Source organism: Eschrichtius robustus, chromosome X (genome assembly GCF_028021215.1).
Source record: "Eschrichtius robustus isolate mEscRob2 chromosome X, mEscRob2.pri, whole genome shotgun sequence".
Lineage (NCBI taxonomy): Eukaryota > Metazoa > Chordata > Mammalia > Artiodactyla > Eschrichtiidae > Eschrichtius > Eschrichtius robustus.
This window is the reverse complement of record NC_090845.1, coordinates 113583492-113655580: the sequence shown is the minus strand read 5'-3', so window position 1 is coordinate 113655580 and position 72089 is coordinate 113583492. Positions and strand designations below refer to the sequence as shown.

The window sequence follows — 72089 nt, the reverse complement described above, 5'->3', positions numbered from 1 at the left end:
TCCAACAGCACATTAAAAGGATCATACACCATGATCAAGTGGGATTTGTCCCAGGGATGCAAGAATTCTTCAGCATATGCAAATCAATCAATGTGATACACCATATTAACAAACTGAAGAATAAAAACCATATGATCATCTCAATAGATGCAGAGAAAGCTTTTAACAAAATTCAACACCCATTTATGGTAAAAACTCTCCAGAAAATGGGCATAGAGGGAGCCTACCTCAACATAATAAAGGCCATATATGACAAACCCACAGCAAACATCATTCTCAATGGTGAAAAACTGAAAGCATTTCCTCTAAGATCAGGAACAAGACAAGGATGTCCACTCTTGGCACTATTATTCAACATAGTTTTGGAAGTCCTAGCCACGGCAATCAGAGAAGAAAAAGAAATAAAAGGAATACAAATTGGAAAAGAAGAAGTAAAACTGTCACTCTTTGCTGATGACATGATACTATACATAGAGAGTCCTAAAGATGCCACCAGAAAACTACTAGAGCTAATCAATGAATTTGGTAAAGTTGCAGGATACAAACTTAATGCACAGAAATCTCTTGCATTCCTATACACTAATGATGAAAAATCTGAAAGAGAAATTAAGGAAACACTCCCATTTACCATTGCAACAAAAAGAATAAAACACCTAGAAGTAAACCTACCTAGGGAGACAAAAGACCTGTATGCAGAAAACTATAAGACACTGTTGAAAGAAATTAAAGATGACACCAACAGATGGAGAGATATACCATGTTCTTGGATTGGAAGAATCAACATTGTGAAAATGACTATACTACCCAAAGCAATCTACAAATCCAATGTAATCCCTATCAAATTACCAATGGCATTTTTTACAGAACTGGAACAAAAAATCTTAAAATTTGTGTGGAGACACAGAAGACCCCGAATAGCCAAAGCAGTCTTGAGGGGAAAAAACGGAGCTGGAGGAATCAGACTCCCTGACTTCAGACTATACTACAAAGCTACAGTCATCAAGACAATATGGTACTGGCACAAAAACAGAAATATAGATCAATGGAACAGGATAGAAAGCCCAGAGATAAACCCACGCACCTGTGGTCAACTAATCTATGACAAAGGAGGCAAGGATATACAATGGAGAAAAGACAGTCTCTTCAGTAAGGGGTGCTGGGAAAACTGGACAGCTATATGTAAAAGAATGAAATTAGAACACTCCCTAACACCATATACAAAAATAAACTCAAAATGGATTAGAGACCTAAATGTAAGACCGGACACTATAAAACTCTTAGAGGAAAACATAGGAAGAACATTCTTTGACATAAATCACAGCAAGATCGTTTTTGATCCACCTCCTAGAGTAATGGAAGTAAAAACAAAAATAAACAAATGGGACCTAATGAAACTTAAAAGCTTTTGCACAGCAAAGGAAACTGCAAACAAGACGAAAAGACAACCCTCAGAATGGGAAAAAATATTTGCAAACGAATCAATGGACAAAGAATTAATCTCTAAAATATATAAACAGCTCATGCAGCTCAATAACAGAAAAAGAAACAACCCAATCCAAAAATGGGCAGAAGACCTAAATAGACATTTTTCCAAAAAGGACATACAGATGGCCAAGAAGCACATGAAAAGCTGTTCAACATCACTAATTATTAGAGAAATGCAAATCAAAACTACAATGAGGTATCACCTCACACCGGTTAGAATGGGCATCATCAGAAAGTCTACAAACAACAAATGCTGGAAAGAGTGTGGAGAAAAGGGAACCCTCTTGCACTGTTGGTGGGAATGTAAATTGATACAGCCACTATGGAGAACAGTATGGAGGTTCCTTAAAAAACTAAAAATAGAATTACCATATGACCCAGCAATCCCACTACTGGGTATATACCCAGAGAAAACCATAATTCAAAAAGACACATGCACCCCAATGTTCATTGCTGCGCTATTTACAATAGCCAGGTTATGGAAGCAACCTAAATACCCATCGACAGACGAATGGATAAAGAAGTTGTGGTACATATATACAATGGAATATTACTCAGCCATAAAAAGGAACGAAATTGGGTCATTTGTAGAGACGTGGATGGATCTAGAGACTGTCATACGGAGTGAAGTAAGTCAGAAAGAGCAAAACAAATATCATATATTAACGCATATATGTGGAACCTAGAAAAATGGTACAGATGAACTGCTTTGCAGGGCAGAAAGAGAGACACAGATGTAGAGAACAAATGTATGGACACCAAGGGGGGAAAGCAGCGGGGGGTGGTGGTGGTGGTGGGATGAATTGGGAGATTGGGATTGACATGTATACACTGATGTGTATAAAATGGATGACTATTAAGAACCTGCTGTATTAAAAAAAATTTATCTCCCCCTCTCAATTACAATTTCTAAGTAACTGGGAAGAAGGACGGGGAAGGAGGCAAGAGAGGAAAAATGCTATTTAATTCCACCTGATTTTCAGCCAAAGGAAGTGCTTACACCTTCATGGACTTTAGATGATTACAATCCAGTCTTGAAAAGATGTTTTGGACTTCCCTGGTGGTGCAGTGGTTAAGAATCCACCTGCCAATATAGGGGACATGGGTTCGAGCCCTGGTCTGGTAAGATCCCACATGCCGCAGAGCAACTAAGCCTGTGAGCCACAACTACTGAGCCCATGTGCCACAACAACTGAAGCCCGCGTGCTCTAGAGCCCGTGCTCTCCAATAAGAGAGGCCACCGCAATGAAATCTTGCATGCAGCAATGAAGACCCAATGCAGCCAAAAAAGAGAAAAAAGAAAAAAGATGTTTTTGTTGATTTTTCATGCCATAAGTAAGAGATTATAAGAATAGTCAATCAAACTCCTCAAAATAGAAAGAAATGATCAGGAAATGAGAAAAGTCACTGTAGCTTTAAATACCTGTTTTACAACTGTGAACAATCATTCTCTGCCATCTACTGGCCACAGCTACAATCGGTAAATGATCCTTGCTCTTTGGAGCCAGGGCCACCGTTAGAGGTAGAGGAGTGGCCCTGGATCGCTGAATGGTCCTTTCAAGTGTCTTTGTGCGTGGACATGGCTTACAGCGACATGTCTTGTAGAGCCCCGAGGCCCACAGTCAAGATGGGACCCTGGCCGGCCAGGGAGCCCCACGGCTGCCTGGTGGTGCTCTGGTCTGAAGTGCCAGAAGCCAGAGGAGAGAAGGCTGCAGATTCGAAGGACAGAGCAGACCTGGGACGCAAGGGAGCAGTGGGCACTGGGCCCGGCTCCGTGCCAGAGAGGCCCTCTCCAGCCGCCTACAGTGTGCCTGAGCAGGACACTGTGTCCGTTCAGCCGACGTACAGACGTGTCTTTCTTTTATGAAATAATGTTTTCTTTAATCTTTCTCTGATATAAAAAGTAATGCATGCTCATTATAAAACATTTAGAAAACCAAACAAGTACAAAAGTAAAAAAAAAAAAAAAAAAAAAAGCATTTAGGTTGGCACCAGAGGGTGGCTTGGGGGGGCTTTACCGTAATCTCCATCAGCACTCCAAAACTCACTGCAAATACATATGCAATTTAAGGAAAAACTCTGCTTGCTGGGCAGAGCAGCTTGCAGTTCAAGAGAAAGTCCCTGGCCTCTCTTTGAATGGCTTCTAAAGCTTCCTTTATAGACTTCCTGGAGGGTCTGCTGCCTGCAGTGCTACCACCTAGGGGTGACTGCTGTCTACCATTTTTGTGCCTGTGTGTTACCTTTTTAAAATTTATTTTTCATTGAGATACAATTAACATATAACAATATTAGTTTCAGGTGTACAACATAATGATTCGAGGTTTGTATATACTGTGAAATGATCACCACAATAAATCAAGTTAACATCCATTGCTGCACACTAGACTTCCCTGGTGGTCCAGTGGTTAAGATTCTGCACTTCCACTGCAGGAGGCCCGGGTTTGACCCCTGGTTGGGGAACTAAGATCCCACAAGCCACGGCCTAAAAAAAAAAAGTCCATCGCCATACAGAGTTCCATTTTTTTTCTTGTGATAAGAACTTTTAAGACCTAGTCTCTTAACAACTTTCAAATATACAATACAGTATTGTTAGCTATAGTCATCATGCTGTACATTACATGTCTTATCTTTATGTATTATCTTTAAATCTGATTTTTTTAAATTTAGGACATTCGGTACATACCTACTTATATCTCGTTTTCCACTCAATGTTACATCTTTGCATTTTTCCATGTCACCATTCCTCTGCAACATTATTTGTAAAGGCTGCATAGTATTTTATCCATAAAAATCTGCAATGTGTTGACCTACCTTCCGGTTTGGAAGGCTATGTAGCTTGTTTCCAGTTTTTTGCCCTAATGGATGACGCTGGGATGAACCTCTGTGGACTTCCACCTCTGTGCTCCTCTAGGATCATTTCCAAAAATCGGAATTACTACTGCGAATGCTTCCAGGCTCTTGATACACGTTGCCGTATTGCCTCTAGCAAGGTGATGCTCATTTACCCTTTGACAAGCAGCAGACATGCTTGTTTTCCCTCGTCTTTGCCAACACTGGAGTTATAAATGACATACGCTACTGGGTGCCAGGCAGTAGGCTACGTGCTAGAGACACCATAGCAAGGAAAGTTAAAAAAAAGAACGTGGTCTCTGCCTCCACAGAGTTCCTGAATTGGTGGGAGAGAGTGACCTTGATCAAATAATGAATGTATAATTACAAACTGGGATGAGTGCTCTGGGGGAGAGGAAAGGGTGTGTGGAGAGCTTAGCACAGGAGGAGTTGGCTCTGGCGTGAGAGCGGGCAGAGAGCAGTCAAGGACAGAAGTCCCATGTGGCTGAAGCCAAGAGAATGGGGGCGGCAGGACATGGGAGGAGGCTAGAGTCAGTGACACTCAGACCCACTGGGCCTTGTAGGTCCCAGGAAGAATTCCGGAGAGCCACTAAAAGTTTTAAACAGAAGGGTGGTGTTGTGGTCAAATTTGCCGTTTGAGAATCACTTTTTCATCTGTTTTTGGCTGTGCCGCGTGGCATGTGGGGTCTTAGTTCCCCGACCAGGGATGGAACCCACGCCCCCTGCAGTGGAAGTATGGAGTCTTAACCACTGGACCAACAGGGAAGTCCTAAGAATCACTTTTTTTTAATTAAAAAATGTTTAAATTGTGGTAAAAAGAAAACCTAACAGAAAATTTATCACTTGGTTAATTTTTTTTCTGCCCTTTTGAATGGTTAATTTTTAAGTGTACGGTCCAGTAGTGTGTAACAGATCCCCAAAATGTATTCAGCCTGCAAAACTGAAACTGTGTCCCCATTAAACAACTTCCCATTTCTCCCTCCCCTCAGCCCCTGGCCGCTACCATTGTACTTTCCGTGTCTATAAATCTGACTACTCTAGGTGCCTCATGTAAGTGTAATTATGCAGGTTTGTCTTTTTGAGACTGGCTTACTTCCTCAAGCTTAATTCATATTGTACCATGTGTCAGAATTTCCTTCCTTTTAAAGGCTGAATAATATTCCACTGCATGTATATACCACGTCCTTTTTCTTCATTCATTTGTCAGTGCATCCTTGGGTTGCTTCTGTGTTTTGGCTCTTGTGAATAATGGGGGTGTAAATATCCCTTTAAGTCCTCGTTTTCAATTCTTTTGGGTCTATTCCCAGAAATGGGATTGCTGGATCATATGGTAGCTCTATTTTTAAATTTTTGAGGAACTTTCAGATTCGCTTTTAGGAAGCAAATTCAGCAAGGCTGATTCTGTTGCCTACAAAGAAATAGAAAATAGTACTGGAGAGCTGCTGAAAGCTATTATCTTCTTGGACTAAATTAATATAATTTACTAGGTACATACACACATGTGAACTCCTCCAAAGGTAATAGAACTCAGTACGAATAATTAAATGTATACACATTTCGGGAACACCCACTGTATACGGACTTGTGTCTTTAAGTGCTTTGAGGGACAATATTTGTTAACCAAATATCGTTGAGCACTTGGTGTCTGTGAGGCATTGTGGGGAAACCCAAAAGCTTCTAGTGGCAACAACACCCTTTGTTGTGTGGCGTTTTAAAAATAGTGGTACCAAGGGAAGGTTCTAAGTGTTCAGGGAAGGCATGAGTCATGGGGAAAGGCTTCCAGGAGGAGGTGACATTTGGGTGTGATAGGGTTTGGGCAGGTGGAGTGGTAGGGGCTGGCACAGGCACGAGAAGGTCAAGAGAGGGATATTCTGGGGGAGAGGTGAGCGGAAGAGAACGAGAGCTTTAATGCCAGGTTGAAGAATTGGTACTTCTGTGGTAAGCGGGGGTGAGGGGCCTGGAGTGGTTTTGATTAGGGGAATGACACCAAAGCAGTGCATTGGGAAGGTAAGTCTGGCAGTGATGTGTGTAGGATAGACTGAAAGGGAGAGGTACTGGCAGCTGAGAAATTAGTTAGAAAGGGATTAGGAGGGCTACCCCAGGCCTGAGGTAATGAGGGTTTGAATTCAGTGGCAAGGAGGGGCCGGATGGAGGAGACTGTGAACGACTTGATCTTGGCCTCTCTTCTGTGCATGTCCCATCACACCTTTTCTCCCTTCCCCTCCCCTCTCCTCCTTCCCTCTTTTCTTTCTCCCTCTCTCCTTCTTTTCAAAAAAATATTACATATATCTTATCTTATGAAGACCAGTCTTACTCATTTTGGTTTCCTTCCGAACCTTGCAGAGTGGTGTACACTTAGCAGGTGGTTGATTAATATTTGTTTTTTGCCATTGGTGACTGATTAGAAGTGGGGCAGGTGCCAAAAATAACCAAGGATTCAAGCCTGGGTGATGGGAGATGGCAGGATGCCAGGGGAAGTTGGTCAGGGTCAATGTCAGGTTGAATCTGAGCTACTGGCAGGTTATGCAGCTGACTTGAAATCTTGGGATGTAGCTAGAAGAGAGAGAAATTTTAAGGTGCATCCCCACCTTCACCCCCACTCCAGCTGGGGCATGCTATGCGGCTGCTTCCCACTAGCTATCTATTTTGCACCCTAATTCTTTCCTAATTTTCTCCTTTCCATTTTGTTTTCGCTTTCTGGACTTCCTTTAGTTAGATGTAGTACGTTCTGGAACGAACCCCTAACTTTTCTCTTTTCGCTCCCATTTTTCTACCTCCTGTTTGGCTCTGTTTTCTAGAAGATGGTCTCGACTGTATCTTCCAATACTTCTAAGGAAGGTTTGACCTATGACCTCACGTTGCTGCCCCTTATAATGCAGACACTCAGTAGGGAGGAAGGAGAGAAATGATACTGGATATGGAGGCTGCCTGGCGGGCCGCACTTTTGTATCTTTGTTTAGATCCCATATCTCATTCCTAGTGTTATTCGCGCCTTCCTCTTTTCCTTGATGAAATCTTTAAAAAAAAAAAAAAATCATTTGCGGGGGATGTATTGGCAGATTGCGGTGGACATATACACACTACTATATATAAAACAGATAACTAACGAAGACCTACTGTATCGCACAGGGCACTCTCCTCCATACTCTGTCATGGCCTGTATGGGAAAAGAATCTAAAAAAGAGTGGATACGTGTATACGTATAACTGACTCACTTTGCTGTACCCCGGAAACTAACGCAACATTGGACATCAACTATAGTCCCATAAAAATGGTCTAAAACTCATTTTGGCTTCCTTGATTCTTTGTCTTGTATTTCTGCTATGCTTATTATTCTTTCCTTCTAATTCCTTTATCTTTGCTTACTATGAAATCTTTTTTATTGATTTTCCTTATTTTTTCTCCCTACGTCAAGCACAGAAATTTCTGAAAACACAGACAAAAATAGAGAGTTAACAAAAGGCATAACGGCCAGTAATATTTTAGTGTAAGCATAATTTTGGTGTAAGCACTCTTCTGTGCATACACATGCCCAACGCACACACAGACATCTCTTTTTGGAAGAAAAAGTGTAATATTAAATATAGTTTTGTAGTTGTCTTTTACCTTTCATTTGCTACTATGTTGTGAACCGTGTCTCGTGTCAAATGCAGAGCCCCGACGTTTTCTTAAGCAGTCAGCAAAATCCTTTACCCCAAAGAAATCACACTCAGAGAGAGCCTCGAGCAGCAGAAGACATGTAGTCAGGGTCCCGGGTAGACGCCACTGCAAGCGGCTTCGGCCGACGCTGGGCGTGAATCTCGGGGGCGGGGACTCAGCGTTCATTTGCATAAGCAGAATGAAATGCAAACAATATATGTTCAAGTAAAGGCAGAGTTTTCCTTTAAGCCTATTATTTCAAAGAATGAGACTTCAGTCACTTAACTGGAAAGAACTGTTGCAAGCTCTTGACCCGAGTTTACGTTCACCCTCACTGTACAAGGTGTCCCAATCTCCTTGGCATTGTCTCCCAAGACCCCTTGCATTAGATACCTCCATCTGCTCCTGAGCATGGGTGAATCTTTTGAGTTTTTCAGAAGATTTACCCGCTGAGGAGCAGACCAGGTGCGAGTTGCCTAATTTTTGGAAGCCTTGCGTTAGAAAGCGAGGCTGATCTGTGTGTGAAAAAGAATAGGTTTAAAGAGAAAGCTTGTTGTTTGCTGAGCGCGTCAGCCATGACATTCTGGGTGCAGAAGTTCACGGTTGTTTTGGATTGCGTTGGGCTTTCATTAAAAAAGGTTTTCTGCGCGGGTCTGATGCGTGGGAAGCAAGGGGCTCGTTGGCGGCCTGGGAAGCACTTTGCGTGCCCGGTGTGAGTGGAATTGAAAAGAAACCTGGCAAGAAGTTAACAGGGACTTACAAGTTAGAGCGACACGTTTCTGCTGGAAGCGCCGCGGGTTTCACCTAGGGTTCGCGAGGTGCACTTCTTTTTCTGCTTATGGGGTGTTTTATGTGGTGTTTGGAAAAGTGTTTTTTTTTTTTTTTTTTTTTTTAACTCTGCAGCCCTAGTACTGGTTTTCGTGGTTCTTAACGTCCGGGGTTTGATTTTTCGTATGAGGTCGTTTGCTTGGCGTGTAAGGCTATGTAGATAGGTGTACTGGTTTTTTTGTTATTTTCCGCAAGATGTAATGATCGCGAGACCCACAGATGTTCTCGCGTCACTGTGGGTGCTGTTGTTCGGTGTGCTCCTCGGCTCATCACGGACTGTTGTATTTCCGTTTTCCGTTAAGAAACGTTCGGCTTCAGTGCAGCCTGAGGCCCGCTGAACGCTATTGTTCTTGCACGTCCCACCTCGCTGGATGTGGGACATGACCTTCGATTCACCTCTCATTTTACTACGTAATGGTGATTTTCTTCCTAAGTAGTCATATCATTTTAGACTCCCTATGAGAAAAACTGATCAAAGTGTATAGTTCACGTTTCATTTCCGTAATGCCAATTTTTGCGTTTTTGTCCAAAGAGATTGTAGCAGCGTGCACTCGCCAGCACTATCACATGCTGAGCAGCTCCTGTTTTCAGGCTTTTACAGTTTTAAAAAAAAAATAAATTTATATATTTGCTTATTTGTGGCTGCGTTGGGTCTTCGTTGCGGTACGCGATATTCTCATTCCGGTGGCTTCTCTTGTTGCGGAGCTGGGGCTCTCAGCGCGGGGGCTTCAGTAGTTGTGGCTCACGGGCTCTAGAGCGTGGGCTCCAGTAGTTGTGGCGCACAGGCTTAGTTGCTCCAGGGCATGAGGGCTCTTCCCTGACCAGGGCACGAACCTGTGTCCCTTGCATTGCCAGGGGGCTTTCTAAGCACTGCGCGACCGGGGAAGTCCCTCAGGCTTTTTACAAGTTTCGACCATCTGGTAGGTATGAAATCCGTCGTTTAAAGCACCGGCATAGAATTGCACTGTGTGGATTGAGCCATCGCTTGTTCAAATCAAGGTTCCGGTCCAGGGCATGTAGATAGTTTTCCAGTTTTTACATTTCATAACCAAAGCAGTGGTTGTCCAATTACTTCCTTAGAATAAGTTCCAGGAGTGGAACTACTGGACTGAATGTTCCCACACATTAAAATGTTTGATCCGTATTACCCAGCTGCCATTCGGCAAGCTTTTACAAGTTTATATTCCCACCTACAGTATTTGCATGCCTTTCCCCCCATACCCGTTTCAAAAGCAGCTCTAAAAAAAAAATCTAAGTGATGTATGTACCTAATTTTAAAGGTCAAATGACACAAGGCTTTCAGAGGAGCAAAACTCCGAACTGCTTTTCCCCATCCCAATGCCCACTTCCCAGAAACCACCGTTTTACAGCCTTAGCAGTTTCATCTGTTTGCTTCTCTATCTCATAATACGCTTATACTGCTCTTTCTTCATGTTGTTATAAACTGTGGCAGACTCAGCTGGTTGCCCACCCTGATACCAATTTCTTCCTCAGCCTTCAGAGGTAGCTCAGAATTCCTGAGCCTTCCCAGGGTTCTGAAGCATTAAGATGTCCCGGTAATCACCTGGCCGCTGTTAGCTGCTCTCCTGTTTTTGGGGGGGGTTTTTTGTTTTTTAATAAATTTTATTTATTTATTTATCTATCTATCTGTCTATTCATTTTTGGCTGCATTGGGTCTTCGTTGCTGTGCGCGCGGACTGTCTCTAGTTGCGGCGAGCGGGGGCTACTCTTCGTTGCGGCGCGCGGGCTTCTCACTGCGGTGGCTTCTCTTGTTGCGTGCAGAGCAGAGACCGTAGGCGCGCGGGCTTCAGTAGTTGTGGCACGCGGGCTCAGTAGTTGTGGCTCGCGGGCTCTAGAGCACAGGCTCAGTAGTTGTGGCGCACGGGCTTACTTGCTCCAGGGCCTGTGGGATCTTCCCGGACCTAGGGCTGGAACCTGTGTTCCCTGCGTTGGCAGGCGGATCCTTAACCACTGCGCCACCAGGGAAGCCCTGCTCTCCCCCTTTTGTCAATATGAATTTATCATTTTTCTTTTTATTCCTTTACTGTCACTTAGTGGGGTTTTGTGGATGCCGTGGAGATAAATGGATGTATTTAATCTACCATTTTCAACCTGAAATCCCAGGATCCTGTAGATTTCATTTCTTATTTTATTATTATGATTTTTTTTTTTTGGCCGCGCCGCACAGCTTGCGGGCTCTCAGTTCCCCGAGGACGGATGGGACCCGTGCCCCCTGAAGTGGAAGCTCAGAGTCCCAACCACCGGATGGCCGGGGAATCCCCGATACTGTAGATTTTAGCAAATTGAAAGGGAACCCTCTGAAAACGATTAGAATAGTATGCATTTTACAAAGGCCCCTCTGAAAATAGGATAACATTTGGGACACGGCATGGACCTTAAACAACATGCAATCCCACCCTTTTATTTTTCTAAGGACGCAGCCGAGAGCCCCCTCGTGGAGTATGTTGCCCAAGCCAGTCTGACTTGTCCCTCGGGCCTCTTTGCCCTGGGCCCCGGAGCTTCACAATCCTGGCGGTCCACCAAGGGACTCGGGGAGTTTCTAAAAATCCCATGCCCAGGACTCCACCCTGGGCCAATTAAGTTATTCTCTCACGGTGTGGGGATTGGGCATCAGCGTTTCTTAAGCTCTCAAGTGGTTCTCAAGTGCAGGATCACTGCCCTAGGCCAAGCAACTCACTGATTTAGCCCATTTGTAACAGCACGGTAATAATTGGACAGTAAGACGTCCAGCCCGTGCTCTTGTTATGCAGTTACTTTTGTGTGTTGTCCAGATTCTGAATGGTGTCTATTTTCATGCCTTAACTTCACAAGCCTGTATTCTGTTAATTTGATTAACACAGAACACTTTACGCTAACTTTGCTGGCGGCATTAATATCGCATTCTCGTGTGCCACACTCCTTTAGTAGAGGCATACGATTTAGCTTAGTCCTCACATCACATTTGTACCCTGCGGTAAGACTTCATGAGAGAGTGAAAATTGTCGAGTGATGCGGCCACTTTTCTGTATCTGGAGTTTTGCATTGTCGGAGTGCAGCGATGGCAGAGAATATTATGCACTTAATGGCTATTATTGTGATTATAATGTGGATACTGCAGTCGTAGTCACCAAAATCTGCCATTATGATGAACTGATCTAATATCTCTATTTAAAGTCACAGGCTGGGCTCCATCCCCCCCGCCCCACCTCCAGCGTGATTGAGAACAGGCTTAATTCCTAGAGGGGCTCGTCAGCCTTGCTGAGGTTTAGCTCTAGCCTGCAGATAGCATAGTCATCACTCATCATGGTTATCAGAGGAAAACAAGATGGATCAATATATATCATCACTACTGGAGGAGGGGAAAATCCAACAGGTTTAGAGTAAACGATGTGCTGAGGGGATTCCCTGATGGTCACGCCCCGGTGGCTGTGTTTCAGAACACAAATTTTGGTCTCGGGTCATATTCTGGTCTGCCACTAGCCAAGTACCAAGTTAGGTAGGCTCTCTGAGCCTCAGTTTTTTTCACCTGTGAAAGTGGGATAACGTGGTACCCTATAAGGTGGTTGTCAAGGCTAAAGGTGAGGTTAAGTGTTTTCGTACAGCATCTGGGATGAATGATAGCTATAGTTATTAGTTATTATTACTATTATTAAGATTTGGAGAGGGAGCATAAATCATATGACTCCCGAATAAAGCCATCATGCCTTCCTGCTGCACGGCGAATAAAAGGCAGCCTCCTTCCCCGGGCTCTGTACGTGATCAGCTCCCTGCCTGCCTCTCGCCCAGCACGCCTCGTACCCCAAACTGTGTTTTGCCTGGCTGTTCCCTGAACTCGGCAAGCTCCTTTGCTGCCTTAGGACCTTTGCATTTGCTCTTTCCTTTGTTTGGAAGGTTTTTTGCCAGATCTTGTGCAGCTAGCTTTTTTGTGGGACAGGTGGGTGTACATACTGTGTAATCTTCATTCAAATCAATATATGGGATCTTTTGGCTTCCTGAGATTTAGGTCTCAGCTCAAACATCACCACCTCAAAGCAACCATCCCTGACCAAGTCACCTTGCCGTGCCCTCTGGCACATCACCCTGCTTTATTCTCTCCAGAGCTCTCATCATGATCTCCAGTTACCTTGTGCACGGTTTATTTTTATGTCTGTCTACCCCATCCCGCCCCACCCTCCTAGAGAAAGCACCGAGAGAGCAGCCACTTTACTGTGTTTACTTCTATATCCTCAGCACCTTGAACAGCATCTGGCGCACAGGAGACATTCAACAAATACTTGAATGAATAGTTGATGTAGAAGATGCAAAAGGAGGGGTGATGGTGACAGGAGCATGGCCAGTAAGGGTGGGAGGAGGTGGGGTGGAGGAGCTGGCCTTGGCAGGGAGGACCACTTACTTCCAAGACAGGCGGGAAGGGGGAGGGATGAGGGGAAGCTGGAGACATTTTGATATGCAGCGCAGGGCTTCGAGAGGGCTGCTTCGGCTGACCGCTTTGACATTTTCACAAACGAAAGGGTGCAGTCACCTGCTGGGAGCTGAAGGGCAGCGGAAGAGGGGTCTGGCCTTTGAGGCTAGTAGAGGGTTTTGGAATAATTATACTAGCTGCCATTTATTTAGCACTTATGCACCAGGCACTGTTCCAAGCCGTTTAAACATATTAGCTGATTTCATCTCTTGACAATTCTATGAGGAGAGGCACTATCATTACTTCCATTTTAAGATGTGGAAATTGAGGTCCAGGGAAGTCAATTAACTTTTTCCCAAGGTCAGACATCTAAGATGTAGCAGAGCTGGGATTTGAACCCAGGCTGTCTGGCTGTTGGAGCCTGTGTGAAAAACCACTACAATTCCCTGCCTCCCTGGTCCCTGAGGTGCGGGTCTATGAAGGGTCAGCTAGAGATGAAGAGGAGGACTGTGGAATGAATGGTACATGGCAGGCCCAGGGGCAGCCAGCCAGCCAGCCAGCCAGCATGCTGTGCCAGGAACCCAGGAATGGGAGCAAAGAGAGTGAATGGGTCGGGAGAGGGGGGTGGTGGTGACTCAGGGTTAAGCATGGCAAAGACGGAGGCTGAGGCATTCTGAAGTGCGCGAGGGAAGGGGTTTCTGGGGAGAGAAAACAGTATGTGCAAAGGCCCTGAGGTGGGAAAGAGCTTAGCCCATTGGGAGGAGTGAAAGGACAGCGTCAGAGTACAGTGGCAGGGGGCAGGGGAGGGTGGCTGGGAGGCATTCCAACAGTCCACGGTGGAGCCGAGGCATTGGTACTTTGTAAAGTACCCCAGGTTATGCAGCCAGAGTTGAGAACCACTGATTTAGACCTATTTCCAGGTGATGCTGGTTTGGGGCGCACATTTTGAGAAACATGCTCTAGATGATTCTAATGAGTAGCCAAGGTTGAGAACCATTCACTGAACAGCACAGAGCCATGGCTTCAAAGTGTGACTGAGGAACAGGCAAGGCCCTGGTCTCCTCTCAGGGAACCGGGGCATGGGAGTAGCTTCCACAGGACCGAGGTGAGGGAGAACGGAGCATTGGTTGGGAAAGAATGAACTTGGGTGAGGAGCAGCAAAGGTGGAAACTAAAGGGGGGCTGTATCCAAGGGGCAGGCGAAGGAAGAAGGGCTAGAAACCAGGCACTGAGGCCAGGGCACAGTGGCGCAGGAAGGAGCAAAAGGAGGCTGATGGGGAGAGGGGGGAGACGGGCAGAACTGCAGGTGGGGTTCCCGAGGTTCAAGGCTCACAGCAGCCAGCTGTCCCATGCTGGTGATGGCAGCTCATTATTCATCGTTTAGTTTACACTTCACCCCCACTCTCCAAAAGATGGGTGGCCAAACTCTGAAATACGGAAGTATGGAAGGTGACGCGATGGCGTGTGGTGGGGGAAGGGGGACAGGCTGAGCACGGGGTCAGAATTTACTGAGCTGACAAGGTTGTCAACATCAAGTGAGATCCCGAAAGCCTAGGGCAGTGCGGCAGAGCCAGGGTCATACGGTATGGTGCGGAGCTAGGGGCAGCGGGGACTGGTTAACGTCTCCCCAGCACCCACTACGTGCCGGGTAGCATGCTTGCCACTTCCTTTCTTTCTCATTTAATAATGCAAGGCCTGGTGGGCCATGGGAAAGTTTGGATTTTCTTCTTAAATGCACTGGGAAGTCACTGGAGGGTTTTTAAGAGGGAAGTGGTGAGACTGACGTAGCTAAGTCATATAAGATCAGTACTATGCCCACTCCATCTGACAGGCCAGGAAACTAGAAGTTAGCTAGTCCAGGATCATGCGTAAGGAGGCGGCGGCAGAACCCAGATTGAAACCAGGCCCCTCTGAGATAAAGCAATTCGGGTAAAGCGTTAACAGTTGGTGAGCACAGGTTAGAGGTCTAGGGTGTTCACTGTTGCCTTCTTTCAATTTTTCTCTATGTTTGAAAAATTTTGTAAAAAAATTAGAAAAAAGAACCAGGTCTAACTCCAAAGCTGAAGCTCTTTTTTCCCACTATGCCATGCCATGTCACTAACCTAAGTGACATTAAGTCACTCATTGTCCCCTCTGAGCCTGACTTTGCCCATCAGAACAACGAGATTGGATCAGATCACCACCAAGGTTCTCTCCCTAACATTTCATGGTGATCTCTCCATGGCAGCATGTGGCTTTAGATCATTAGGCTACACTAAGAGCCAGGTCTTCAACCTGCCCTGCGGTCAGGAAGGCCCTCCCGGGTCTCCTGTAACAGCAGCCAGGGACGCGGTTTCTAACCTCTGGGAAGGCAGTCACTGAGGCTGCTCTGCCACACCGCCCGCTGCTGTGTACAAACTGCTGGCCGTCAGTCTCCGTCCACTGGGGGGGAATCACTCGCAAAAGGAAACACCTTCTTCTGCCAAGGCTTCGGGTGGGGCTAGAAAAACCGTTCATGACAACACTGAATCAGCACATGCATCAGGGTCAAGTTCACAGTCAGAGGGGACTGGAAAAGGGCCCTGGTTGACAAGCAGCCTCCAGCTGAGGCCTCTTCAGTCTCGAAGGGAAAGGAATCGGAACGCCCAAATCCATACTAGAGATCGGCGGCGGCAGGGGAATAAGCACCCTGCTCCAATGAGGGATCTCCTCTTAAAGTCTCAGAGTTCAGATTAGAGCCATAAAAGAAAAAGCACAATTAAATTTGTGGACTTTGTCACCCCAAGAGGTAATATAAGTTCAAAACTGATTTTTCAAAAGTTGCAAAATGAATTACGTGAAAACAGGCTCTTCGGGAGGCATGTCTACACTACGGAGGCTATGTTGCCAAGGCCAACTGGGTTCTCCCAAAATGTGGACAGCGAAGTTCGTCAGATTCCTGGGGCTGGCGCGATCATGGATCTGACCCAGTGTGACATTTATGGGCATTAAGAATCAACATCTTTTCTCCTAACAGTGTTATTTTGTTGCCTGAATCCCCAGGGTCAAAACAAGAATCCTTGGCTGGCCTCTGAAAACACTGTGACTGCTTTATTAATCTCTGAAAATATGTGGCTTCTTCTCCTCTCCAAGGGCAAATATACTGAGAATTCTTACGGTATTTCCCTGTAAGACAGGAAATGACAGTCCAGGCGTAGCGGTGGGGACTGCAGCAGTCGAGTGGGACCCAGTGACATAAGCCTCCCTCCTCAGTTCTTCCTAAGATCACATTTAGGTTTTTCACACAACATATATTTATTCAGAAAAAAAAAATTGCAATAAATTATAATAAAAAAGATGACATGAAATACAGAATCCCACTAGCAGCTTTGCCTAGTGACCAAGACATTTGGGGGAAATACAACAAACAATTACAGAGTAAGAATCAGGAAACAGTGAAAGGGAGACTAATAGCAACATCACCACGTGGGGTTGAACTGCTTCTTCCCTAAAACGATAGATGCAGAGTCCTCCCCTACCAGCTGGCTCTAAACTCCTTACTTCAGAGGCGCTAGGAAATAGTACATGAGAGGTACTTAGGAATTAGAGGGTGGGGCTGGAGTAGGCACAGCAGGGAAGCAGATTTCTTATGTCTGCTCTATTTCTTGTCCCCCCTCCCTAGAGATTGTCTAAAACCCTCAACCCTGTGTACGTCCCAGGACCAGAGCTGGAAAGAAGGTTGAGGCAGGAAAGCAACTGAGTGCATCTGCCTTCTGGAGAGTGAGCCGGATGCCGCACACAGCCCCACTAACCACATCCCTGACCACCTGAAGGCCCCAGGTGGCAGCAGACTGGAAATGTGTCTAGGACAGGCGTTTCCCTGTCTGTGTGCTACGACCTTGCCCCAGCTTCTACCATCTGCCTCTCCAGCGACCCCTTTCTGGACTAATGGAGATGACAACGCTGTTCTGCTCAGTCTGCCATTAACTAAGCTCAACACCCAGCCCCTGGCCTAACAGATCTGCAGCTATTTGGCAACCAGTAACTTGACTCCTACTTCTGTAATTCCCACTCAGGAGAGGCTTTAGCCGGAATATCACAGGATACATACCTTTTCTTCCCCCAAAGGACTCAACGCATAAGAGATGGGGGAATTGGAGAACCACTCATGGCAGGTGCTCCCGCGGCTCTCTCCTTTGATGCTCTAGAAGAGTCAATGCCCAAGACCACACACAGAGCCTATACATGAGGCTCCTGGGATTTCATGTGAACATGTGACAGTGAGTCAACTCAGGGTGGTTTTAATGAAAGAAAACCAGGAGGAAGCTAACTGCATCAGGCAGTTTTGCAGTCAGTGGCTGGTGGCTGGTTTGCCAACCAACATAGATTAATTTTTTTTAAAAAGGGCTGCCCCGCAGGAGCTTGAGTAAATGACAAGCTCAGAGGGTTGTCTTGGGCGGGAGAGAAGGTGCTTGGTTCATCCTACTGCACAGTCTCTTTTACACAGCACTGGAGAAGGTGACTGGGAGCTAAGGGCAGCTGGTTGTAGAGCCCAGGGTCAGTCCTGATGAGGGAGCGGGTGACATCTGCCCCTGGTACTTCAGAAGACCGGAGAGGGGGGTTCTAAGGGTTATCCTCAATGCCCCTGCTGGGGGAAGGAGCAGTTACCACAGAGAGGCCCACTTGAGGTGCAGCCTCCCTTTTTGACTGTGGTACAAGTGTTGCTCTGGAGGTGGATTTCTAAGTGGGGGATGGGCCCCACAGACACCCAGGATTGGTTCTCGTGTAAAATTTGAATAAGAACCAAAATGGATGGTAGGAAGCAGGACCTGTTGAGCATGAATATTCTCACTCTTGAAACACTCAAAGTGCTTCCACTCTGACTGTGATTCTCTCACATCAATGAGATGTCATCTCTAACAGTCCCTAACATTCTGCTACTAAGTGTGGTCTGAGACAAGAGAATATGGTTCCACCCATTGCAGATCCACAATAGGCCAATGTTAGAGAAATGTACAGATGCCATTGTAGTAGAGATGCACAAATGCATGTAACAACTACATGGAGATGGTTATCTCACTTTTGGAGACACCCAAGGAGTCACTAGCCTCACCCAGACTTCTTTTGACATGATAGTATTAGCAGAGTAGAGGGCAAAGGGGTGATAAGGGGAGGGGGTGGGGCCAAAGTGCTTTAGACGAAGGACTACAGACAAGTCTGAGCTACAGCAAGTAGTGCTTGTAGGCCTAGAACGGGAACATCTCAGAGTTTAGGCCTCGGGTGCTAAGGACAATCATGACAGCTGGGCAGGAGGGCAACAAACACATCCCCAGGTAAAGGAGTGTAAATACAGATTTCTTTGCCTTACAAAGAGAGAACACAAAAACACCAAAATATGGTAACTTTGGCTTGGCAATATAAGTCTAAAAGTATCTTGCTGCGTAGGATATGGTAAGGGAGGGATTAGGAAACTCGCTTCCTTTCGCACTAGAAACAGAACTTTTTCATGCCAACAGCCTCAAAATTCTGCAACAGACCCTTCCTGTGGCGTATCTTTTCAAAACATTCTGAAATACTTGGTGCCCAAGATCTTCCGCCTCTAGAATCTTGGAGAGTAGTAAGAGGAAAAGGCTTATTATTAGTCTTCATCACTCCCAAGCAGAAAACTCAGAAGGAACTGGGTAGCACGCTGGCGGTCACTTGGAGTCTGTCTTGCCATAAGGTTGGGTGGAGGCCTTAGGAGGAGACTAGTGAAGAGAGTAGCTAGAGGGCGAGAGAAAGAAAAGGGGAAAACCCTCGGTCAGACACAACCTAAGCGAAGCCTCAGGGATGGGGGCTGGGGGGCCAGGGAATGAGGGCAGTGGGAGGAAGTGACTGGCGCGGGCCTGGACACTAGGGAGGGAATACACGTGTGCACCGTACACGGACCGTCCCGACCAACGCCCCCGTGTGGCTGTTCTTGGGAAGTGCTCTTACCGATCATGTTGGCGCTGACGTTGTTGTACTCAGAGAATTTTAACAGTTCTCGAAGGAATGCCATCAAGTAACGAAAAACATTTCTGTGGCATCCTGGAAGCTGGGAAATCACCTGTTTTTTAAAAAAGGGGGTGGGCAGTGAGGATAACAGGTGGAGGAAGGGAGTAAGAAGAGCTCACAGCTGCCATAAAAGTAGTTTATAATCCAACCCTTACAGGACTCCTCCTTTATTTACTCATGACCAATATAGTACCTGTCAAATGATAACTCCTGAGGCAGAATGCTCATACTGTTTGGCCCCTGTCCACTCAATGAGCAGGTCACGCAGTTATCACACATTCGCATGCATGCCCCACCTCAGGAGCAGATGGGTGTTAGCCTAGTCTTTTCCCATCTCCCTAGGCAGGTGGCTGTGGTTTTCTCTGCAATGCCATTTAGCATGGGTGGCAGCACCTCCCAATACTCACTAGTCTGATTCAGAGGTATTCTCAGCTATTGTGCATCAATATCATTTCAAGATTAAAAACAAACACCAAGAAGACAAAAAGAAAGGCTCACAAGTGTCACCCACCCTTCCTGGTCATGTCATCCAGAATCCCATGTACGATCTGTTTCACTAATCTTACCCCAGAGTAGAGGTATCCACCCTACTCAATAGGTCAACAGGAAAAGGGTGGCAAATATAATAGGAAATAACACAACCTAAAATTTAAGGGTCCCAACTCTCAGTGCTGGTGCCCTGCCATGAACAACAGATCCAGACCCATCCTATCACATAGCTGGCTGCCCAGCTGGTTTGGTAAAACTCAATGATTTCTCTGTGGGGGAACATGCCTCAAACACATTCTCGGAGCGATAAAACTCACCTGTCGGCAGATCCGGGGATCCTGAGCAGAGTCGAGGCATCGCTGATAGAGCTCATAACAGATGACAGGCTCTGGCAGGGCTTCCAGGAAAATGAGCAGCGCCTCAGCCACTGAGTGATTACTGCCAGCTGGATTGACTCCCGTCAAGGGAAAGAGGCTCCAAGGAAAAGGCCACACTTAGACCCGATTTGCTCCCTTCCTCAAGCTCCCTCAGGGATGGTTTCCTTCCTCGTATTCAGAGCGCCCTGATCCTAATTGGGGTTTGATATTTTATTGGTCCAGGTATGCTGCAGCTGAGTTGTTACAGAATTGATCAAAGACTCTTGGGAGGTTTGGCCCAACTTGAAGGTCAAGGGAATGTGGCCTGCAGAATGACAGTTCACACTAGAAACTAGTCACCAACGTTTCCCATCCTCCTCCCTGTCCTGGTGACAGGAGTGATCATTGGCTTAAAGCAGAACAGCACCATGGCTGTGGGCCCTATGTCCCATGCCAATTAAAAGTCGTCATTATCTAACCCTTGATTCCTTTTAGTAAGAGTCTGATAAGGAGAGAGGTCGAAAGTTTCTGAGAGGAATTAACTGTATAGTCAATGATTACCTTATAATAAAAGAGAGCTACAAAGAAAATAAAGATGGAAAAAAAAAATCAAATGTAGGTGGGAAGAAGAGTTTGGGCAAGTACACATCCAGCTTCCTAAGCCTTTGTCGAAAAGGATACGGATTGTCTTGGGAATGCTGGTATCCAGACAATCAATGATCTGCTGTAACTCCTCCTGCATTCCAGGGGTTTGGAACAGGTCCTCCTACCAAAGAGGTCACAATGAATGGAACATGGCAAAATGATCAGCACTAAGGTTCTGACGATCACCCAGGGCTCAGGAGAGCAGCAGGAAGCAAAGGGCAGGGTGAGGTGCATATTCGTGATTAGGAACACGAATATGTTCCTAATACATAAAAGGTGTGACAATGGCCCCTTTTCCCTTTATCATCTCTATAATCTGTCTGAAATTTTATTTCAAACTAGAAAATTATCTTCAAAGGTTTCAGCCTGTACCTGATATGGCAGGGGACTAGAGGACTCCATGGGGAGACCAGGTGCTCCCACTTCTAGCCTCCTGACAAGTAGAAGGCAGAGTCCAAACATGGAACCACATTCGAATACCGATACACAGAATGCTAGGGCAGGAGTAAAAGGGCATGTCCATACCAAACCTTGCCTTCAAGTTCTTCACTTTTCCATAGGTAAGACAACATTATCTTTCAATTTAGTCCCAAGAAAGTTTTCTTTTTTGGAAGAATGGGTTAGGGGTGGCAGGTATTTTAGATAGGATTGAAAAGTGAGGACCAAATTAAAGAAATGGGCTTGAAGTTTGCTTTGGACTTTGAAATCTGCAATGCCTCCATGACAGCTAAAGCAGGCGTTACAGATTCAGGTGCTCAGCAGTCCAGGGGAAAGCATGTGTAGCCAGGAGACAGGGGAGGAGTTCGGCCCTGCTCCGCCATTACTCTTATGCCGTGGTCTTAGGTAAATCACCTAGCTTGCATGCTTCAGCTCTCACATCTGTAAACGGGGATACTTCCATCTGCCCAGGCAATCTGATATGACAGTGCTGCTCTGCGGAGGTGGCTTGGGAAAGTTAAAAGCACTGCATATACTGACGTGAGGTATTATCATTTCCCACTGGACTCACACACCTTCCAAAGTTGCAGGGCAGGCCCACTCTCACTCACCTGGTGACAGGCGTGTCTGAATAAGTGATCTACCAGGAGCCAGATCTCCTTGGGGACCTTAAGAGGTTTCTCACTGGCACCTTCATCCAAGGGAACCATCTGCAGCAGGGATTTCTCCTAATAGATAAAAAGGGGTGAGAATCCAAAGGGTCTCAATGAAAACTTCTGTGTGTAACAATCTCCCTCAAATTCTGCTTATGTGGGTATAATCTCATCTTCACCTCTTAAGACTTTTCATATTTTCTCACTGGGACACTCCTGGTCAGAAGGCATTCGATACGGATTCCCACAGTTAAATGATCTCCTTTTCTAGATGTTTCACTTAACCGTTAAGCATTCCACTTGGGTTTATTATGTTTATCACGTGGATGCATTGTGTGCTGTAAATCCTTTCAAGGGTGACACTGAGAACCAGCAATACAGTCACGGTAGAGCCCACACACCACCGGAGACTCATGGACCACTGAATTACAATTGTCAACAGAGCACTTTGAGAGAGAGCAGCATCTACTTAGGTTTTTGTTGACTTTTTGTTGTTGTTGACTTTTAACTTATTCTTCTTTCAGGTCTTACCACAAATATCAGAGCTTGCATTGTTGATTTAAATGAGGTTCTCTGGTCCTCAGGAATGAAAGACAATTCACATTAGACCTACATACATGAATATTTCAGGCTTGATAGAAGGTCTAATCTTAAGGCACTAAAACTCAAAGTCTTAAGATCCAAAAATAGTAAACGGAATACAGCATACCAAGAGCCAGAAATACCACGAAAAGTCTAGGCTCTGAGTCCAGAAGTTATTCTTTATAGTAATAGCTCAGCAAAGATTTCTTGGGGCTTTGACTCCTTTCACCTAACTTTCTACTCTATGTTAGATTCTCCTGAAAGAATCTCAGAGGAAAACCCAGAAGTGACATAAATTAGATCAGTAACTAAATCTGAACTTGAAAATGGGGAATAAATTCAATTATCTTATGTTTATATAGTCAAATATAAATTATACCAAAAAGATATCTGAAATAGTTTAAAAGGCACCTGAAGGCAGCCTTCATAAAAAATCTAGTGGAGAAAATGGTGACGAATTTTTGGCATCTTCCCCCTCCTACACCTCCGGCTTAAGGTCATATATGATATATGTTCAAATTTAGGAAATGCTGTAAATTCGATCCACAACCCTTATTTAGCCGTGTCGCTTTAAGGGAAAGAAGAGAAGCATTTCATTACTTCCAGATAGTGTGTACGCTAGAACAGAGCAGAGGGTTCTTCTTGACATTCTGTTCTTCAGTACGCACTGGTGACCTTTTAAAGCCACTGTGCGCCTTTCTAAGGGAATAAGGAAGAGAAGGCAGCATGACAGTTGGTTATCATTTAAAATCTATCTTCTTCACATTCGTTTTGCTTCCTTTCTTTCTTTCCCTGGGAATCTATCACTTGATATTCACGTTTCCTATAGTTGCCAGACCTTCTATCAGTGGCTCACCCACTAACTTCTTTCCAGTTGCAAGTATTAAATCCAGGCATCCAGATGATATCTGAGCCAAAACACTGTCCATAATGCACTCTGCTCACTTTCTGGACCAAGTGCAACACAGGTACAGATTCCTTAGCAGACACCTTCAAGCTTACCATATAGAAATTATTCAGCACTGATTCATGTACTTTTTAAAAATCTGACATCCAATTAGCACTTTTCCTGTACTAAGGCATTAAGGCAACACAAGGCACTGTTCAAGATGAAAAGACACATGGCCTGCTATTAACAGGGAAGGGCTGGGAAGCAGAGCCGTCTCAATCCTCAGTGGTTTCAAAAGGTTAATAATATGCCAGTAGGTTATATACACCATCCACTATCCATTTTCAAATTCATGTGTGATAATATGAAATGTCATACTTGTATCTCTGAAGTCTAGAGAAAGATTATGCACAAGAAACAATACTTTTTAAAAAGTCCACAAATTATCCTGAACTCTAATTTTCAAAGGGAAACCAGGCATGCTTTGTCTTCTTCTTTCAATGGGACACATTTAGTGCCTGATAAGCTCACACTCTGTAACGTTAGCGCTATTAACTGAAGCACAAAAACAGTACACCATCTCCACCAACAAACCGCATTAAACTCCACCAAATGGGGAGGTCACGTTAGATACTGTGTGAAAGTGCTTTAAGAATGTTTTTCAAGCCCATGTTTCTCTACCGGATGGCCCTGTGTGGAGCCAGGCAGCCTCCAGCTTGAAGATGGAGAGGTGGCAAAGCACCGCAGAAGGAGCGTTCGCTCGGTTCCTTCACTGGGTATTCAGAAGACCCGGGTTCTAGTCCCCTCTGCCTCATGCCCCTGATGTCAGGAGCAGTATAACTTCAGCGAGGTTTTGAACCTTCTTGGGCCTTGGTTGTCTATTAGAATGGAGAAGACACCTTACCCTGTCTGAAGGCAGGGAGCTCTACCAGATGATCCCTTATGATCTCATTCAGCTCTAGGATTCTAGTCTATGATCTATTTCTTGATCGTACCTGTGTATTCTTTCAGTAATTAATCACTATTATCACTTCCCCCAAATTACTCTTAATGCAACAGAAATTCACTTCTGCTTTTACTATCATCGGAAATGGAAAATGGCAAACGGTACCCTCCTCCATCTCACAAGCTTTCACATACATCAAGACAGCTCTTTAGTTACTTCTTATTTCAAAAATACAAATCTGGAACCTTGAGTCCTATTGCTTTTATGTACTGGGTCTCAATGACTTGACTGGTGCAGTAAAATAAACATCTTTCCTGTACTTCAGACACACTTAAAGACAGCTGGCAGGACTTTGGGGGATTCTCATGGAGTCAGAGGTGTCTGATGTGGGAAAGCCTCGGGATAAATTCCAGGGACCATGGCTAAATGTTAATCAAGCACAGGGAAACACAGAACCGCCAATGGATTGCATTACCTTTTCTAGGAAGCTGTCTTCTTCCTGAGAGCAAAGCAGGAAAAGAAAGTCATTGACAGATAGAAAATGATTAGAATTAATTAACAGAATTAGAAACAGATCAGTATTATTAGAACGCACTACCTCGCTAGATACATATACTTTAAACAGCTTTAAATTCTTCAAATAAATCATGATTGTTGAAAATGGAACATATTCTCATATGCAAAATTCTCTATCATGCATATTCAAATTTTGTGCAGCATATTGAGACTATCGCTCAAGAAACATACATGTCCAGTCCTAGACTTTTGTGTCCTTTGGCAGCTGCCAGCTGAGCCGGCCAAACACCCACTGATATTTCCTTTTCCCGTGCTGCCTGGAGGCAGGCCCTACCGCTGTGCTGTGTGGCACCTCGCTCACCCTGACACCACTTCAGTGGAAGAATTTGGTTGTGAGCCCGACAGCGGCCATTCAGGAGATGGTAAGCTTCTCTCCTCTCCACTGCCATACCTCTCACCCTAGCTAGCCTCCCAAGCAGTATCTCACACTCCTTTCCATTGCCCGGTACCCTCTCCCCTCCTCAAGGGCCCCTAGAGTCCTCAAATATGGAAGTCCCTCTGAAATGCAAATTCATTTCATTTCAGACCTTTGTGGACCATAAGATCCATCGTTATCCCCTACTGTGTTTTCCTATAGAGTATAAGAGAAAAAAGAGAAGCAGGGGAGAGGGAAGAAGGTACCTTTTTAATCGCCTCTGTCTTTTGTGCTATTATTACAATGTAACAATGACAACAGTGACAGTAACTACTGCCACCACTTAGGGGGCATCTGCCATGGAGCAGTAACTGCGATGTCATTTAGTCTGCACATACGCACAAAGTAGATACTATTCCCGTTTTACAGATGAGGAAACTGAGGCTCTGGGAGATTAAATCATTTGCCCACAGTCACACTATTATGTATTAAGTGGCAGAATCAGGATTAGAACTCAGGTCTGACTGACTCCACAGTCATTACCACTATGCTCCCTTAGATAGCTCAAAACGGATAAACTGACTGCTTCTTAGACAGAGAGGCAGGGGAAAGCTTGGAGAATGTATTCTACTTCCAGCAGGCTAAAGACAGTTATAAAGCAGCAGGGTTAGTGGAAAGAGTACAGGCATGGGTGTCAGACGGTCCTGGGTACAAATCTTCATGCTACCTCTTATTATTTCATACAGACTGCAGGCAAGTTAGTAAACTTCATAGAGCCTCAGTTTCTTCATCTCTAAAACAGGGATAATAACATCTACCTCACAGGGACAGGGAAGCAGTCTAAAACACAGGGGGTGTGGGGCAGTGGTGGCGCAGTATGCCAGCAGCAGGCCTGGTCTCTCAAAGCTCCCTGCACCTCCCCAGCAACTCCCAATCCCGCCATGGGCCGCCAAGAACTTGGATATAAATCCCACGTCTCGGTCTGAGAGTAAAAGGAAAAATCCTGATCTTACCGTCACAGATGTGCAGGAGGCTGGAGGTGGGGAAATATGTGTTCCCTGATACTCCAAGTAGTAACGCTGAATGCATTTGTCCCAAATGACTGTTATATATGCTGGGTAGGGTTTTTAGTATTATTAGGTACATTATGAATTAAACATGCTTTTGTAGGTTTACCTAGACTTTTAAATACCATATATAGAATGAAATAAAAATAATCAGAGTAACAGTGCTTTAAAAAGTATACATATTGATAGTATTGTAATTATAACACTTTTTAATGTGGAAGTTAATTCTGAGTGCCAAACACCTAATTTAACTAAATTTTGGAGCACAACCTTTTTTAAAATTTAGAACTACTTATTAACAAATAGAGAATTTGCTTGTCTGACAGACTTCTCTATTTTCCCTCCTATGAATATGTGCCACATGATATGATGAGTAAAACCAGGCGGAGTTTTTATATACTAACCTGTCAAACCAAGCCCTCCAAAAGGTTTTCTTCAGGCATTGACTACCTACCAGTGCAAGGCATTGAGCTAAATGTCTTTGAGGGGTAGGGGGGGTGTGAAAAGTGAGGCTACAGAGAGGGGAAAGACACGGTCCCTGACTCGGGTTTACAATTGAATTGGGGTAAGGATTCCCAGAATTTATGGCCTGGCACTACTGTAATTCACCAATATGAGTTCTCAATAAATGGTTAAAACAAACAAACAAACAAAAAAACAGGGGTTCAAAGGAAAGAGAGATGGCTTTCAACCGGGGCTGTCAGGGGACTTTTTCACAATGGTGATGCAACCTAACTAGCCCTTGAAAGATTCACAGGATTTTAAAGCGCAGAAATGGGGTGGGGACATTACAAGTGGGAGGGGACAGAAATAAACAAAGGTGCAGAGAAGGTAGATCACAAGGTGAGATTAGGGAAGAGTTAGTCATCTGGTTCGTGGGGAGCAGGAGGGAATAATGAGAAAAATAGTAGGAAATAAATCTAAAAAGGTGTGTTGAAGTCAGACTTTGCTGGACCTTGAATGACAGGTAAAGCAACTTGGATTGTATTCAGCAGGCATGGGGGAGCCACATGTCTAACTTTAAGCAAGGAAGTGATAGGCCCCAAAGCTGTATTACAGAAAGATCAGTCCGACAGCCCTGAAGAGGGAAAATAGAAGGCTAGGGAAATAGAGGTGAAGGGAATCGTTAAAAGGCTATCGAGGTAGGTCAAGCAGGAGAGAGCAAGCACCTCAACTAATAATGGGAACATAATATTTTTTAAAAAATGAATGGGGCTTCCCTGGTGGTGCAGTGGTTAAGAATTTGCCTGCCAATGCAGGGGACACGGGTTCGAGCCCTGGTCCGGGAAGATCCCACATGCCGTGGAGCAACTAAGCCCTCAACTAAGTTGTGCGCCACAACTACTGAGCCTGCACTCTAGAGCCTGCGAGCCACAACTACTGAGCCTGTGTGCCACAACTACTGGAGCCTGCGTGCTTAGGGCCTATGCTCCGCAGCAAGAGAAGCCACCGCAATGAGAAGCTCGCGCACTGCAATGAAGAGCAGCCCCCTGCTCGCCGCAACTAGAGAATAGCCCGTGTGCAGCAACGAAGACCCAACGCAGCCAAAAATAAAATACAATTAAAAATAATACAATAAAGAATTATTTAAAGAAATGAATGGATACAAGAGAAAACTCTGAAATCAAAAGGACTTTGATACTGGTGGAGGGGCAGCAGATTTACACTGAGAGTTTACTTCTCTGGTTTCAGGCATAAAGTAGGCGTAAATTATATTTATTTCAAGTCTAGGTTCAACTCTGAAAATAGAAACACCACTTAGCTCCCACTAATAAAGAGCATTCTCTTAAGGTAGTCCTAAGGTTGCTGCTAATCACTTAGTTCAACTGACTTGCCCACTCTCTGCAAAAGGCTACGTGTTGATCACATTAAAAGGGAAAAGCGTTCAGGAGTCCCCAGTGGGGCAACACTGGCATACTACAAATGCACTGCAAATCATTCTTCATCCCAGCATTCACCCTTAGAGGAATTTTCCCAGTAGTAAATGCAGCTAAAATCATGTAAAAAGAGTCATTTAGAGGCAGATTCAAATTTAAAAATAAAAAGCAGAAAACTGAATGGATACTGAAGTTCTAGAAAGGATTCGTTCATGTGAAATATAAAAAGAAACACAAACCATACACTTAACAGGATAAGAAATGGGTCGTTAGATCAGTAAGACAAAGTAAACACCTACTTGGAGAGATCACTGGGGACAATTAATCACCAAGTTGTTATTCATGTTATTTCAAATTTTTGATATTGTTCTCCTAATAGACATGTCCCCACGCAAATACAGCTGGTTCCCCCATCCCTCAACTTTTTTCACCTCTGTATTTACAAGCCAAACCTTTAACTGGTGGGTTCAAGCCTGGCCTCCTCTCTACTAGTCCAGTCTACATGCAAACCAGAATGTTCCTCCACATGTGTCCATTTACAGCCACATACAACTCATTAAAGACTTGCGGTGGATCTAGATGCCCTCTGGCTCCAGTATAAACTCATCTGCTGACTTCAAGATTCTCTATCCCCTGGGACTTCCCTGGTGGCCCAGTGGGTAAGACTCCACACTCCCAACGCAGGGGGCCTGGGTTCGATCCCTGGACAGGGAATTAGGTCCCGCCTGCATGCCACAACTAAGAAGCCCACATGCTGCAAGTGAAGATCCCACATGCCACAACTAAGACCCGGTGCAGCCAAAATAAATAAATAAATAATAAATACTAAAAAAAAGAGCAAAAGTGTTAATTTAAAAAGAAAAAAAGGGACTTCCCTGGTGGCGCAGTGGTTACGAATCCACCTGCCAACGCAGGGGACACGGGTTCGATCCCTGGTCCGGGAAGATCCCATATGCCATGAAGCAACTAAGCCCATGTGCCACAACTACAGAGCTTGCACTCTAAAGCTCGCGAGCCACAACTACTGAGCCTGCGCGCCACAACTACTGAAGCCTGTACACCCTACAGCCCGCGCACAGCAACTACGGAGTCCATGCACCGCAACTACCGAAGCCCACACGCCTAGAGCCCGTGCTCCACAAGAGAAGCCACTGCAGTGAGAAGCCCGTGCACCGCAACGAAGAAGTAGCCCCTGCTCACCACAACTAGAGAAAGCCCGCGTGCAGCAACGAAGACCCAATGCAGCCAAAAATAAAATATAATAAAATAAGTTTAAAAAATAACATAAAACAGAGTAATAACATATTTAAATATTTTAAAAAACCTCTCTATCCACTGCTCCCACCCTACTTAACCAGCTTCACACACCAAAACAGGCTGAATCTGAGACTGATTTTCACAGAGGTTAGCTGGTCAATCAATAAGCTTTTATAGCATATAAGGGCTTGAGTAAACAGCACAGGAAAGGAATCTATTGTTGATACAAATTACAAGCTCCACAACTCTCATTCTAAGTGACTTTCCAAAATATTGACTCACTAAACACACTGGACATGAGCCAATAAAGGTAGTAAATGTTTAGATTATCTGTAACCAAACTCCCTACTAACCTCGATTTAGAATTTAGCCATATTGTGCATACAAGTAAACTTTCTTAAATTATAAGAACCCACATAAACTCCATAATATTTTGCATCCAATGTATAATGAATAAATATTGACGATTATATGCTACTTAATATGCTAATTAATAAACCAGAAAAATCTATCTTAATTCTGGAAAAGAATAAGGATAATTACAAAACAGATTCTCCTCTGTTTGCCACCTGTGCTAATCCCAACAGTTCTAGTAGCGGCAAAGTCACTATCAGGCAGAATGAAAAGGACTTTCGCCAGTTACTTTATTCTGCATTTGGGGGGAAGAGCATGTGGCACAAGAATCTTTGTGAAAACAGTACAGGGAGAGTCAACACAGGCACTGAACTCATTTCTGGTTTCACTCAAATTTTAGAGTAAATAATACAAAAAAGGACAACAGGTATCATTATTAATAGCCTTGTCTCATGGGATTTGAAATATCATCTTGGGTCTTGGAACAAGCATGAATAAACAAACCTAAGAAAGCATTTCAGAAGGTCAAAATCAAGCCAAAAGAGAGTGGGAAGGTACTACAAATGGGGTACAGATAATCTTAGATTTCTTGTTTACTGCCCCACACTAATATGGATAATTTCCTCATCAATGAGATCCAGGAATTTATTAAATGCAACAGGCTGTGAAAAGAATCAGAACCCTAAATCCTACAAAATAAAAGCTTTAACAGAATAAATGGTGACCACACACATACAATTTAAAAAGAACTCAGCAATTTTGTAATGAAAAATGATCCGGGTTCTATTTTTTAAAACTTTGAATCATGTGTGCACAAGAAGAAGAAAAAAGGCTTCCTACAGAGCCATTAACTCCACTAAAGATTTTGACTACTTCCTATTCATGGTCAAATGTGGTTGAATTACTTGATAATATTTTAAATAAAATAAACATTTTTAATGCTGGTTGAGTCTCCTTCTTGTCACTTTAATTAATATGGGACAATTGCAGTAAAGGGTAGTATAATGTGTCTGCCAACTCTGACCAAATAGTTCCAGTTTATAGGAAATAAGGTGGGAGGAGGGAGTACAAAAAGACAGGTTTAAAAATTACCAAGAGGAAACAATCAGACAAATTTAGGAAATGGCAGACCCCTGACTGGACAACTGTCCTGGACTCTTAAAAGGCAAAGTCATTAAAGAAAAATGGAAAGGACTGTTCTACTCTAAAAGAGACTGCAGAGACCTCACCAAATGTACTGCATGAACCCAGATCGGATCTTGGCTTTACAAAAGCTATGAAAGAAATTATTGGGACAACTGGAGAAATCTGAATACCGAGTAGCTAGTTTTCTTAGGTGTCATAATGGCATTGTGCTGATATAGAAGTTGTTCTTTTTCTTAAGAGAGGCAGGCCAAAGTGTTCACTGGTGAAGTGACACATCACCACTTAATTTCAAATGGTAGAGCAAAAAAAAGTATATGTCAGTATATGTGTATAAGGCATGTGGGTGTTGTTCACTGTACTGTTCTTTCAATTCTTCTGCACATTTGCCATTTTCATAATAAAAGTTGGGAAAAAGAAAGCTGGGAAATGGTGTCTGGGATGGAGGCAAGGGGTAGGAAAAAGAAAGGGAGACAACTTCATTTGGAACATATCCTAAAAGGTGAAATAATACATTCAAAAGATAGGAATATGGTGGTAGAAGAAAAAATAAGTATCATGAAAAATAACAGAATGTCAGGATATGAATTTCTGGAAAAAAAAATGGTTGTCTCTCAACCAGGGCTAATACATTCAGTCATGAGGGCTCTAGGGAAACAAGCATAATTCCAAGAAAGAATGCTGGGACTGAACTCAAGGGTTTTAATCTGCCATCTGAGTCATCGCTAAAACAATTCCATGGCAACAGAACAGATCACACTCCGACAAGCCAGCAGCCTGCCCGCCGGTCTAGCCCTCCCCGCTAGATGATAACAATCACTGCTCCGGCTAGGCCAAAAGCATCAATGTGAATACTAATGGTAATGATAACATACGGCTGTCACGCCATCTAATTTTCTTTGGTAAAAGACCAAGAGTATACTTTCATAGCCCAAAGATGTCTGCACACAAATCCAACAATATTTTCACTTAGAAGAAAGGTTCTTAACAGAATGAACTCGTTACTAAATTAATTTACGTTCCTGAAGATAATAAGCATTTCCTCCATAAGGATATTGATATTATAGCTTGGTGTCAGGAAAGAGAAATCCTCCTCCTTTCTTTTCTTGAGTGAGTCACATTAAACTTGTATCAAACTTCAGTGCATATTATAATCACCCAGGATGCTGATAAAATGCAGATCCCCAGGCCTCGCACCCTGAGATTCTGATTCCGTTGCCAGAGGTGAGTGGGGGGAGGGGCCTGCACTTGTGTAAGGACCCCTGGGGGTTCTGAGGCAGGTACTCTGAGGTTCACTTATGGCCTGGGCTCCAACAAGCAGCTGAGTCTGACTTGGATTAGATACGATGATATAGTGAGGGGCTCTGGACTGGGAGTCAGAAAATCTGGGCGACAGATTTGTCACTATTTGGGCAAGTTATTGTCTCTGTGCCTCAGTTTTCTCATATATTTAATGAGGATAATACCACTCCCCCCCCCCCCCCGCCCCGTTACTGGACCTCACATGCATGCTAATTTATATAAAAATGCCTTGAAAGTATGAAGAGCATAACAAGTAAGCATATCTTTATAACTCAAAGATATAAATCTTTGAGAAGGGAGGCTTTAATCTAATTCAGTGAACTTCGTATTATCTCATATTCCTGACCAGAGCCAATTACATATTACCTTCTCCTCTTTCCTTTTAGGCTTAATCCAATGAAAGGCGTGTTAAAGTGACATTCTTATTCTTATTTATCACTTGCCATCCACCCCCCACTTCCCCTGCCAGCCCTGACAAAACAGGAAGCACAGAGAGAAGGAGGACATCAGTTAAGCACTGCGAAAATTCTATCTAAAGGAGATGCATGTCTTAGGATGCCTCTTACCAAGTCTATGAGTTTGGTAACAGGAACTTCTCGGATTGGTCTTTTCATTCGGCACAAAGCCTCTAAGGATGTACCAAAACAACTTGGGAAGTAATTTCCACTGATGGTCAAGAAGTAATCTTTGCCTCGATCCAGGTGAAGGACAAGAATATCTTCAATCTTATCTTCCCCTGAGTTCAGGATGGTCACAGAGTCTTTGCTGACATACACATCAAGGGAAATGTCCACGGTCTCATCTGAAATGTAAGAGATGGTACATGATAACAGAAACTTCCAGTGGAAAAGCAAAAAGGGGATGAGAACCAACAGAAGAAGTGTCCTCTAAAAAAATCATTAAGTGATGAAGGAGAGATGGGACAAACGGAAGAGGGAGGAGCCCCAATACAATGACAGTGAAGGTGAGAGACATATGGTTAGAAAACAAGAAGTTAATCAAAGGGAGGGGATGGTACATCGCGAGCAGAGACAATGGTAAAGGGAAAACTCACTTGGCTCCAAGTAGCCCTCACAAGGTTCAGCCCGAAGCCATGGTTTGCAGTACTGGCTGTCATTAAGCTTAGGGATGAAAGAAAAATGGCAGGGAACCTGTCCATTGTTGCTGATCTGGAACTTCTCCTTTTGTAGTTGCCGAAACTTCACATTCTCAAACACAAACTGGGGAATAACAGACAGACACAAACATGCATCACTAGTAGGGGAAGACAGTCAGTTGGATTATTCCATAGAGAATATGAATAAAGAATGAGGTCATTATTAACCATTATTAACTGCCGGGTGCACTCGCCAAGCGAGCCAGCTACCCACTGTCCCCTCTCACGACAGCAGAGAAGGAGCCAGGCAGCTCTTGCTACTTCTCTAGGCTGCTCTGATTGTTCCTAGGATCCTAAGAGTATAACCCCACCTTGGGTCAGGGCATGCATCCCATGACCAAGTCCTGGTTCCTGAGATATGAATTGGCCAGCAACTCTGAAATATTAAATAAGAGCAGCTAACATCTGAGGGCTTACTTTGTGCCCGGCGCTGTTTTAAGGGCTTTTGCATGTATTAACTCGGGTAATCCTCACAACCTCCCCTTTATCCAAAAAAGGAAACTGTGGCTCTGAGAGGGTAAGACGCTCGCCCACGGCCACACGTCTACTAGATGGCAGTGCTGGGACTGGAGTGGAGGCAGTCTGCCTTCAGCTCACAGTCTTCATGACTTTGCTGTGTTGCCTTCTCCTAGTAACATGGTTTCCCCTGTGCGACCACGATGGGCAGCAGATGGGCAGGCGTGTGTGCTTGCTCACCTCCCTCCGGCTGAGTTCTAAGGAAGGAAGGAAGTCATTTTCCATTCTGTCCATGATGCGTACAATATCTTCAAACACCTTCCGGTACCTCCGTTCATCCACAACCTTCACCTGAAAGAAAACGAACCCTCTTTTCAGTCTTACATGCGCGTAGCTCATCTTCCTTTCAGACTACCTAACAGTTTAAGACCGGTCATTATAGCAACCATTTCGAATAAACTGTGGTGCAAACAACATCCTCAAACACTTTCTGAAATCTCGCTCCATCCACAACTTTTACCTGAGAAAAACAGACAGATCCTTATTTTAGTCCTATGTGCTCTCAACTTATATATCTCTAAGAGTCTAACCATCTTTAAAAAGGCCACTAAAACAAACATAAATTATGGGATCACACACTGTAAGGTAAAGGTGAGGTTAATTGGTTAACTTCTTGGAAAAGTTAAACCTCTGTGCTACGAAGCTTGGCAATAATAAATATTTGGGAAGAATATTTTCTTGCTCCATTGTTAAGTAATTTGGTGGTGGAGAAAATGTGATGATTGTGCTAAAACTTTTTTCCTGCACTATACAAACTGACAGTGTCAAAAACATACCTATCGCTATTTCTAACAATGATCATAAAGTGCTGAAACAGCAGAAAAAATGACTAAAGCATTTAACTCTATTAGCTGTTATGCACAATGCCAAGAATCATAATACCAATATAATATAATATCAATGCTCAGATTATATGATGATAAAAGTATGTTAGTAAATAGACCCTATGGCCATTTTAGAAAACGGCCGATACAAAATGTCCCAGATCAGAGTAAAAGCATGACGATAAACAAATCATCTTGCCTAATAGATCGAAAAAACTCCCATCTGACACAGCACTTTCGGCTTCCTGACACAGCTGTGCTTTTTTTTTTTTTTACTATTAAAACTTTATACAAATCGATGCCCAAAACAAACATAATTAACATAGCATTTTCACTTATTAAGGCCCCAGTTTCTTTTTAGAATGGAAAACTTCACAAATTCAATTTAAAAAAAAAGATTGATGTATGCAGTAGAGGCTGTAAAGAAAGTGTGGAAAATAAGAACATCAAAGCTGAGTCTCAAAGACTGTGGAGGTTTTTACGTATCTGAACCATAATGATTAGAGAACTTAGGAGTAAGCAATCACTAGCGTCACCAGGGTGCCTACTACAGTGTTATATTAAGAGGAATCTTATACTTTTTAAATTCTTTTTCAACATTTTGCAACTTAAAAAAATTTTTTTATTTATTTATTTTGGCCGTACCGCACAGCATGTGCGATCTTAGTTCCCCGCAGGGATCGAACCCGCGCCCCTGCATTGGAGGCGCGGCATCTTAACCACTGGAGCACCAGGTAAGTCCCTTTGCCACTTTTTATTTCAAAAAGTATTTTACATATGTCATCTTATTTTCACAACAACCTGTGAGGCTACCAAAGCAAGGATTATTCTTCTCACAGTTGAGAATATCAAGGTACAAAAAGATCAATTAAGTTGCTCACTGCCACAGTTAATAGCAGAGGTGACATCTGGACCTCTAGCGTAAGACCCTTTCCAAAATACTGGATATGTGACAGGACCAACTTGGGTATGTCTTTTTTTTTGGGGGGGGGGGCGCGTAGGTCTTAAAAACACAGATGCCCCAGCTCACTGATCGCAATCTCCAGGGGGCGGGGTCCATGCATTTTGAAGCTCTTTAGGCAATTCCGATGTCCACCAAAGTCTAAGAACCAATGCAACAGATCCCATTACCAAGTGCAGGGGTGGGAACCCCATCTCAGCTTAATCTCAGCCAGCCCACAGCAAGTCTTCTGAAATTAATTGGCCCCTTAGCACTTGGTCCCTTTGTTAACAGTCACTGATGTGAATGGTGGTAAGAAATACAATGTGGTTCTTAAAGCCTCTAATCATAGCATGCCCAAGAGTCCAAAGTATGGGGTGGTTACCCAATAAAATCAAAGCTCTTCTCAGTGGGTTATCATGATCATAACCCTTAATGCACAGTAAGGATAATGAAGGGGAAAATGTTACCACAGAATGTCACCACTTGATACATCCACTTTAGAAAAGGAAATTACCAATAAAATTAGGAATTAAGAAATATGTACAATGAGCTAGATCTTTATGTAATAACACGGATAGCTCTCCAAGATACACCACTGAATTAAAAAAAAAAAGTTGCAGACCAACACATATAGTATGAGACCATTTATGATATATACACACCAACACACAGAGCACCACCATATTGTGTATGGGTAAACAGAAAAGGTCTAGAACTGTGCTGTCCAATATTATAGCCAGTAGCCACATAAGGACATTCAAATTTAAATTACTTCAAATTAAATAAAATTGAAAGTTCAGTTCTCTCAGTCACACTTCAAGTGATCAATAGCTGCCTGCAGGTAATAGCTACTGGATGGGACAGGATAGATCTAGAACATTTCCATCATCACAGAAAATCTATTGGACAGTGCTGGTCTAGAAAGAAATAAATTCATAAGGGTAGTTGGCCTGGCTAGGGAGTGGGGTTTAGCGCAAAAGTGGGAGTAGGGGATAGACGAGGCATTGAAGACCTTCAGCCTTATCTGTGAATTTTGCTTACTTTTATTTTTATTTTAAAGAGAAAACCCATTTTAATTCCTGTGTGATTTAAAAAGTATTAAAAACTAGAAAGGTAGACCTTTATTAAAGATACACAAAAATACACAGAAAGCATGGAAAAATTGTAAATATCCTGCTAGGAGCTCTGAATTAATATGTATGGAGTATTACAAATATTCTGAGGTTCTGAAAAGAAATACAAACAGAAAAGCTAAGCATAGCTGATGAAACCAAAAAGGTTAGTGTCTGGGGGAAAGACATCCTTTTAAAAATGGATTAAGAGAACTCAAATGAAGAAAACAGGGCAGTCCACAAGCACAAGCTAGAAATTAGGTGGGTTAAAAGTAGTATCTGAAGGTATATCTAGTCAGTAAGTTCTCTGGAACTCTGCAGGCATTGTGGGGGTAGGAGAAAGAACACCTATAAGTTTGGGAATTAAACAGGCTTAAGATTTGAATCTCAGCTCTCCTTCTAATTGCATGCTCTTAAAGAAGTTTATTTAAACTCACTGGTTCTCCACTTGCTCATCTGTTAAGTGAGAAATATTTAACTCAAAGCATTGTTGTGAGGAGTAAATGAGATGGGTGTAAATTGCTAGTACAGTCTCTGGCACGTACTAGCTACTTTTTGAGGAACACATACTATTATTATTCATTATTATTTTAAAATTTCAAAATGGATAAAAGTCAAGTCATGATTGCCTCAATAAAATTTAGAATCTATTCTAAGATGAAGAACAGATTCTGTACATAAAGGAAATGCCCCAAAGTCATTCCCCTCTAAGACAGGAGCAGGATAAGACATATTGGTGAGAACCTATCTCAGAAGACAAAAAAATCAACATACACACAGAGGAAAGAAATCTACCCTACTGTGCTCTTCGCATGTCTTACCTCATTAATCCTCTTAAGTAGGTACCATTGTTATTCCCATTTTATAGAGGAGGAAACTGAGGCAGAGGGATGTTACATAAATTTTCCATTGTTACAGTTAGAAAGTGGTTGAGCTGGGAGGCAAATTTAAGCAGTCTAGCTATAACGTCCATTCTATCAAGCACTGCCCGATATAGATTCTGCCAGATTACATGACTGCAGGTCTGGAAAAACTACAAGAAATAATCTAAATGTACTAGCTGTAATAAATTAAGTCAACAGGATCCCAAGATATAACTTGCATACTAATAACACACAGCTAGAAAACAAAAACTTTACTCACAACAGAGACAAAAAATTAAACAACTGGCCATTAATCCAGCCCAGGATGCAATAGAGTTAAAGAGAAATTTAAAACCTGTGCTCCTGGACGGGAAGACTTCACTATCTTAGTTAGTAGAACTAACAATATGCCTCTTAACATTATATACAGATTATGTTGTATTCTGACCGGTCTGTGCCTTTGTTCCTGCTGTCCCCAGCCCTCTACCTGGAACCTCTCTCCCGGTGCTTCCACTCCTTACTATTTATCTGATGAGGACCTACTCATCCTTTAAAACCTAGCTTTGAACTCTTCTTTATGTATAATGACTTTAGGAGGTGAAGGGTGCTACCCAGCCATTATGCAGCATGAGAAACATCTGTGTCACTAAAAGGCCATATGGACAGCATTTAGGAGGGTCAAGGGCACTAACTTCTCAATGCTGCAAATGATTATTTGGTTATGAAAACATTTATGGCTCACTGAATTACTGATCCGTTCTGAGTCTAAATGATGCTCTAAGAATAGATACTTAACACACAAACGACTGCATGAACAAACAACTGTTTACCCCAATGTGGAAGAGAGCGCTAACAGGCTTGTGGTCACTGGTTTTCAGTTCCATGTGACTCCGGTAATGAAGCTGATTAACATTAATTCCTCTCCAGAGAATTCGGTCACACCAGGCTGGAACCCGACATTTCCCACTGCAAAAAAAGTAAGGAATTAGAATAACATACCACACAAGAACGGAATACCTACCACACTGGTTCAGACCTGAGTTAGGCCCTCTTGTTATCTGCTTCTCCTTCCCTAACGACTCCAACTATTATCTTCCCTACTATATTGCAAGCTCGGTGAAGGGACTGTGTCTGCTTGTTTGTCACTGCATTCTCAGCCCCTAGCACAGTATCTGATGTAAAGTAGGTGCTCAATGAATAGTCATCTAATGAATGAATAAACGGTGCTCCTAAGATTAGGATTATATCTTCAATAAGGTTGCCCCAGGGGAAAACAGAATAGCACCTTCTTAAAATACCCTCAGAAGGACAGGATTATATTCAGAACACTTCCTCTTCGTTTGCTCTATCAACTGCAATGATGCTTCACAACAGATAGACAACTAATAAAATCTAAAAATCCAATCCTATATTCCTAGACTGGGCTTAATCACTGGAGATGGGTAATAGTAGAGATTTCTTTAAACCTGGACTTTTATGGATAAGTCGAGCTTCTTCTAATAAAGATGAACTAACACCTAAGCATGCAAGTCTGAACAAATAACAGCCCATAAGAATACCAAGGGGAGGGAAAAAGCCTATTCATCATTCTATTAAAATAAGCAACACCTGTACACCTGATCCAGACAGTGACATAAATAAAGTTCTTATCAGTAGCTCTTCAGTTGACTCTCAAGTCAGGTGAGTGGAATAAACAAGGCAATGTGCACAAGATGTGTGAGAGTCACTCTCCACTTGCTGAGCAGCTCCCTCGGAGGACGGAGGACGGAGGACGCAGAGACAGGCTCCTCCCCACCCCGCCCTGGCGCTCTCGGAGTCTAAAGAAGCTGACTATACCCAGGCATTCTTTTTTCTTTCAAACTTCTGGGCTCAGCCAGGTAGGAAACCATAGGAAACGAAGAAATAGTAGGTAGAAGACAAACAGTCACCAGGCACATACTGACAGGGGCACTTTACTAGGGGTGATCGGGAAATCAACGGGCCCCCTAGACAGTGATTCTCAGCTTTCTCCAGCAGTCGTGGAGGTCGGGCCCAGGCACTGGTATTTTTAAAAGTCCGGCAACAGAGTCTAATGTGAACTCAGGATCGAGAACCACCGTGCTGGAAGAACCTTTCACGGCTCTTTGTTTTCACCTCTGGTATCCTGAGTTAAAGAGTTGAAAAAGAGTTTGGGAAAAGAGCCAGAACAGGGCAACAGGTAAGGAAATAGGGGTAAGATCAGAAGGGCAAAAATCTAATAAGCAAGTCTGCTGAGGTGAGAGAAATAAGGCATCGCAGGCAGCTCGTAAAACTTCGACAGCCTGACAGAGCAGTTCACACTCTCCTAAGGTGAGCTCACCTGTGAGCACACACAAATTGAAACCTCTTCTGTAATAGCACTGAGCCATTAGGTTTCTCTGTTTCTGGCAAGAACTAAAAATTTCCCAGCCCTTCATCAATTCAGAGAGACAGAAATAAGATCAGGGCTTAACCTATTCCATGAGGAGGTTCTTGTTATTTTACCTGGAATCCCATCGGTCTGTTTTAGAATCATACTTATACGTGGGGATAAACTTGATTTCCCCTTCCATGAAGTCAGCAAAAGCTTTTTTCTGTGTGCGCTGAATATTTAGCTAGAGGTAGAAAAACGTATCACATAAGCAGGGTAACACCATCTTAACAGAAGTGATAATCGGGTTGATCAGCCATTTCTAAGTATCTAAGTTCCGTATCTTTTGCAACTGTCGGAGCACATACATAAAATTTCTGTGCCTTATGAATTAAATTTTGACATTCCAACAGCATCTAAGCTCACCCACAGACAGGATGCTCATATGAGCATGCCACTAATTTTTTATTGCTAATGGTGGTCAGGGTAAAATGGAAAAATGAAACCTGAATAATCATAAGTTCCCTGATGTTAGCCCAGGTTTTTTTTAAATTTATTGAAGTATAGTTGATTTACAATGTTGTGTTAATTTCTGCTGTATAGCAAAGTGACTCAATTATACATATATATATTCTTTTCCTTATTCTTTTCCATTATGGCTTATCACAGGATATTGAATATAGTTCTCTGTGCTATACAGTAGGGCCTGGTTGTTTATCCATCCTATACATAACAGTTTGAGCACAGTTTTAATTTTTTAAAAAAGCGCACAAATTTTGATTGGATAATTCCAAAAGCCAAATTCAGTGAATAGTTATATTGGGTCGGCCAGAAAGTTCATTCAGGTTTTTCTGTAACAACTTGCGGAAAAACCGAACGAACTTTTCGGCCAAGCCAATAGATCGTTTTGAAAGTTACCCTCACTCAAATATTTTACCAGAATTACATAAGATTCAGAACTTATTCCAACTGTACCCCCTTTGGAGGCAGGACAGAGGAAGAAATGCAAAGTTAGCCAGCCAACCTCAATGTGAAGGTAGACACAGCCAAGAAAGGCTCACTGTAAAAACCATTCTGCTGCAAAACACCGGAATTTTGACTATGTCTGAAGGTCAAAAGTCTCACGTTAGGATTTAAAGACATTCAAATCAAGTTGAAACATTTTCTTCCCTCAGTAAGAAGCATTCACTTTTAGCAGCCAGTATCCATATGCTAAAGTAAAAATTCAAGTCCTGTGCCAGGTTCCAAGGCAAATTTACAGAAAACTAGGTTCCTCAATATCATTTTATATAAATGTTACCATATCAATGCTTCTCACACAGGTTTTAACATCTATAAACTAGCAAGCCCCAACTTCTCAATCAGTTCCCATTAGACCACAGTCTGTGCTATTTGTCCCAGACAAACTTCTCTTTTGTGCCTCCCAATCCCCTCACAGGGCCTCCCTCTTTTACCTCCAAGCTGTTGCTGAGCCTGCCAAGTAATCATAGAGCAGCTTTCCCTGTTCCATCTGCCAAACCACATCAACATAGCTGAAGGCCCACTTCCTCCAGGAAGTGTTCTCCAATTAACCCCACCCATTCTCCAACTCATTTATACAAATCTCTGAAATCCCTTCTTGATAAAGACTTAATGAATAAATGTTATATTGACTTTTTATCACTAACGTTATCTCCTCTCCTCCCATGCAAGCACTTAATAAAAGCACTACAAACCTTGTGTGTATTCACTGCATCACTAGTCACAATGTTTTCCCCAGACAATGAGACCTTTCCATCTACTTCTAGAGTAAGACACAACTCCCATGGGTCTAACTCATAAACCTAACAATTTCATCTGCTGTCTAGGAAAGTACCTATAAAATAAAATTTTATTACCTGGTCCAATTTCAAGAGTCTCTGAAGGTCATTCTTATTAATAAGACTCTTCACTTCATTGGCATCAGGCATGCAAAGTCTGTAGTTCAAATCTCCCAACCAGATGACAACACTGAGGATAAAGAAATACATGAACAGAAATAGCGGTAATTAGCATAAAAATCAATCAGAGGAGAATGGAGAGAAGGAAAATGGGGAGATTATTGATAAGCATTCATTTATCACTATCTGACTAGGGGTTTAAGCTATAACTATCCTTTGGGGGCGAGTACTATCAACACCTGAGAGGGCTGAGGGATTACAAAATAGGTGGGAGGACGGGCACTGCACACATGAGGAACAAAGACAGGGAAATACGGTGTATGTGTGGGACTCAGAAACCAAGGAGTTAACTCCCTGAGAGGAGCATGTAGTTTATTTGCTGGACTAGCTTCAAAATTTCACCTGGCTACTTGCCAGGTCTCTAGGGGAAGAGAGTCTGAACGTTTTCTGCCTCTCTGAGCCCTGATGTTCTGCAGGCTCTCCACTAGGGTCTGCATGGTCTGAATGACAGCTCTCTTCGGCAGGGCCCACTAGCAAACGTAGGTCCAGGACTTTCTGCTGTAGCCAGTCTGTCTACCCCTGCCCCAGAACCGCAGCCCAAGTCCCAGGCAGGAAGGAGAATGGCAGGCCACGGCAGCCTCAGGCTCCCAATCACAGCAACAGACCCCCAGGTGTGCTGAGAGCCGCCCAGGGGAGACCCTGAAATTCCCACACCAAAATGGGTTCTCTTGTGAGCTATCTCAAGTTCCAAATGGGTCTCTTTGCCAATCTTTAAGGTCCCAGGTAAATAAATTTATGCAATTTCGGGGCAATTTTATGATTACTGATGTCAAGGCCTTGTTTTACCACTGTGAAACAGAATTCTATATGATCTTAATTGTTGAGACAATATGGAAAGAGGCCAACATCACTACCTTTCCCTACTCTTTCCTCAATTACCCCACTCTCTACTGATCCTAATACCCCCAAATTATCTTTTGTTTTCCTACTAATTCACATCTCAAACCACTATTCCAAATCTCATCACCCTCTCAGAATTTCAATTACTAGTATTAATTTCCTTACAACTAACCATTTTCTACTAACAATCCATTCCTCAACTGATTTTTGTTTCTATCCTTATTAAGTCCCATTCTTCACTAACCTTCCACATTATCCATTGGTGTCTTTAAATCTCCACAGCCCCTTTTCTTAATGATTCACAGCCAGTAAAAAGAATAATGTAGATCTATATTTACTGGCTTGGAAAGAGATTCACAATAAATAGGATAATACAATCCTATATAATGAGTATGTGTGTGTTTGTATGTGCATAGAGAAAAAGTCTATAACAGCACTATTCAGAAGAGATAGGGACTTCCCTGGTGGCGCAGTGGTTAAGAATCTGCCTGCCAATGGAGGGGACTCGGGTTTGATCCCTGTCTGGGAAGATCCCACATGCCGCGGAGCAACTAAGCCTGTGCGCCACAACTGCTGAGCCTGCAAGCCACAACTACTGAGCCCACGTGCCACAACTACTGAAGCCTGTGTGCCTAAAGCCCGTGCTCTGCAACAAGAGAAGCCACCGCGATGAGAAGCCCGTGCACCACAATGAAGAGTAGCCCCTGCTCGCTGCAACTAGAGAAAGCCTGCATGCAGCAATGAAGACCCAACACAGCCAAAAATAAAACTAAATTAAATAATTAATTAAAAAAAACAAACAGAAGACATAGGACGCACATCACAAATGTAATTTTCAATTGTCTAGTAGCTGAATGTAAAAAGTAAAAGAAACAAGTGAAAATAACTTTAACAACAAATTCCAGGGCTTCCCTGGTGGCGCAGTGGTTGGGAATCCACCTGCCAATGAAGGGGACACGGGTTCAAGCCCTGGTCCAGGAAGATCCCACATGCTGCAGAGCAACTAAGCCCGTGTGGCACAACTACTGAGCCTGTGCTCTAGAGCCTGTGAGCCACAACTACTGAGCCCGTGTGCCACAACTACTGAGGCTCGTGCGCCTAGAGCTCGTGCTCCGCAACAAGAGAAGCCACCACAATGAGAAGCCCATGCGCCACAACGAAGAGTAGCCCCCGCTGGCCGCAACTAGAGAAAGCCCGTGCGCAGCAGCGAAGACCCAACTCAGCCAAAAATTTTAAAAAGAAAACCCCGATGCCTTCTTTAGAAAAAAAACAAATTCCATTTAACTCAATATATGCAAACTTTTGTCATTTCAACATGTAATCAACACTTAAAAAGTTGAGATATTTTACATTTTTTCCCTCCTAAATTCAGTGTATATGCTCACAGCACATCTCAATTTGGACTAGCTACTTTCAAGTGCCCAACAGCCACCTATGGCTACTGGCTGTCATAAAGGACAGCACAGATCTGGAAGGATACACACTGAATTGTCCACAGTGTTTTTCTTCGGAAGGAGGGACTGGCTGGGGAGAGCAGAGGTAAGAAATGAGGGATTTTTTACTTTTACCTTTTATTACATTCACAATGAGCATTTCTATTTTATAATAAAAAATAATAAAAACTGATGTCAATTGACAGACCCCCTCTACCATTACCCTAGATGCCCACTAACAGAACTAACCTTTCCTCTGATAGCAAATCTAACTCCTCTGACTCAATGCATCTGCTATTCCTCAAACCCGCCCCCTTCTTTGTGACCCCAATCCCTAAACAATAATGTCTTCACTCTTCACATATCTATAGCTTCTCACCACGTTTAGTCTCTTCTCACCTCCACTACTCAAAGGCTAAGGAAGACTGAACCACTCACTCATGTTTCATGATGTTCAGCTGCGGGAGGGTCTGATTTGGAACCACAAAACTCATTCGTGCGCAGATGTCCTTATAATCTTGATTCCTTCTCTCAAAGTCCTCCACGTGGGCAGCCAAGTGGGAATTGACAACGCAAAAGGTAGTGTTGTGAAATACAAATCTCACAGCTACCCCACCTTTGTTTCCCTGTTAGCAAGAGTTATTATTCACAGTTAGTACAAAGACGCAGCTAGCACCTGAACTTCACATGGACATAAATCATGATTGAGCTCATTTCCAAAGTAACTCACCATCTTCCCCATGATTCCAGTCCCAACTGTTTCTGTAGCAACATCACGGATATATCGCCACTGATCCTTTCTGGCAAATATCAGGAGCATCATCCCAACAAGGCGGACCAGTTGGACCTATGAGTTGCAGGGAATTAGAAGAGGTTCATGTTAATACCACTCTTTGCCACATATCGAATTCCCACAGCTAATTTTCCACCAAGAAGATATAACCATGCCCTAATCTGAATCCAAATCCTCTAATTTCCCAGTGGACCGCATAAAGAGAAAACAAAATTTCTCTGGGAAAGCTCTAATCTGGCTCTGACCAGTAGGAGTTAAAAGTCTGTGGAGACAACGAGTACACTCAGCTCTAGATTCATTATTTTAATCACTTTTTAGCCTACCATGAGTAGGCAGCATTAAAAATTCGAATAATAATGACAAAGCCTCTATCCCGGCTTGTTCCCTTTGCCTCTTCTTCCTAGTTCCTGATTTACAATTTCCTAAGAAATTAAAATGTATAAAATAACAATCCTTTTTACTTTTAAGTCTGTGAACTAGAAATATGTCTGAAATGTGTATTAGTCTATATGAGAGGAATAACATCTTCAGGAGTCTCATCACCTACATCAGCTGTTAGAAGATGCAGATGAAAATTACTTAGACAAATGACTCCTTTTAAAGGGCTTGGTATGGTAGCCCCATAATTAAAGTAACTCTTCTGGTAGCCTCTACCATGTGCCTTCTAGAGACCAACAAATTGGGCCACCTTGCTAAAGTCAACTCTATTCTTGACTTACAACCAAGTTTCGAGCTCATTTAAATTCCACAACACTCCTGTTCTTGCTCCAATTCCAAAGCTTACCCTATGCACCCACACGCTTCAAACTGCTTTTCTGTAAAGCATCCAGTTCTGACCATGTCAGCGAACAATTTCAACCTTAAACTCTCATTGCAAAAATCACTTACCTTATGTGTCATCATTTGAGTTAATTATTGCTATGAGAACAATAAAATTCTTCTTTTCTCCTAAAAACTACCTAAGCAATGAAACTATAAGATCGGGAAACTTAGGGAATTTTTTTTTCTAGGAAATAGGAATAAAAAGGATTAGTCTGCCCTATTCCAGTATTACACATGGGGAAGAATTCAATTAAACCACTCTTTTGGAACAAGCTATAGATAACAGAGTAACTTCTAGTGAGTTCTATTTAGTTGTATACTAAAAAAGATAATTAAATGCGGCTTACTTTCTTATACTTGGCTTTGGAATGCAAAGCCCTCTCCACAGCCAAGGACCACTCTTGTTCCTTCACAGATTCAAAGTAGAAAAAGGCTTCTGTGCTCAAGTCCAGCTCTTGGAATCTGAGAAAACAAGAGGATGTGAAATCTACACACATCCCATAATTATCTCTGACTACCTCCTGTCCCATTTTCTGAGACATTCGATGAAAAAATGGGGAAGAGATAAATCGTAGAGAACTGCTCTATTGACTCAGGTGCTCAGTAAGGACAAGTAGTTTTCTTTTCAAAAGACTCCCGGCCACAAGTATATGCACAGGCTATGCAAAACACAAACAAAAAAACCTCCATAAGGGCTAACAGTAGAGCTTTGCTTATATATCCTAGAAATAGTCACTGTTAGAATTAACCTCCAATCTCAGTTTCTATGAAGTATATAGTTTTCTATGGGTTTTGAGAGGATTAGATGCTTCCTTACACAAATTTAGGTATCTGTTCCTTTATGATCTCACAAATTTGACCCACAAGTTAACTCTCACATATAGTCTACAGTAGGTTTTTACAAATGGTGGGGGAAAAAAAAGTAAAATGTCACATAAACTAACACCAAACATACAGCCAAAATGAAATTCCAGACGTGTATTTTACCCAATGCAGTAGATATCAGGAGGATTCGGATCACAGTTCAGCCAAGGTTCTAACCCACTATCTGGAGACTGGCCATTCACGTTCCATGTTCCAACAAAGAATCTAATACATGATACCAAAAAATAACTTAAAAACAAAGGTCAAGTGTGAATGTTCACAATAAGCAACATAATTTCTCAAACTGTTTTGCCACACACACACACACAACCCTCCTGCATGTAGAAGACAAAGGCAGTGGGCTTATTCTCTCCAAATTTTACATCAGGTAAACCTACAGAAAGGAACCAAGTCTCTATTTAAAAAACACAAATTTAATTGCTCTACCACATTTCCTTTCTATTACATTCCATCCAAACTCATATTTGAAGGGAGAGCTTGTGGATGGGAAAGAGGTATCTTCATGCTATAAGGATGTCTAATATGGATAACTATTCCATAAGGAGTTGTAGTTAAATCCAAAAACTCACTTCCCGAAGGATTACAAGGACATCTGTGTAGGAAATTCTGTTGAGACAGATATAGTATTAAGGGGGAAAGCAGAAGGGAAAACTCATGACTGTCTTAACTGTTTACATACAAATATAAGCGTCACGGGAAATCTGAAGATCTGGAGGTTTCAGCATAGGGATATAGTCATGACTGAATTAGAATAAATGAGGCATAATGGGATAGCAGATGGGACTGGAATCTTGGACTAAAAGGGTACATGCTGTTCGAAAATAACAAAGAAAAGTGTTGCTGCTTTGAACATCGGGATACAAGACACACACCACACATAGTGAGTCCAGAAAAGAGGATATCACCAAGAGGAAATGAAAAATATAATAGAGGAAAGAATCCAAGATAGACCTCCCAATCAAGATGATTGGGTGAAACTTCCTTCAGTTAACTTCCCAAAGGAGGTAAATTAAAGTCTAGTGGTAATGGCGGACTTAATTTTCCAATATTGGCAAGAAGAAATTCAGCAGGTCAGATAAACACACTTGCTTATGGAATGTACTAGGAGACAATTCTCTAGTACTTGTGAACTTGACTTGGTTCTCTAAGAGTGGATAGAAAGATTAGTAGATGTGGTATCATTAGTAATTAGAAAATCCAAGGGAAATTGTAGCATTTGCATTATTTTGGATATGTATGTTATTGACCAGCATAAAGACAGGGGCTTGAATCAGCTCACCATTCTTTTCTTTGTGCTTTTATTCTGAATTAAGCTAATTAAACTAATACCTTAAATACCAACAGACCATTTTTCCCTATACCTACTAACGTTTAGCCTCAGTAAGAAGAAGAGAGACTAACCTGAAAGTCTGAATGTTGACATATTCTTTCTCTCGCTTTGCCAGGATGTGTTTGATGAGACCCTCCCGCTGCCCAGACTGGGTGTTTGGTACAAAGAGCTTCCGCATGGTATTGGTCACTTTGGGCTGTTCCTTGTTAGAAGCTTCTTTTTCACGTGGAAGCCTAGCAAATAAATGAGGAATCCAAAAGTGAAATTGCCTTAAACAATTCCCATGTGTGTCTCACACATGGGAAATCTGTTTCAACACAGGACTTACATTCTATTCACTGAAGACGGTGGGGGTGGCGGTTCCCGATGAACCCCTGTAGGCTGATTCTGCAAATTTATTTTCTTGTCCAAATTCAAAGATGAAAAATTATCCTCAAATCCAAGAAGCCCTGAAGGACACAGAACCCAGAGTGGAAGGGGGGAAAAGGTAACATCCAACTTATCCAGGATTGATAGGACTTTGCTTTGATCAGCGGTTTTGGTTTGATCACTATTTGCTCAGTGGCATTACCAAACAGAAAGGTATAAGAGTAGTGATAACGTAGATTGGGGGAAGAAGCACATCTGTCCCTGAAGCACTGACATATTAACTAGAATGACAGTAAGTTACGTTAACTTAGAACATGAATAATAAGAGCTAGTATTTATAGAAGACTTTTAGCACAATGCCTGGTTGATAGTAAGAAATTATATCATTATCTCACTTAATTGTCACAAAGACCTCATGAGGTAGGTGCTATTAAAAATCTTCCTATGTTACAGAAAAAGAAACAGAAGCTCAGAGTTGTCAAAGTAATTTGACCAAGATCATATAACTAGTAAGTCAGAGAACTGGGATTCAAACCCAGGTAGTCTGGCCCCAGAGCCTGCACTTTTTACCCCTCTGCTAAGCTGGCACTGAAAGAGCTAATGTGCCACAGAAAGGATCAGGAGTGAACATGAGTCAGTGGGTACGGACTTGATAAAACCACTCCATAGGAGAAGGTATCTGACACTGACATTAATCCACATTATCTTATCTGCCCAGATAAAATCTATTGACTCTGCAATAATCATAGCAACCAGGGAAAAAAAAGAATCTTTTCAGTACCTGAAAAAACAGAAGAGTTGTCCTTAGTGTCTAATTTCTGGTACCAGCTGGATGAGTCCTTTTGCTCTGTAACAAGAAGTTGTGACTGCGCTGCAGAGATAAGGGTCATAGTCAGAATGGAATGACTATTCCATTGAATGGAATATACCATAACCAAAGGCCATTCACTCAGCACTCAAGTGCAGGGGCCAGCGCCATTCTTGAATACAAAGGAAGAGACTAAGAAAATGAGGGCAGCTCTGGGATCATCTGGGACCAGAGGAGGATTACAGTCTGCAGTAAGCTGTCCAAGGAATGAAACTGAAGATTCTGGAAATTGACTCAGTGTCCTTAAAGCTGAATAGACTTATTCCCTAACCTATCCCTGGGGCCATTCCTGAAGAAAAAAAAAATCGCCTATCAAGGCTCTAGGGGTGAGGTACTTTGCTAATGGCCACTTGCCTCTGTACAGCATGTCCCATGCAAATAGTAGAAAGAAAACTGCTGAGGCTTGAGTTACCTTCCTGAGCAGCAAGGACCTCTGAGAGGAACTTCAGACAGTGTTCCTCATCAGGGATTTCAAAGCGGCGCTCTCTGGTCCAGTCCCCCTGAATCCGAATTTTGCAGCCACCTAAAAAGAATGGAAATCCATGTACATATAGCTATGGAAAATAATGTTTTCTTGGGATAGTTTCAACTTACCAATTTAACAGGAGAAGGTCCAGATTGCAAATATTCCAGACCTCTAACGTGTGAAGCATGCCTATAAGATCAAGGGATTCGGTGTGGTGGTGGTGCTGGGGGTGATGCACAGAGGAAAATCTAATGAAGGCTGATAAACTGTGTAAATGAGCAGCCCAATATAGTCATATGATACATACTGAAATCACAGTTTCCTACATTCTGATATATCGCTCAAATGTCACTGTAGGAACCTCCAAAATCTAGCAGAAGATCAATTCCTCAACCACCCTCCTCCCATCTCCTAGCTGGAAATTCCTACCATTTCAAATCCAAATCATATAGTAAGAGTCTCTGAAGTGTGAAGGGAAAAAAGGAAATATGATGGTTTGTTCCTAGGTACAGATTGTACCCTGGCAATTGAATTTATAAGCTAATTAAAAAAGAAAAGCATAATGGGATTGGTTTGAATTATTCTGAAAAGAAGCATCTATACCTCATTTACCTCAAGTGAAAAATGTATGTCTTGAATAAACTCACAAAAACAATATAATGACCCATGTCCAGGAGTGGTCTGGTTCAAGTACAGTCAATTGGAAACCAGTATAATTAGAAGCAAAGTTATCTGGGACTTTAGTTTCTTATGTATATAACATACTGTCTCCCCTTTTCTAATGCCCTCTATTTACCATCAACTGTCTGGATATGGTGACCCAGGAAACCCATGTCCTTGTTTACATTCTTATTTTAACTGATTTATTACATTTATTGCTTTCTCATGGCCCTGGAAACTATAAGCTCCTTAAGGGCAAGAGGAGCTTGTATGCAGGCTGCACATACCGGTTATCCAACACAACACTCTCAATGGTCTCCCGGGGTTGTTTGGGACAGAGGGGCTTCTCAGGACTCAAGACTTCCAAAGCTAAGACAGGGAAAGTCCCAGGCAAACTGGGCTCATCGGTCACTTTATTGATAACAATGACATCAGACTTCACTGACAGAAGAAGGCATTTAATGACTACCAAACTGGACTCTTTCACACTTGTAAATAACAAAGAGATGAGAAAATAAAATGAAAATCGTAGTTTCTTATGGTAGAAATCCACTTCTGAACCTTTGACTCTCTCTTTCTTTGCATTTCTTTAAGTTTCTGTATTCACAGATTTAGTGATCAGAAGACAAGAGATAAACATAGAGGAAAAAAATGAAAAAGAAGGCACCCAAGAGGACCAGCAATAAGAAAATTAATGAGGGTGCCACTGTAAGGTGGAGAAAAAAAGAGGGGGCATGAATAAGGACTGTCAATTAGAGCAGCCGTGAAGATACGATGGGAAAACCTCCTTCAGGGCACAAGTAGTCCTCTCTTTCTCAGATAATTTATGTTAAAAGTAGAAAAAAAATTTAAAAAGAGCAGTTTCTACCTGATACAGACTTAGGACAAGAACACATATTCTCTCTGTCCCACAGTCCTTGAAAGATATATTTTAGCAAATATAAAAAATAAACTGACCCATTTAACGGACAGAAGATTCCAGAAATTGCTTACAAAATAACACTAGATGCTCTCTCACCATGTTGCATGGGAAAGAGGACAAATTACCCCCACCACCCAACCTTCTACTCTCCTCCCTTCCAGCCCCTATGGCCTCTTTGTGATCAGCAAACACTCCTCTATCTTCAACTTCTCCTCTGAATACTCCCTGCATCTCTCAGTAGTTCTCAACTAAGCGTGCATTAGAATTACCAGAGGCGCTTTTAGGAAATACTGACACTTGGGGCCCCATCCCAGGCCAAGAAAACAGAATCTCTGGGGGTGAAGCCCAGGCACTGGGAGTTTCTAAAACACTCCTCCAGGTGATCTAGCGCATCCAGACTGAAAATCAGAGTCACCTGCAAACTGGCTGGCCCCTGAGACTAGCTCCCCCTGCGGCCCTCTGAACTAGAGGCTATTTATAGTCTTTCACACCCTATGTAATTTAAGACTGATGTCCTTATTTGTCCTAATGCCATCTCCAGACCATTCCCTCTCCTCCTCCCTCATGAAAAATACCTTCTCCTTTGAGGCTCACCCACTGGGCTATGCCAGCTTCTTCCCTTCCCTCCTCCATGAAATCATGTACCAACTTCCCAGAAACTTCCAAACCCAGGCCTGATTAAGACTTCCTCTCCACTCACACCCCTGCTTTAATTTTGCGTCCCTGCAAAATTAGCACAGAAAGCTCAGTCAACACCTTCAACTTCCTCATCCAACGACCTTGCCCCTCCACCTCAGCCACCTACTCCCTCAGTCCCTACTGGGACTGCCTCAGTTATACCCTGAACCTTTCATCACAGAAACACCATCACCTCATAAATCTCTAATTCAGATATCCCACTCTGAACTGTTACTCCTTCCAGCTTACCTGCTCTTATGGGAACCTCCAGCGCACTGATCCCTCCACTTTCTCAGTATCCATTCACTTCCTCCTGCTTTCACTTCCCTTTTTATCAAACAGATGCTATCATTTCACTCTGTTGCAAAAACCCAGAACTGCCTTACCACTCTGTTCTGGCTAACACCTACATGGCTAACTCCCAACCCTCAGAAATCCAACTAACTGGCTTCTCTGTACTTATGTCTTGAGGGAGTAAAACCACACACACACACACACACACACACACACACCCATTATAAATTGACTGCTAAGCTCAACGGGGCCCTATATGATAGGAAGCAATCTAAGTTTCCACAGTCAACTTGTCTCCCACTACTATTTGGAACCGCTATTCACACCTTCTCATTTATCCTCAATCTTTGGATCCCCCTCTTCTCAAGCTCTCTTCTTCATACTTTATGAGCTTTACCTCATACTTCAGAGGAAACAGAAGCCATCACATGGAAACCTACCTGTATCTGTACTCATCTTCTCCTTTCTCTTCTGATGCAAGGAAGAAGAGTCCTCCTATCAAAGGCCATCTTCTTTCTGAATTGCAACCCCTCAGGTTCTCTCAGGAATCTCACAATGATTCTCTAGACACCTCCCCCAAGTATCTTTAACCTCTTCCTCACACAGGCTCCTTCTCATCAGCATTAAAATAAATCATGTTCTAAATCCTCCTCATTTAAAAAACAAAAAACCTTCCTGGACCCCATATCTCCCTCCAACTCCGGTCCACCTCTACATTCCCCCTTTGCAGTCAAGCTTTAAAAGACACACAGTTGCTACTTGCTCACCTCCCATTTCTCGCTTTAATCCACTCCAATATGACTTTGGCTCCTACCACCCCTCTGAAATTGCTTTGTTAAGGTCACCAATAATCTTCATATTACTAAATCCAATGGATACTCTTCAGTCATCTTATCAGACCTAGCAGCAGAAATCAACACTTGACCCCTCCTTGAAATAGTCTCTTCCAAAGGCTTCTATGACACCATGCTCATCTATTTTATCTCTCTCTTTGGTCACTAATTTTTAGTGCCCTTTGAAGCATCTCCTCCTCTATGTGAACTTTAAAAAGTAGAGTGAGTTCAATCTTAAACCTTTTTCTCACTGTGTATCAGCACTGTCCAATAGGACTTTCTGTGATGATGGACATGTTCTTTAACTGCACTGTCCAATATGGTAACCAGTGACCTCATGTGGCTAAGGAGTATGTGAAATGTGATTAGTGCTGAGGAACTGAGAAACCGATTTTCTAATTTCGTTCTAATTAATTTAAATAGGCACATACGACTAGTGGCTATGGTATCTGAGAGCACAGCTCTATATACAGTCATATCATCTCTCATGGTTTCAAATACCCTCTATGTGCTAGAGACCCAGACTTTACTTCTGAGCTTCAGATGCATACATTCAACTGCCAATTTATCACCTACACTCAGATGTCTCAAAGAAATCTCAAAGTAAACATAGCTAAAACTGAATTCATGACCCCTACCCCAGGAAAACTCATTCCTCCTGCAATGTTCTTATTTCTGCAAATGGTATCACCATCCACATTCATGCCAGAAATCTGGGATTCATCCTTGACACTTCAGCTCACCCCCTACACCCACACCAACCTCTGTTGATTTAACCTCCAAAAACATTTATCAAATCTGTCCACTTCTCTCCATTCTTACTGCCACCACACTCTCTAGCTTAAACTACTGAAGGAGCCTCCTAACTGGCACCCCAACATAGGCATAAAATCCTTCATATTCTTTCAATTTTTAAAAATCTGAAAATCCAGATTCCTTATCATGGCTTACAAGACCCTACTGGATCTGGTCCTAGCCTGTCCTACCTTGGTGTCTGAGCCTTATTTCAGGCATCCTGGCCTTCTTTCATTTCAAAGAAAGTGTCAAGCTACTTCCAATTTGGGGCCTTTACACATGCGGTTCCTTTTACCTGGAATACTCTTCCCCATTTTCACCTGTCTCTTACTTATCCCCTCTGGTCTCAATTTAAATATCACTTCTTCAAAGAAGAAGCCTGAGGGAAGCCTGAGTACCCTGCCTAATTTAGTTAGCACTCTTATAAACTCTCTGTATTTCTCCTTGATAGCATTTATCAAAAACTGCAATTATGGGGAATTCCCTGGCGGTCCAGTGGTTAGGATCCTGGGCTTCCACTGCAGAGGGCCTGGGTTTGATCCCTGGTCAGGGAACTGAAATCCCACAAACCACGCGATGTGGCCAAAAAAAAAAAAAAACCCCCAAACAAACCAAAAAAACCCCCTGCAATTATACGACTATACCTTATCAGTTTAAATTCTGTTTCCTTCACTAAGTTTCATGAAGTATCATGACTATATTGCTTTCTGCTATATCCCCAGAACACAGTGCCTGGCACATGGAAGGTATTCACATGTTTATGGAATGCACTAATGGATTATAGGCGTCTACGTGACACTAGTATCAAACAGCACAGAAGCAAGAACCAAAGCTGGAGGAGCAACCTTATCTATGTTGTCCTCTACTGATTGTGCAGCACTTAGAATAGTGCCTGGCAAATAGAAGGCACTCAACAAATACTTGTTGAATAATGAATAAAAGAGGGTTTAATATTAGGGAATTAGTGTAATACAGTCCATCAATAGGTCAAATAAGGAAGAACAATATAACCATCTCTATAAATACAAAAGACGTTTGATAAAATTCAATATACATTCACCATTTTAAAAACCACACAAACTTGAAATAAATGCAGTTTCTTAACATGGTTTTAAAAAACGCTATCAAATCAACAGGCAATAACATCCTCAACAATGAAGCACCACTTGAGGCATTCTCACTGAAATCAGGACCTAAACATAAATCATCATCATTATTTCACATTGATCTCCAAATTCTTATTGGTGTAATGAGACATAAAGCAAAACTAATAGTTATAGCTACTAGAAAGAAACAAAACTACTATTTGCAGATGACTAGGGCTGTCTATCAAAACCAAAAAAGAAAATAAACCGTCCCCCAAAAATAAAAATAAATTTCTGTAAAGTGGCTGGATAAAAGATAAATATCTAAAACTCAACAGCTGCTCTGTATACTAGTAATAAGCAATTAGAAGATAAGAGAAAAAAGGTTCCACTGACAATAGCAGCAAACAAATAAAATCCATCAAAAAATAGTTAACCTACAAATGTATGATAGCTATGAAGAAACCGCAAAATGTTACTGAGAGATATAAAGAGAAACTGAGTAAGTAGAGAGAGATATACCATGTTCCTTGACAGTGACTTAATTTTATAAAGGAGTTAATTTAATAAAATTTGGTGCATAACTATGGTGAAATATTAGCCATTAAAAATCATGTTTTTGGAGGAAACAAGATGGCGGAGTAGAAGGACGTGCTCTCACTCCCTCTTGCGAGAACACCAGAATCACAACTAGCTGCTGGACAATCATCGACAGGAAGACACTGGAACTCACCAAAAAAGATACCCCACATCCAAAGACAAAGGAGAAGCCACAATGAGATGGCAGGAGGGGCGCAAGCACAGTAAAATCAAATCCCATAACTGGTGGGTGGGTGACTCACAGACTGGCGAACAATTATACCACAGAAGTCCACCCACTGGAGTGAAAGTTCTGAGCCCCACGTCACGCTTCCCAACCTGGGGGTCTGGCGATGGGAGGAGGAATTCCTAGAGAATCAGACTTTGAAGCCTAGTGGGAATTGATTGCAGGACTTCGACAGGACTGGGGGAAACAGAGACTCCACTCTTGGAGGGCACACAAAGTAGTGTGCGCATCGGGACCCAGGGGAAGGAGCAGTGACCCCAGGGGAGACTGAACCAGACCTATCTGCTAGTGTTGGAGGGTCTCCTGCGGAGGCGGGGGGTGGCTCTGTTTCACTGTGGGGACAAGGACACTGGCAGCAGAAGTACTAGGAAGTACTCCTTGGCATGAGCCCTCCCAGAGTCCACCATTAGCCCAACCAAAGAGCCCAGGTAGGCTCCAGTGTTGGGTTGCCTCAGGCCAAACAACCAACAGGGAGGGAACCCAGCCTCAGCCATCAACAGTCAAGTGGATTAAAGTTTTACTGAGCTCTTCCCACCAGAGCAACAGTCAGCTCTACCCACCACCAGTCCCTCCCATCAAGCCTCTTAGACAGCCTCTTCCACCAGACGGCAGACAGCAGAAGCAAGAAGAACTACAATCCTGCAGCCTGTGGAACAAAAACCACATTCACAGAAAGATAGACAAGATGAAAAGGCAGAGGGCTATATACCAGATGAAGGAACAAGATAAAACCCCAGAAAAACGACTAAATGAAGTGGAGATAGGCAACCTTCCAGAAAAAGAATTCAGAATAATGATAGTGAAGATGATCCAGGACCTCGGAAAAAGAATGGAGGCAAAGATCGAGAAGATGCAAGAAATGTTTAACAAAGACCTAGAAGAATTAAAGAACAAACAAACAGAGATGAACAATACAATAACTGAAATGAAAACTCACTAGAAGGAATCAATAGCAGAATAACTGAGGCAGAAGAACGGATAAGTGACCTGGAAGACAGAATGGTGGAATTCACTGCTGCGGAACAGACTAATGAAAAAAAATGAAGACAGCCTAAGACATCTCTGGGACAACACTAAACCGCAACAACATTTGCATTATAGGGGTCCCAGAACGAGAAGAGGGAGAGAAAGGGCCCGAGAAAATATCTGAAGAGATTATAGTCGAAAACTTCCCTAACATGGGAAAGGAAATAGCCACCCAAGTCCAGGAACTGCAGCGAGTCCCATACAGGATAAACCCAAGGAGAAACACGCCGAGACACATAGTAATCAAATTGGCAAAAATTAAAGACAAAGAAAAATTATTGAAAGCAGCAAGGGAAAAACGACAAATAACATACAAGGGAACTCCCATAAGGTAAACAGCTGATTTCTCAGCAGAAACTCTACAAGCCAGAAGGGAGTGGCATGATATACTTAAAGCCATGAAAGGGAAGAACTACAACCAAGATTACTCTACCCGGCAGGGATCGCATTCAGATTCGATGGAGAAATCAAAAGCTTTACAGACAAGCAAAAGCTAAGAGAATTCAGCAGCACCAAACCAGCTCTACAACAAATGCTACAGGAACTTCTCTAAGTGGGAAACACAAGAGAAGAAAAGGACCTACAAAAACAAACCCAAAACAATTAAGAAAATGGTAATAGGAACATACATATCGATAATTACCTTAAATGTGAATGGATTAAATGCTCCAACCAAAAGACACAGGCTTGCTGAATGGATACAAAAACAAGACCCATATATATGCTGTCTACAAGAGACCCACTTCAAACCTAGGGACACATACAGACTGAAAGTGAGGGGATGGAAAAAGATATTCCACGCAAATGGAAATCAAAAGAAAGCTGGAGTAGCTATACTCATATCAGATAAAATAGACTTTAAAATAAAGAATGTTACAAGAGACAAGGAAGGACACTACATAATGATCAAGGGATCAACCCAAGAAGAAGATGTAACAATTATAAATATATATGCACCCAACATAGGAGCACCTCAATACATAAGGCAACTGCTAACAGCTGTAAAAGAGGAAATCGACAGTAACACAATAATAGTGGGGGACTTTAACACCTCACTTACACCAATGGACAGATCATCCAAAATGAAGATAAATAAGGAAACAGAAGCTTTAAATGACACAACAGACCAGAGAGATTTAATTGATATTTATAGGACGTTCCATCCAAAAACAGCAGATTACACTTTCTTCTCAAGTGCGCACGGAACATTCTCCAGGACAGATCACATCTTGGGTCACAAATCAAGCCTCAGTAAATTTAAGAAAATTGAAATCATATCAAGGATCTTTTCTGACCACAACTGCTATGAGATTAGAAATGAATTACAGAGAAAAAAACGTAAAAAACACAAACACATGGAGGCTAAACAATACGTTACTAAATAACCAAGAGATCACTGAAGAAATCAAAGAGGAAATCAAAAACTACCTAGAGACAAATGACAATGAAAACACGACGATCCAAAACCTATGGGATGCAGCAAAAGCGGTTCTAAGAGGGAAGTTTATAGCTATACAAGCGTACCTCAAGAAACAAGAAAAATCTCAAGTAAACAATCTAACCTTACACCTAAAGGAACTAGAGAAAGAAGAACAAACAAAACGCAAAGTTAGCAGAAGGAAAGAAATCATAAAGATCAGAGCAGAAATAAATGAAATAGAAACAAAGAAAACAATAGCAAAGATCAATAAAACTAAAAGCTGGTTCTTTGAGAAGATAAACAAAATTGATAAACCATTAGCCAGACTCATCAAGAAAAAGAGGGAGAGGACTCAAATCAATAAAATTAGAAATAAAAAAGGAGAAGTTACAACAGACACCGCAGAAATACAAAGCATCCTAAGAGACTGCTACAAGCAACGCTATGCCAATAAAATGGATAACCTGGAAGAAATGGACAAATTCTTAGAAAGGTATAACCATCCAAGACTGAACCAGGAAGAAACAGAAAATATGAGCAGACCAATCACAAGTAATGAAATTGAACCTGTGATTGAGAATCTTCCAACAAACAAAAGTCCAGGACCAGATGGCTTCACAGATGAATTCTATCAAACATTTAGAGAAGAGCTAACACCCATCCTTCTCAAACTCTTCCAAAAAATTGCAGAGGAAGGGACACTCCCAAACTCATTCTATGAGGCCACCATCACCCTGATACCAGACAAAGATACTACAAAAAAAGAAAATTACACACCAATATCACTGATGAATATAGATGCAAAAATCCTCAACAAAATACTAGCAAACAGAATCCAACAACACATTAAAAGGATCATACACCACAATCAAGTGGGATTTATCCCAGGGATGCAAGGATTCTTCAATATACGCAAATCAATCAATGTGATACACCATATTAACACACTGAAGAATAAAAACCATATGATCATCTCAATAGATGCAGAAAAAGCTTTTGACAAAATTCAACACCCACTTATGATAAAAACTCTCCAGAAAGTGGGCATAGAGGGAACCTACCTCAACATAATAAAGGCCATATACGACAAACCCACAGCAAACTTCATTCTCAATGGTGAAAAATTGAAAGCATTTCCTCTAAGATCAGGAACGAGACAAGGATGTCCACTCTCACCACTATTATTCAACATGGTTTTGGAAGTCCTAGCCACGGCAATCAGAGAAGAAAAAGAAATAAAAGGAATACAAATTGGAAAAGAAGAAGTAAAACTGTCACTCTCTGCTGATGACATGATACTATACATAGAGAATATCCTAAAATGCCACCAGAAAACTACTAGAGCTAATCTATGAATTTGGTAAAGTCGCAGGATACAAAATTAATGCACAGAAATCTCTTGCATTCCTATACACTAATGATGAAAAATCTGAAGGAGAAATTAAGGAAACACTCCCATTTACCACTGCAACAAAAAGAATAAAACACCTAGAAGCAAACCTACCTAGGGAGACAAAAGACCTGTATGCAGAAAACTGTAAGACACTGATGAAAGAAATTAAAGATACCAACAGATGGAGAGATATACCATGTTCTTGGATTGGAAGAATCAATATTGTGAAAATGACTATACTACCCAAAGCAATCTACAGATTCAATGCAATCCCTATCAAATTACCAATGGCATTTTTTACAGAACTAGAACAAATCATCTTAAAATTTGTATGGAGACACAAAAGATCCCGAATAGCCAAAGCAGTCTTGAGGGAAAAAAACAGAGCTGGAGAAATCAGACTCCCTGACTTCAGACTATACTACAAAGTTACAGTAATCAAGACAATATGGTACTGGCACAAAAACAGAAATATAGATCAATGGAACAGGATAGGAAGCCCAGAGGTAAATCCACACACCTATGGTCAACTAATCTATGACAAAGGAGGCAAGGATATACAATGGAGAAAAGACAGTCTCTTCAGTAAGGGGTGCTGGGAAAACTGGACAGCTACAGGTAAAAGAATGAAATTAGAACACTCCCTAACACCATACACAAAAATAAACTCAAAATGGATTAGAGACCTAAATGTAAGACCGGACACTATAAAACTCTTAGAGGAAAACATAGGAAGAACACTCTTTGACATAAATCGCAGCAAGATCGTTTTTGATCCACCTCCTAGAGTAATGGAAATACAAACAAAAATAAACAAATGGGACCTAATGAAACTTAAAAGCTTTTGCACAGCAAAGGAAACCATAAACAAGACGAAAAGACAACCGTCAGAATGGGAGGAAATATTTGCAAACGAATCAACGGACAAAGGATTAATCTCCAAAATATATAAACAGCTCATGCAGTTCAATATTAAAGAAACAAACAACCCAATCCAAAATGGACAGAAGACCTAAATAGACATTTCTCCAAAGGAGACATACAGATGGCCAAGAAGCACATGGAAAGCTGCTCAACATCACTAATTATTAGAGAAATGCAAATCAAAACTACAATGAGGTATCACCTCACACCAGTTAGAATGGGCATCATCAGAAAATCTACAAACAGCAAATGCTGGAGAGGGTGCGGAGAAAAGGGAACCCTCTTGCACTGTTGGTGGGAATGTAAACTGATACAGCCACTGTGGAGAACAGTATGGAGGTTCCTTAAAAAACTAAAAATAGAATTACCATATGATCCAGCAATCCCACTGCTGGGCATATACCCAGAGAAAACCATAATTGAAAAAGACACATGCACCCCAATGTTCATTGCAGCACAATTTACAACAGCCAGGTCATGGAAGCAACCTAAATGCCCATCGACAGACGAATGGATAAAGAAGATGTGGTACATGTATACAATGGAATATTACTAAGCCATAAAAAGGAACGAAATTGAGTCATTTGTTGAGACGTGGACGGATCTAGAGACTGTCATACAGAGTGAAGTAAGTCAGAAAGAGAAAAACAAATATCATATACTAACGCATGTATGTGGAACCTAGAAAAATGGTACGGATGAGCTGGTTTGCAGGGCAGAAGTTGAGACACAGAGGCAGAGAACGGACGTATGGACACCAAGGGGGGAAAACCATGGTGGGGTGGGGTGGTGGTGTGCTGAATTGGGCGATTGGGATTGACATGTATACACTGATGTGTATAAAATTGATGACTAATAAGAACCTGCAGCATAAAAAACCAAACAAACAAACAAATAAAACAACTAATACTAAAAAAAACAAACAAACCATGTTTTTAAATAATTTTAAATGACATGGGAAAAGGTCACAATATAATGTTAAATGAAAATGCAGGATAAAAACTACATATGAGGATTCCAATTATGTAAAAATATAAATAAAAGACTGGAAGGAGATACATGAAAATGTTAATTACAGTGGTGATCTCTAAGTTGCAGGAGCATAATTTTAATTTGATACTTCAAGCTTTTCTGAATTTTCCAAATTGTACATAATGAGGATGTATTACCTGTATAATCAGAAAAAATTTTTTTAAATGTTTAATACTAACATCCAGACAGTGGGAAAATACACAGTTACAGTAAAATCAGGCCTGCTTAACAAACCCAAGGTCTCCCTCCAGCAACATACTGTGTACTCTAAAGGTTTATATATGAAGCCTAAGGATCAAGATAAAAATCTAGTTTCAGTGCAAATATTAATAAATGGGCAGAAATAACGAAGGATTTTATTCAAGTGGTTACTTAACTACTTCCCATATGATCCAGTGACTTGAACTCTGGACAGAGCAACACATGGTTAATTTCTTTGTAGGAGAGACCAACAAAACGAATGCTATAAATTAGGTGTTTGTAAGAGAAAAGGCACAGCTCAGTTTAACTTTTCAGCTTTGGATCAAATACCTATTTCCACACTAAGAACAGGACATTTAGGTATCTAATTTCAGCAGATTTCAGCAGCAATGTCAGTCACTGCTGAACAAACTTTGCTCAAATTTTGCTTTATTAGTGTTGTTCTTGCCTTCTGCTCTTTCTGTACAATAAGACATAGCTATTAAGTTATTTGCTCTCTTGGATATCTGCAGTAGAAGCTAGAAGCTGGAAGTGCTCAGCCTTTCAGGATCAACCCTTAAGACTTCCAAAATCTATGACCAAAAGAAAGAATTAATAAAACCCAAACCAGAAAAAGTCTATCTAAACTTTGCAATACAAAATAATAGTGCCAAGGACAGGGACTGTGTCTAAGCAAAATTATGTATAAACTGATAGTCCCAAGCTAAGGGCCAAGCCCCACTCATCCAAGGACTCAGCCAAGAGATAAGGTAACCCATTTGATTTAGATTCATGTGGTCATATACTCTTTCCCACAGCAAACACAGAGTAGATACAGTAGCTTTCAAGTGCCCATTTTCTCCTCCCCATGTTATCAGAGTACAATTTTAGATGATAAATGGAGAACAGCTTGCACAGAAAGTCAGTGATGATTTGCTTCAAACAGATAAAAATGAGAGAACAGAAAGAGTGAGAAGGAAGACCATGTTCTCGCTGATAAAGAAATGCCTTGAGAGGACGGGCTTAAATAAAAGACCAAAATTATTTTAAGAAAAAAAAAGGTATCCCTGGTACAAGAGGGACTCTGTAGTCTCCCCAAATAATATAACAAACAAAGGAAAACATTATGATTTAAAATGCAAAAATAAAAAACGGATGAGGGGAGAAAAGCTTAAAACATAACAGCAGTTAAAAAAAAACACTCATAAACCTTATGTGCTTTAAACACTTTCTGGCCCTTCCTACAATTTTCAGTTCCACAGCAATGACTTAACTGATAGCAACAATACTGGTAGTTCAAAGAAGTTCAGCATTAGAAAAGCAGATCATACTTTCAACTTTTTAAAGATTCTTGCCAGCCACCTGCTTTTTCTTAAGCTTAGGCTAAATGTTTTTGGGAGGTAATGCTAATTTGTATGGCTGCCTTAAGAAAATGGAGAATGCAGGATAAAATGGTAAGATAAAAGTTGTGCAAAAAAGGTGTCTTAAATACAGTGGGTATTCAAGTAAATATTTGTTGAATGAAAATCAACTCCATTCAGAAAGATACTCACTGTTGGAGGCTATGTCAATCAAAAGAGTTTCTTCCGCTTCTGAAGGAAAAGAAGAAAGAACAGAATCAGGGAAGAGAAAACCATTCATTACAACCCAAAGAGGTATACACCTAACTAAATAACTACTTCTCTCAATCACCACTCCTAGGTTTTAGAACACATGAAAAAAATCCTTTGCTTTTTTGCTTAGCATTTTTCAAAGGGGATTTTAATAGCACTACGTTCTAAAGACTATGAGCCATTCAACTGAAAGAAAAATTAACAAGTAACCACATGGAATGCCTCAAAGCAAATCAAGCAATGACCATAGTAGGGAATATAACATGTGAATCCAAGTGAAGGTGTTTAATTGCCCTCAACTATAACACACTAATTTAATGTAATCTAACTGTATCACTTAGGTAATTCTTATAAAAAGCCAAGAAAGTGACCCCAAAGGCCTAAAGGTGAATTACCTTCTTAACTCAAATCTAGTCTCTGAAACTTTCCCAGGGACCTCATTACCTCCACCCCTGTCCCATATAGGAGCAGAGAATACTTGAAGTTCTTTACCTTCAGTCTACCACTAACACTTGTGGATCCACGGCTTACCACACCCAACAAGGAAGTATAAAACGGGCCAAAGCACAGTCTCCAAGTTCAGAGTTCTCTTTTCTCTCTATGGCTCACCTGGACTTCCTTCCTTACCTCCAGTGTCTAGACCCAACCCATCTCTTCCTCTCTGACGTCCCTGGATTTGGCCAACGGCACCTGCCAGACCCTCCTGGCTAGTTAAACTCTGGGTACTGACTCCTTGGGATTCGTTTGGCCAAATGGAGTAGGCTCAGCCTTTTCTAGTCCTCTCTCACTAGCCTGGACTGTATAGTTGGCTCCATTACACAGGTGCAACAGAAGCAACTGATAATTACCTAAGTCGTCTAATAGTAGAGAATAGTCTCGATACTTTTACTAGCATGATGAATGAAGCAAGGGACAACAGTGCATCAGGGCATAGGTATTACATGTTCACAACTGCTATGTGATAACTTTAATTCTTTAAAACCGAAGTACTTAGAGACTTTTCAGAATAGATGTACAGGTTGGGAAACAAAGGATGTGAAAACTCAAGGAGGTAACCGTTCCTTTTGTCATGGGGAACTACTGTGTGTGTGCACACATATTTTCCTAGATTCCAATCTAGCAACCTGCCATCTATTTCTTATTAAAAATAAGACGAAGAGAAACAGGGTAAACAAGACTCTAGAAGTACTGATAGCACAAAAAGGTATAGAGTTAATAGGATACTAACGTCATGTTCTTTGGCTTTTCTCCTCCTTAAAGGGCTGAGCATGTAACAAAGGGTACTACACTATGAAAAGTGAGGTGACCACAGTAACTTACTATAGCACGCAGGTGCCTCGTTCAATATGTCTCTCTCACACAGGGCAGGCTAAATGGCTAAATAAAAGACTTCATTCTTCTATACAATGTGGATTCTATTCACTGTGGGTATTTTTAATTCTTAATACATGCTCTCTTAAAAAGTCATGCCCACTTAGTATTTCTACTTACAGAGATAAATCCTAAGGAAATAAGAGACATGCAGGAAGATTCATTACTTATTTATACTAACAAAAAATAACCCGAATGTCAAACACAGGGAATAACTACAATATAGGCCATTCATAAAATGGAATAGTATACAGCTATTAATAGCATGTAAAAGCACTTATAATATGATGGCATGTGGAACAGACAAAAAACTACATACAGTATGAGTCCCACCTACCCTAAAAGTTACAGGTGTAGAAAAAAGGAAAATGTTAGGTGTTTATCTCTGAAGGATGTGAATTTACTTATTTCCTTTATAATTTTCTGTTCTTTCCAAACTTTTTACAGTATATATATATTAGTTTTGTGATAAAAAAAAGTTGAATGTAGTTTAAGAAAGAAGCCATGCAAGGTAGGATTCCAGTTTTCCAAGAAGCTACAGCTGACACAGAATGCCTGTCTGATGAAGGCAATGAACCCACTGGCAACACAATGCACTTGTTCTCTAATAATCAATTTCCTTTCTAGAGCAATGTGAAATGACAGAAGCAACACCTCCTACACAAACCTCCCAATTTTTGAGTCTCATTGTAGCAGATGAAACAACAGATTTTCTGTTCTCTTTCCCCAAATTTGAAGGCAGGAAGCCAAATATTTCCTCCCCAGAGTCGATTTTCTTATGATTCACCAATGCAAAGGTTTGAGAATCAGCACAATTGAGTGTAAGGTATTACAATCTGGCAAGGCTTGTTGCCAAATGTTTTAATTTCACATAGTGTGGGGAGAAAGTGCTGAACGCATGTGAATTCAAGTGACCTTGATACTTTACAATGAGCAGTGTATCAGTTAAACCCAAGAATGTGATTTAAATCCACATATAGGTTCATCAGCATAAAGGACTACCTACATAGGTAACAGACTACATACATCTCTAACCCCAGCCAGGGTAGCAGGTAAGAATATATATATTTCAATATAATCCTTCAGGGCTCTTAAACAAAGCATTTATCATCTTCTCAATGGTAGATTAGTAATGTTATCTTTTTGCACAAAGTGTAATACATTTCATTTTATGTGCAGTGACAAATTTAAATATGTATGGTATTACACAAAGCAATAATGACCAAGGAAAAACATTATAAAACTAGCTAAGCAATTAAAGCTAGTACCTTGAACACATCTAAAGTGGCTATTTATAGGAATGATATCTTGAACATGCTGTTCCTTCTTGTGCAACCGGATTATTAGCCTAGGAAACAGAAGAATGCATCAACGAATAGCTACTGAAAAACTCAAACATTTGACAACAAAATACATTGCTGTGTTGTATACAAATCTAGTCTGTATTTATTAGACTTGCTGTATCTTGTTCCCTAGATCTGAGCATCATGATAGATATTGCTTTAGGTCTAAAAGCATATTAGTGGTGATCAGTATCTGAATACCCACAATTCTATGCCATAGAGAACATAAAATAGTCTATGTCCTAAAAACAGTTTACAAACTTAAGAGCATGAATTACAGTGCACACACCTTCAGATTACGCATACCAGAGAGAAGAACTAATAGCTAGGTGTGAAGTCCATGAGGGCAGGGACTATGGCTGTCTTTTCACCACAGTATTTCTAGCACCTAGTACAGTACCTGGCACATAGTAGTCACTCAAGTTTGTTGAATAAATGTATTATAAATTTCATCAATTAGCTTTCTGGTTATATTCCCATGGCTTTTATCAAAGAATGATTCTATCTCTTCAAACAAATATACAGGTTCATGGAGAAGTAAGAGGAGGTGCCCAGCCAGCTGAATCAGTCAAAATAATCCCAGTGACCAATAAGGTAGCAGATATCACAACCAGATTGCCTTTACATCCCTTGTGTTTTTACCATGGTTTCTAATTTCATGCTAGTACTTCTGGTAAGCATGACTGAACTTGGCCCCCCAGTATGAAATGCAAGATTTCTAAATTCCTATGTACTCCTGAAATACTAATTTTCATTTACTACTTATTCTTAGTGGCCCACAGTCAAGGTATAACCTACTGGTAAATGGCCATTCTGAACATCTCCTACCTTCCCCCCAAATCACTCTTCAGGTGGTTCTTTTTGCCAGGAACACTCTTCTTTTCTTCCTGAGACCTAGCTCAACTATCACCTCCTCTGTGAAACTTGGCCTCATGCCCTTTGCCTGCCCCTCAAATAGAGCACCTTAACACACTCTGTTATAGTTACATTTATTTCCCTCAGATTTGAGCTCCTTGAAAGCAAAGACCCTATCATATTCAGTTTTGTCACCTACTTAATAGATGCTCAATAAATATTGGTTGAATAAACAAACATTTAATTAAGCTATAAACAGAGATGAATTTCTAAATACACCTGTTCAACATGTGATATTAGAAGTCATTGTTCTGAAAGGTTTGATTTCCATTTTGTTGTCTTTTGGGGAGGCTTATCGTTTTAGCTTTTTGAAATTTTTTTCAAATGTGTTAACTTTGAAGGAGTTAACTTGGGGAAAGGAACTGCTTAGACAGGACTAAGGGAAATAAAAGTATTAATGCTGTCTTTCTGCTCTGATCCTGCTTGCCTAATTTGCAGGGGTTTAATATTTTAAGATGACTACAAGAATATGGGGCAGGCCCTTTTCAAACTGCAAAGTTCATGAGTCAAGCAGAGAATCCTATAAACCCAGATGGAGACCAGAAAGTAGATAAGACTGACAAAGCAAGGGTCAAGGAGGAAGAGCTTACTTTGAGGAAAATGAACACAAACCAATATAATTCCCAAGTAACATAGTACAGAAATGGTGTTGAACATCAGCAGTAAAGATTCAACTGGATTGTATTGTTAAAAACCATCACAAAACAGACAATGACATGGATGGACCTTGAGGGCATTATGCTAAGTGAAATAAGTCAGACAGAGAAAGATAAATACCATATGATCTCACTTATGTGTGAAATCGAAAAACAAAAACCAAAAATACTGAACTCATAGACACAGAGAACAGATTGGTGGTTGTCAGAGGCAGGGGGTGGGGGGGATGAAATGGGTGAAGGGGGTCAAAAGGTACAAATTTCCAGTTATAAAATAGATAAGTCATGGGGATGTAATGTACAGCGTGATGACTATACTTAATAACAGTGTACTGTATATTTAAAAGTTTTTAAGAGAATAAATCTTATGGACCTAGTTGCAGGACAGGAATAAAGAGGTAGACATAGAAAATGGACTTGAGGACACGGGGTGGGAGGGCGAAGCTGGGGCGAAGTGAGAGTATCATCGATATACATACACTACCCAACGTAAAATAGTTGGCTGGTGGGAACCAGCAGCATAGCACAGGGAGATCGGCTCCGGTGCTTTGCGATGACCTAGAGGGGTGGGGTAGGGGGGATGGGAGGGAGGCTCAACAGGGAGGGGCTATGGGGACATATGTATGCATATGGCTGATTCGCTTTGTTGTGCAACAGAAGCTAACATGGTATCGTGAAGCAATTATACTCCAATAAAGATCTATTTAAAAAAAAAGAGAGTAAATCTTAAAAGTTCTCATCACAACAGGGCTGCCCTGGTGGCTCAGTGGTCAAGAATCCGCCTTCCAATGCAGGGGACACGGGTTCGAGCCCTGGGCCAGGAAGATCCCACATGCCGCGGAGCAACTAAGCCCGTGTGCCACAACTACTGAGCCCATGTGCCACAACTACTAAAGCCTGCGTGCCTAGAGCCCATGCTCTACAACAAGCGAAGCCACCGCAATGAGAAGCCTGCGCACCACAATGAAGAGTAGCCCCCGCTCGCCGCAACTAGAGAAAGCCTGTGCGCAGCAACGAAGACCCAATGCAGTCAAAGATATAAATAAATAAATAAATAAATTTATTAAAAAAAACGTTCTCATCACAAGAAAAAAATTGTTAACTATGTGTGGTGATGAATGTTAACAAGAATTATTGTGGTGATCATTTCACAATATATACAAATATCAAGTAATTATGTTATACACCTGAAACTAATACAATGTTATACATCAATTATTTCTCAATTTTAAAAAGAAATGCAACCTCCCCCCAAAACAACCCATCACAAAACATAAACTGGGAATTTAAGTCAATTCCACAAATATTTATTTAACATCTACTACATGTTAGTCACTAAATAAATTGTAACAAGAGAGTAGGGCTAAGAATAAGAATAAAAATTCTACCTAAATCTAATCATTCCTTTCAACACAGAAAGGTGAAAAATAATAGGTATATGGCAAAAAAATGGAAATCAGAATTTGGTAGTTGGAAACAGAAAAGAGTAAAAAATTGTGAATGCAGACCCAGCATTATCCCTAGGAAATACTTTGATTTGTTCAAGGAAGGTTAAAGATGAAACAACAGGTGGCATCATAATCCATTTGCCTTGAAAAAATGAATGTTAGTGTTTGATTCCTTGTGTGCAAAAAAGCCTTACCTTTAATTGTAATTTTAGTCTCTCAAGTAAATTTCTCCTATGGTTGATAGCAGGAACTACAGAACTAAAGAATGCAATAGGCTTCAAGTTCTAGGATAAAAAGGCCCAAAGTAAAAAAGTTCTGGACACTCAAGTCAGAGAAGGCACCCAAGAGACAAGGATTTGAGGGTTATATATATACATATATATATATATGGTTTGACAGTATCAGGTGTCTCCAATAAATGATTTCAAAAGAAACTTCTCAGACAATGTAATGACTCAGACAAATGACTTAACCTCTCTGTACCTCAACTTCTATATCTAGAAAAGGGGGATGATGATGATGATATTACAATTTCACAGTAACCCTCACATGAGGGTTAAATGAACTAATTCATGAAATGCTTAGAAGAGTACCTGATACACATCAAGCCACTGAGTGTTAGTTGTGCTATACCCTTAACTTTTACAGAACTGGAATACAGAATTTGATTTCTTTATGGGGAGGACACAAATAATCAGGAGAGCTACCACTGCAAGTTTGAAAGTTCTTCCAGTACAAGAGACCAGATAGAATAAGGCATTTACCTCAAGGCCAGCTGCTCACTCCCTTATCAGCTGAATAGAGTTCCAAACCTACCAAACCAAGGGACCAGATCCTGGGATGTGGTCATCTCAAGAATGTAGCTATTTTATTTAATCCTTATAATTTTGTTTTTAAGAAGAGGAAACCGAGGCGCAAAAAATTTACTGATTTGCCCAAGGCTTACATCTTCCCACCCTATTCTTGCCTTTGGAAGTGGCAGTGGTGTTCCACTTTTCAATTCACTTTTCTGTTGAATTTACTTTACTTTCATTAAACTGGTCTTCCAGGGTTTGATGAAATCTGGGAAAAATAAAATGAATTTATCACTTCAACAGAACTGACCAAGCAGGATCTAGGGAAGAGCTACCTCCATAGAACCAGTTGACGTCCAGTTGAGAGTGACGCCAAGAGCCTCAGAAAAGGGCAGGCTAGGCCAGTGTGAATTTCTTCTCTGTAAACTGGACAGCACAGATAAAGATTGAGTCTGGACAATCTAAAAGCAGGGACTGAGAAAAATTGTTTTTAAGCAGAATCCAATGTTGGGGGATGGCAGGATTTAAATGATCAACAATTAAAAAATTTTCAGCGATCAACAATTCTTCACTGATGTCAAGAAACCAGTGAACAACCAGGGGAGGTGGCTTGGGCACACGGCGATAGGGACCTACCTATGATATGTGATGGTCATCAGGGATACTTTAGATGAGGCATTAGTGGCAAGGGAGATCAGCAGTATAGTGATGGCTTATCAAAATCTTTTGATCAATCAGTCAACAGTCTTTACTGAGCTCCTATGTGCAAGGCAGGGTGGAAGGTAACACACCCTGATGAAATGTCAAATGTCCTTTACATTTCTACACATTTCATTACTTTTTCTAACTGTCAAGTCAATAAGTGAGGCAGTTACTGGCCTACACAAAACCATTACTGAATTAATGAATATGCCTCCAAGCACATGGAATAAGGGGGTGGTGAGACTGGAGGAACCAGCTGAATGAGGTTAAGAAAAGGCACCTCTGTAAGGTTAACAATGAAGCGTTTCTACAGTACTTACACTTTTTGTAAAGCACTTTCGCATTTATTATTCTCCCAGTTAAAACTCCAAAGGCTATAAATTAAAGCAGTTAATGTTTTTATTAAACTGATGAGGACACTAAGGCCCAGAAAGCTTTATTGACTAGCCCAGGATTACACAACCCATGTCAGTTGCAGGGGCAGGAACTAAGAACCCAGGCTTCCTGCTTCCCCGCCCATTGAGTCCTTCCACTGAGCCACGCGGACAGGAGCAATCAATCCACCGGCTTGGAAGCTGAGGACAAAGCTCGGTGGTTAGAGCACTGGCACGTCACACCTGGGCCCGAACCTGTTGCCTGCGCGGCCTCAGTGGGAGGAGGGTGGGTGGCTTGTCGCGGTTTGGGGTTGGGAGGTAATGGGAGGCTCCCCTCCTCTGTGGGTATCAGGTGGTTACTTACTCATACTGCCCGTTCCTCTGGACTAGGGTTAGGGCGCAGGGCTCCCGGACAGGACCCTTCATCTCCATACCCTCGATAGTATGCAGGCGCTAGTCAAGGGTCTCTTCTAGAAGCGCTGCCCGGAAGGGGACCCGCGGTGTGGGGTGGAGGGAGGCTCCCGCCCCTCAGCCCACCCTCCCTCCCCAGGGTCGGAGACAGCGCCTCCCGCGCCGGCCCCCCTCCCCCGCTCAGCTCGGCCTCGGGTCCTGACCGCCCCCTAGCCGCCCCTCCGCCGCGATCCGCAGTCCCGCGGACCCCCGCCCCCGCCCCACGCGGCCTCCCCTCCCCCCTTCTCTCAGGCGGATACGGCAAGGGGCTGGACTCCAACCGGGAGCGGCGGCTCCATCCCGGCAGCTTCCAGGCTCGGCGGGGCTGCGGACTGCGGGCGGATCCGACGACACTGCCTCCCGCGTCCTCACACCCCCTCGCCTCGGCTGCGCGTCCTTAGAGAAACGGCTCCGTGCCGGGCACGGGGTGCCGGGCGCGGGGAGCCGGGCGCGGGGAGCCGGGCGCGGGGAGCCGGGAGCCGGGAGCCGGGAGCCGGGAGCCGGGAGCCGGGAGCCTGACCCGAGAGAGAGCGGCGCCTCCCGCCCCCGCCAGTTTTCCAGGCCGCCGCAGATTCCGCCCCCTGCGGCCAACCTGCGGAACTGCAGGGAGAGACCCGTCGGACCGGGGGCGTCTCCCCCACATCCAGCAAGGGATACGCTTT

At 42.2% G+C, this 72089-nt stretch overlaps 1 protein-coding gene across 4 annotated transcripts; it reads right to left on the bottom strand.

The window, feature by feature from the left end:
• Positions 1-16451: 16451 nt before the first annotated feature.
• Positions 16452-71822, bottom strand: OCRL (OCRL inositol polyphosphate-5-phosphatase). 4 transcript variants are annotated; one of them, XM_068533060.1, is made up of 24 exons: positions 71688-71822; positions 71342-71421; positions 66014-66093; positions 63315-63353; positions 49640-49750; positions 49141-49230; positions 48319-48439; positions 48062-48223; positions 46763-46864; positions 46123-46237; positions 44891-45007; positions 44599-44786; positions 41786-41897; positions 40043-40152; positions 38371-38506; positions 33979-34089; positions 33181-33346; positions 32693-32928; positions 24671-24694; positions 21737-21853; positions 20724-20808; positions 20004-20131; positions 19138-19249; positions 16452-18924 (listed from the first exon to the last, which is right to left on the bottom strand). In XM_068533060.1, exons 1-24 carry the CDS (start codon positions 71724-71726, stop codon positions 18800-18802), a joined length of 2706 nt encoding a protein of 901 aa, XP_068389161.1. In that variant the 5' UTR covers positions 71727-71822; the 3' UTR covers positions 16452-18799. The 4 variants fall into 4 exon arrangements, with proteins under 4 accessions (XP_068389161.1, XP_068389164.1, XP_068389162.1 ...); XM_068533063.1 differs by having other exon boundaries at positions 49141-49206; XM_068533061.1 differs by having other exon boundaries at positions 71342-71412.
• Between the last annotated feature and the right edge of the window lie 267 nt (positions 71823-72089).

Bases quoted from the DNA above. Each gene is read 5' to 3' on its own strand.
- OCRL (XM_068533060.1), bottom strand. From the start codon at position 71,726: ATGGAGCCGCCGCTCCCGGTTGGAGTCCAGCCCCTTGCC. The intron at 66,094-71,341 runs GTAAGTAACCAC...TCTGTTTCCTAG, and splicing joins CAGAGGAACGGGCAGTATGA to GCTAATAATCCGGTTGCACA. The intron at 21,854-24,670 runs GTAATGCAATCC...TTTATCTATTAG, and splicing joins AAGACAGCTTCCTAGAAAAG to GAGAAATCCCTGCTGCAGAT.